The sequence below is a fragment of the Dromaius novaehollandiae genome, chromosome 1 (assembly GCF_036370855.1).
Source record: "Dromaius novaehollandiae isolate bDroNov1 chromosome 1, bDroNov1.hap1, whole genome shotgun sequence".
NCBI classification, from domain to species: Eukaryota; Metazoa; Chordata; class Aves; order Casuariiformes; family Dromaiidae; genus Dromaius; species Dromaius novaehollandiae.
Window position 1 is genome coordinate 103677536 of NC_088098.1, and position 70577 is coordinate 103748112.

The 70577-nt window shown below is 41.1% G+C and overlaps 3 protein-coding genes across 15 annotated transcripts; 2 read left to right on the forward strand and 1 right to left on the reverse strand.

Annotated features, from left to right (window-relative positions):
• The first annotated feature begins 726 nt into the window (after positions 1–726).
• On the forward strand, positions 727–46265 carry GPR89B (G protein-coupled receptor 89B). Of its 13 annotated transcripts, none has more exons than XM_064522980.1 (20): positions 727–851; positions 3899–3958; positions 4831–4934; positions 6449–6555; positions 7350–7451; positions 10652–10772; positions 11087–11167; positions 14496–14687; positions 15867–15978; positions 16360–16452; positions 16808–16903; positions 17486–17575; positions 18174–18239; positions 18398–39537; positions 41059–41140; positions 41663–41738; positions 41838–41928; positions 42626–42970; positions 44108–44239; positions 44890–46265. In XM_064522980.1, exons 1-14 carry the CDS (start codon positions 810–812, stop codon positions 18602–18604), a joined length of 1473 nt encoding a protein of 490 aa, XP_064379050.1. In that variant the 5' UTR covers positions 727–809; the 3' UTR covers positions 18605–39537; positions 41059–41140; positions 41663–41738; positions 41838–41928; positions 42626–42970; positions 44108–44239; positions 44890–46265. The 13 variants fall into 13 exon arrangements, with proteins under 13 accessions (XP_064379050.1, XP_064379063.1, XP_064379031.1 ...); XM_064522993.1 differs by having other exon boundaries at positions 18398–37341; XM_064522961.1 differs by having other exon boundaries at positions 18398–41140.
• PDZK1 (PDZ domain containing 1) lies at positions 19539–27025 on the reverse strand. The gene is made up of 8 exons (XM_026093305.2): positions 26816–27025; positions 26238–26493; positions 25157–25293; positions 23719–23914; positions 23258–23454; positions 22543–22734; positions 21409–21708; positions 19539–20415 (listed from the first exon to the last, which is right to left on the reverse strand). The coding sequence occupies exons 1-8, from the start codon at positions 27023–27025 to the stop codon at positions 20338–20340; spliced, it is 1566 nt and encodes a 521-aa protein (XP_025949090.2). The 3' UTR covers positions 19539–20337.
• A 7579-nt stretch (positions 46266–53844) lies between the features above and the next one.
• LOC112979301 (cell surface glycoprotein CD200 receptor 1-B-like) lies at positions 53845–63411 on the forward strand. The gene is made up of 6 exons (XM_026093364.2): positions 53845–56778; positions 57787–58095; positions 59211–59459; positions 60329–60430; positions 61385–61431; positions 62665–63411. The coding sequence occupies exons 1-6, from the start codon at positions 56712–56714 to the stop codon at positions 62779–62781; spliced, it is 891 nt and encodes a 296-aa protein (XP_025949149.2). The 5' UTR covers positions 53845–56711; the 3' UTR covers positions 62782–63411.
• Positions 63412–70577: the final 7166 nt, after the last annotated feature.

Below are 70577 nucleotides of genomic sequence, written 5' to 3' on the forward strand. Positions count from 1 at the left end.
AGGTCGCTCATGGCAGCTGCATAGACCCTTCTGCCCTACGTGGCAAAGCGTGTCTGCAGCACTTGCGGTGCACCCGACTCCTCTGCCGCGTGACTCTCGCAGAGGTGTCAAAGCACTGGAAAGATGGCTGAACCCTGTTTGCATCTTCAGCTGGTCAGCTCCTCTCCTCCCCGCCCCACCCCAGTGGTGGCTCCCTTTCCCTTGGCCTCTTTCTTGTTTACACACTTTCTATGGTCAGATAGGCGCCATCCATCATGAGTTTTGACAGTGGTTAGGAAAATGATACAGGTTTCCTCCAGCACCCCCACTCAGCATGGTGCCCACAGCAATAAATCCCAGTGATGGGGCCTTCCCCGTATTTTGTCTTTGGTATTTAATCCTTCTCTACAACCCACTCCAAGAGCGTGGGAAGAGACTACAGCAAATCCACGGCAGCCTCCTGAGGGCGACCTCACTCCTCTGCGGAAAAACACGGGCGCAACAGAACAAAATGCCCCTCCACGTTTTCACCACGTTCCCTTTTTAAGGTTAAAAATGGCACGGAGAGGGAAAGGGGAGAGCGCCACGGGGGCGCTGGGCGCCCGTTGCCCTTTGGGGAACCACAACGCCCGCGACCCTCCTCCGCCAACGGCCACAAGGCCGTTACACGCCCCGCCCCCCACTCGGGGCACCGGGCCGCGCGGCTGCCCCGCCCCCACCGCGTGCAGCCGCGCGCGGGGCGGGGCGGGGCGGCCGGCTGACGTTAGCGGCCGTGGGCGCCTGCGCCGCGTGAAGCCGGAAGTGGTGCGTGTTAACAGCCGGCAGCCGCCATGAGCTTCCTCATCGATTCCAGCATCATGGTCACCTCCCAGGTACGCCGGCACCCCCCTGGGCCGAGCCTGCGTGGGTCTGTCGCGGGGGAGGAGAGGCGGGTCTCGCCCCGGCCCCGGCTCCAGCCTCGGCCCGGCGCCGCGCCGCCGGGAGCGGGCGGGTGGGGCCGGCCGCGGCCTGTGGGCGCGCATGCGCACAAGGTGGCGGGGCAGGTCCGGCGCCTGCTCGGGCGCTGTGGGAGCGGGTGCAGCGTCGCTGCAGTTGAGGAGTGTTAATATTGCCCGTCCTTTTCTATCACATAAGCCCATGTTGCAAGAGGAGATAACCTGTGTGTTTCTTTGGGCCTCTCCCTTGGGCGTTACAGTGCCCGTTGTCCGCATGCACTGCTCTTGCTAGCATATAGTGTATAAAAAGGCTTAGATCAGTGACTGTGGTTGTAGGGAGTAGGGTTTTTTTTGTGTGTGTGTGTGCATGATATTGCATCATTTCTATAAACTTAAATTATCTTCGTAGGAAGGGGCAGGAAAGTTCGTCTTGTTATTCTTTTGTTTCTTGAGTTTTTTTTGGTTTGTTTGTTTGCTTGTTTCTGGTGTTTGTTAAGAAGGCTAATCATTTATGGCTTCTACCTCTGGCATGCTACTCAGGAGTTTGCTTCTTTTACAAGTTTGGAAAACTTTCACAAGCTGCTTTAGGGAATCTTAGAAGAAAAACGCTGCTATTTGATCTCAGACGCATCTTCACTGATCCCTCTGTGGTTCAGAAAATCCTTCACCTTCTTCCTTCTGCTGCCATCAAAGTCATCTTTCAACTAGTCTTTGTTTTGGACACACTTAATTCAAAGTTTTGTATCATCCTACCCTTATGGGTGGTCTTACTATACTTGAAACTGTCTTATTCTTTTGTGGGTGGAAACACCCCCTCCTTCTTCATTAACATCTTTTGCTCGTAATTTGTTCTGTCATTATGTTCTCTTTGACCTTCCCCGCCTCCTTGCTCCCCCACCCACTAAACCTCTGAATACCCTTCCTTCCTGTCTGCCTCTCGGGCAACTGAGGTGGTCCAACTGTTTGCTACTGTCAAGAGAGGAAGGTGCCACTCTCTCTTCACTTGTGCTTTACTGCACAGTCACAATCCTTTCTTTGTGCCATCTTCAGTATTTATTTTTTTGCCAGTTAAGTGAGTAGAACTGGATGGATCACAAAGGGATCTGATAAGCTTCAGAGCTGGTGTGAAATCTGTGCTGTGTAATGAGGAGGAATGAGCTGAGGAAATGGGACCTTTCCCCTCCTAACATCATTTTCTTGTCTTGTACAGACTTTGGCTTGCACAAATGTCCTGAAAAGTGCCAGGGGAACTACACATCTTTTGGATGTTTCTTAGAGGTGCAGTTTTCCTTTTACCTGTTAATGATTTGGTTTTTGCTTCTAACATGCTATTTGGCCCTCAGCTGCTTGATTTGAGTGTAGCTTTGATACTGGTAATGATTCTTTTGGAACAAAAGCTTTTCCATCGTTTGCTTTGCCTTACAGGATATAACTTCTCTAATTGCTTTTCTTTTATTCATGATGGCAGCTTGTTTTTTTTTTTTTTCTTCCAGTTATCTTCAGAAGTATCAAGTTGGATCTATAAATTGCTAATTGCTGCATATAGTTGTCAAACACTCAGGGGTTTTTTTTTTGACTAAACATGTCACATTCACCTACTGTGTCTCAGGGTATGAACCCTTAAGATAATGTCTTTCCATGCTTTTGTACAATGACTAGTAGAAGGGAGCTCTAATATTCATGTACAATTTCCTCTGTTATTATTGTACCAGTCTTTCTTTACTTTTTTCTTTATTCCTTTTGAAAAGTTTGTCTCTCCTTTTCCTCCTTCCCACTGTTAGATCTGAATTTACTTTGTGTATATATCACTTGCTTATCGTACTTCTTTGACTTATGGCCAGTAGATGAGAGGGTTATGGAATGTCTTACCTTTTTCTCTTCTTTTTTGCTATTGATTACTCAAAAGTCTGAAGTCCTCCTTGAACAAGTTTTGCCAGCTGTAATCTATCACTTGCCTTCATTCAGGCTTCAGTTCTGCTTTCAAGGCAAACATATTTGATCTTACTTCTCCAGCCTTCCAGATATTCCTGGTCTGTAAATCATCTTCTGTTACTTCTGCAACTGCTGAGATCCAGAGTTACTGGTCATGCATTGTGGAATCGCCCGCAATGATTCCCTTACTGGGGCCGGATGCTCTGGCATTTTCCATGTGCTCTAGGAAGAAATACTGTCCCATGCTTTTTGAAATACAATAAATTGTCTTGTGCTTTTTGACATACAGTGATTTTTTTCTTTGTTTTTATCAAAGTGACCTTTAAAGTATTTTTTTAAGATATCTTCTGAGTTTTCTTTTTGCTTGGGTTCTTTTAAATCATTATACCTCTTTTTCAGTCTTCTGAGGAATAATCGTGGCTATCTGTGGAAGGCTTGACAATCAAATGTCCTTTTCCTACCCTGCAGATGGGTAACTACAGTTTTGATCGCATTTCTTCATTTATATTTGTTTTGTTTAAATCATTGATGAAATGGATATGTTACGTCACAGTGTAACCAGGTTCACTGTTAAGATCTCTCTGGAAAAATCAAATGCACCTCTAGTCTTAAATAGCAGATATTTTTTAACATCTGCTCGTCCCTAGAAGATGGGTACATTGGGGACATTCAGGTATTTACTCTGTGTACTTTACTGTGTTTCCTGTAAGATGGTAAGCTTTGGTTCTCTGTATTAGAGGAGGGAACAAGAAATAACAGTGCAAAGGATTCCAGCAGGCCAGAAACCTAAACTCTGAGAACTTGGGAATATAGAAAGAGGGTCTCTTGACTGGATCTTTGATAAGGCCAGAGGCTTCCATGTCCACTACACTTGAATATTTTTAAATACTATTCTCTGCATGGTATTATGGCAAGTTTGAACTTCCATAGAGGTTGGGTACTTTGGCCCAGCTCTGTTCCTTCTGTTTCTTTCATCTGCAGTCAGTAGTAAAGCAGCTTCATATTTTGCAGATTGCTCAGTACAAATGCTAAGTGCTTCATCTCTTCTGCAGGTGCTCTTCTTTGGATTTGGGTGGCTATTCTTCATGCGCCAACTCTTCAAGGATTATGAGGTGAGAAGGGGCTTTCATTACAATTTCTTATCTTAAAAATTAGTCCAATTATTGCAGTATTTTTAAAATTGCTGCTGGACATTTTCCCTTCCTAAAGCGCTCTTATCTTATTTCTAATTGTCTTTGTAGTTACTTACTTTTTCACTTCCTCTTGTGCTTCCATTTAAGACTGCTAGTTATCTGGGAGAATTGAGTCTTCTGGAGCCACAGTGAAAGTTTCTCTGTAGGCTACTGTTAAATAAAAATCAAGGGGAGGAGGAGAGGAGTAGTAGGAAACTGTTATTTCCTTTTGCTTGAATAAACTTGCTGTATATAACCATAAAATTTCTGAGACAAAATAAAGTTTAAAGGTTAAGTTTAAACTTAGAGAGGTGTGTTTATTCTGGCTGAATTGTTCATGGGCATCAGATGGGATAGAAGTGCCATGTTCACTTACCTCAAAAGGCGTGTGAGAGAAGAATAGTCTAGGCCAGAGATGATTTAAGTGCAGATCAAATTCAGACCCAAAGTTGTCTCACAGAGACCTTGTTTTTAATTCTGTGGCTAAGATCACAGAGCTTTGTTAGCAGTGGTCCATCGTTAGTTGGGTTGCTGTACTGCGTTGCATGCTTGACGTAGCTGTGTAAGGCATGTGTTAAATATGATGATAGCTGCAATCAGTGTAATGCTGAGCAACTTCTGAGTTTGCCCTCTGGTTTCTAACAGGCTGTTGGTTTGCTTCCCATTTTGATAAAGGACAAGGTGCCTTGGAACAGGAGACCTGACTGTGTGCCAATGTACCTTGTGATTTGCTGTCTTTACCTGGGGGTTATCTGGGCACTGTTCTATGAATGGAAGTGACTGCTGTCTCTGGCTTGTTTACTCCACTGCAGGTGCGACAGTATGTTGTGCAGGTGATCTTCTCTGTGACTTTTGCCTTCTCTTGTACCATGTTTGAACTCATAATCTTCGAGATTTTGGGAGTGCTGAATAGCAGGTGAGTGTGAGAGCTCAGTAAAGGACTAGCCTGCCTTGTATTCTGCAGCAGCTTCAGCCCAACTTCCAAAGGAACAGGATGATCTTTGGGCATGGAAATCACGTGGGAAAATTGTCAATGGCTCAGTGATGATGTTGAAGCAGCAGGATTCATTTATTTAACAGAGCACGAGACTGGAAGTCGTAAGCTTCTGATTTTCCATGCAGTTGTTAACGTGGTCTAGGTCCTTAGGCCAAGGCTTTAGCCTTTTGATTTCACAAACGGAGAAAGTCAAAGATGGTTTCCCTTATGGGAGTACTGTGAAGCTTTTGATCATGCCGAAGAGCACCTTTCAGATGTTGAGGACTATAAGCACTAGTTCTTCTGTAGTGGTCAAAGCAGAGAATAAGATGTGAAGGTAATTGTGGAGTAAAAACTGTACTTCTGTAATAATACAGTATTTGTGAATCAAAGGCACGTTCTCCCTTGACATGGGGTGAGGGTTTCTACATAAAGAGGATGTTAAGAGCTGTCTACTTCAGAAATCAGTAGGAAAGAGAAGACAGAACAGAAACATGCAGAGGTTAGCTGTATTTCCTATTTATCTTCTCTCATCATACTGGAATAAGAGAGCAATCAAAGGAATTGAAAGGCAAGAAGTTAAAAACTGGTAAAAGGTAATGTTAGTTCTGACAGTATGTTACTAACGTGTAGAGCTTGCAGCCAGAGAGATCACTGAGGAGAATGTCTTTGTACGCTTCACTTTGTACGCTCGCTAAAGGACTGGACATAATATAGATGAAAATGTCTACCTCTGACTTACCTAGGAAGAAGTGATAGGGATCCTCAGAAGTTTTTTTGCCCCAAGGCATAAACAGAATATGAATTGGTATTGTGAATGGAACATGTTTGTTTGTTTGCTTGTTTGTTTTTCCATTAAAGCCAGCTGAAAAGTCAGTTCAACCAAGATGAATCTGTTCTGAATTTGGTCAGTCTCTTTTGGTCTGAGGAGTGTTGACCAGTATTTCAAAAATTTGGAATGTTTTGATATATATATTTTTCTAAACTCTTGCTCTGCAGTGTCTTACACTTGGTATAATTCACTTTGAAGTGAAACATGTTGAGTTAGGAAGGCTTAAATTCTTTTTGTCTTTTCAATTAACCTTTTTTGACTCGGCCACTGAATTACAAAATTAATTATTGTTGATCACTAATTTTGATTTACTGTTCAAGCAGATGAGCAGTACATCAAATGAATCATCTGTTGCAGCCAGCATTAGTTACTAGAAAATACAGTATTTTGTAAAATAGCCTACTCTGACTTTTTTGGGTAGTCATTTGGGTAGTCATATTTGAAAGTCACATTTCTTGAGCTCTGTTTAAAAAAAAAAAGGCAATATTTTGTATGCTGATGTGAGGCTGATATTATCCAATGCTTGATGTAATTAAAAGTGTTGCACTGAGATGTGATCACCTTTAAGAAAAATTTCTTGTATTATGATTGTATGCTGAGCAGTATTTTGACTTTGTTCTAGCTCTCGATATTTTCACTGGAAGCTGAATCTCTGCGTCATTTTGCTCATCCTGGTCTTCATGGTACCTTTCTACATTGGCTACTTTGTTGTGAGCAATATCAGATTATGTGAGTACTTAAGACTATGCATAAAAGTGAAAAGTAACTTTTTTAAGAGATGTTTTTCATCCCCTTGTCTGCCTCCTGTCTCTGGCTTTGTTCTGACGGGACAGCTCCTCTTTGGAACTTAATACTTTGACTGTTTATTGAGCAGTTAGGAGATATTCTACCTGATGCCAACATATGTCACTTTTCTGGGTTTTGACAAATATGGGTGCTTTTGAGCAATGTTACTGGAATTCATTCCTTGCATTCTTAAGCTTGCAGCCAAACCTTGGAACCCTTGGCAAGGCTGTGTTGTTCTGCTAGGGGACAGAAGAAATGAGGCAGAGAAGCTTAATAAACTATCCATGCTCTTTTGCTGACTACTGTCTGAATGAGGCCTCTTGTATGCGCTAATGCACGCTCACCTTTGAGCTACTGATGTTCATCTCTCCTTTTTATTAAGCTTAGATCTTCAAGTTGCGTATATTAAATGTTTAGTTTTGACAAGAAGATGAAATTTCCCATGTCATGTCCAGGGTCACACAGGAAAGATGCAGCTAAGCAACTCCCTCTTCATACTGTCTTGCCATACTTTTGTTTATCAAGGTGATGTAGTGCTGCATGATATCTTATAAAAAGGTGGCATCTATCAGATAGCGAGTTCCATAAGAAATGAGGTGCTACCTGTAGCTCTGTCAGTTGACACCTTTTTTGACCACCTGTACTCAAAGCAGCCTTGGGACCAATGTAGTGATTTTGTACTCTTGAAGAAAACTGAAGGAAGAACTTCTTTAAAATACTTTTCTTCTCTCCACTAGTGCACAGACAGAAACTGCTTTTTGCTTGTGTTCTGTGGCTGACATTCATGTATTTCTTCTGGAAGTTGGGGGATCCATTTCCTATACTCAGCCCAAAACATGGTGAGTTTCATTCCCTCCTGAAAGTAGGCTTTGTTAGCTTGCTGTTTTCTTGGACCTGTTGTCTCAGTCCTACATTTGGGACTGTAGAAAGTAGTTGTTTGCTTGCAGCTGAGAGTCTGCTCTGAAATCTGGAAACTGAAGGTTGTCAGGCAAACAGAAATGGCTGGATATAACCAAATTATTTGTGTTAGCTCTTTTCCTATACCACAGGAAAACTTTAAGGAAGTCAGGGAGTCCTAACTGAATCTAGGGTATGTAAGAGCGCAACATACTTCTTGTGGAGGTGAAGGGAAGTCATCAAAATGTATGATGTTTTGAAGGGAAGTCATCAAAATGTATGATGTTTTGTTATTAAAAGTTGTTCATAGTTTTTATTCATTAAGCATTGTTTCTGTTCTTGTGAAGGCTAAAGCAAACTTACATAAGAATCTGATAGACAAAAGTCAGAGCATTGGTTGTCAATTCTCCTCTTACCTTCTTTTGTGACCGAAATCATATCGGTTAACCGTAGATTGTTGTCCAGTTGACAAAACATGCCGGGGGCCAAACACCAGAGCTATTTAGCCTGTGGACAGCAACATGCCTGGCAGTGCATATTAACTTGGGTGCAATTTCAGACACTGCCAGAGTCCAGAGGCAATACAATTCTGTGGCGTTAGAATGTAGTTGATAAGTACTGTTGGACCCAAGCCATTTGTAAGCAGAACTAGCTTGGGTGTCTCTGCATGGCACTCGTGGACCCAGGAGTATTTATAGTGTAAAGATACTTGTGTGGACCTGGATTAGTTTGGATCCAGCAGAGACTGGTAGCATGTGCATAACTGTACTGAGTCCTTTGGGATTTAAGTATGTCTTATAACACTGTAGAATTAAACTATGTGTCACCTGCATTTCCCATGTAACTTATGTTGCCATTATCTTCTGTGCTGGAGAATTGTTTGTGCATTGTTCTCAGCTGGGGAAATTCAGTTTTTCAGTTTGGCTTTTACTCAAATTGGTGAAAACGCCTGTCTGTGTTGATAACTAACTGAAGCTTTCTGAGAGGTGACTTTGTTCTGTACTCATCTATATGAGAAAAATTGAAGCATACCAACTGCTGTAGGATCTGCTTGCCCTCTCATCTGTGATCCTGAAACTTTTCTGAGAGACCGGAGTATACGTGTGTTTTGTAATTGTGTCACTTGCCAATGAAATACAGTAGCTAGCAAATAGTGAAAATCCCTCTGCTCAGTGTTTCATTGCCAAGAGGCTGCAGAAGGAGCTTGAGTTGGCAGAATACAATACCCCAATCATAATTTAGCCATGGAGCTTAGGTAATCCTCTCCAGATCTCTGAAAAAGTACTGTGGAAACTGAGTAACGACTGCAAATTTCCAGGACTTCTGACAGTGATTTGTTGTGTTTTTTTGGTTTGTAACTTATGTTGTGCAAGATGGTATCTCCATTTGTAGTCATACAGTGCCTTACCATACCAGGTTTAGACACTGTTAGAGCAAAATACTCTTGACTTTTTTTTCCCCTGGTGTACTGGGTTACTGCTGTCCTATATGTACTGACGAGGCTAGTGTGGGGCTTTGCCACATAGCGATGGCCTGATTTGGTAGCGTAGGATCCTGTTGTGGAGGGAGACACTACAGGAAGCCGTGCTTAACGAGCGCCTCATACTGCAGTATGTTACCTGTGGTGTGTCTCCCAGTGTGCCCCATCCTGCTGATCTTGATGGACAGTGCTGTACTGCAGCTGGGGCATGTGCTGACTAGTTGGACTGCTTTAAGTATGTGCCCTGGGTGTCTGTCACCCAGTGTCAGGAAGGTGCTTTGCTTGGGGTTCGTGGTGGCACCGGTGCCACTGTGGTGGCAGCTGGGGAATGCATTTTCTATCAAGGCTCCAAGTCTGGAGCCCTAGGTGACCTGCAGTCTGTTTAGCATGACTTTGTAGACGTGAGTTTGAGAGCCCTTAGTAGAGAGAAGGTAATCCTTTACTGAAATACATGCTAGTTTTATGGTAAAACTCTTTCCCTTCATCTGAGTTTATAAAACATTCATTTCATGTGTCTGATTACAAGAGTAGGGGTGCTGTGAGTGTTATGGGGGAGCATTGCTTTAAACAGTGGAATGACATGTCATTTTGAAGGCACCTCAGTTTTAACTGCTGCTATCTGGCAGTGTATGGGGCAAAAGGCCAGTATATTGTAGCACATTCTGTAGCTAGTGTAAATCTCTATGCAGCTGCACATGACTGGGTGTTTCAGTCTCCCTTTGTGAAGTCCTTTTGCCTTGTTTTCATCATTTGTTCCCCTCCTCTGAAGCATGAAATGTGGCTTGGCGCTTGGCCATCTCAACTTTGCAGACATTTAAGCTACAAATGTGCTGCGTGTGGCAGCTGCTCCATAATTAGCTCCCTAAAGAATGACTGATGTTTAATAGCACGTGGCACTGTATCCTGAGAAGATGGACTGAGGTCTGGATTAAATGGCTGGGAAGGAGAAGTGCGACTTCAGTCCTTAGAACTGGTTACAGCAGAGGCTTGGTGATTGTGCTCTATTACATGAATATGTTTTTAGAGTTCACTTGATGCTCATATACAATACCTGGTTGGTAGGCACCCCAAAAGCCTGCATTTATCTACAAGATGAATTGAACATCTGGGAGTAGCAAAAGCTTCCTATGCTTCGTAACACTGTTGTCCTACGAGCACTAATTGAATCTGGTCTGGAGGGGTCACTCCAAATGTTGATGGGATAGGGCTTCCTCCCTATGGCCCAGATAGCTTGGGGCCAGTTTGCCAGGAGCAACTTGTTTGGTAATTCTAATTCTGATTACTGCAGAAGTGGTTTTATGAAAGATAACCTGATTTATAGTGGCTGGTAGATAGTTCGCATTCCTTCCTCAGCAAAGTCCAGTCACTAATCTTAGAATGAGAAGGCAAATGTTAGCTCCCTCCAAATCTCTCTTGGGCTTCCTCTTTATCTTGAGTTTCCCATCCCTGTTTTTAAGCATGATAACATGCTTTCTCTGGGGGGCATTCCACCTCTTTCTTTTCATAGTCTTTGCCATTACTTACTTATCGCTTGTAGTCACTGGAGTGTGAAGGCAGTTTCATTAAGCAGCTGTGCGAGTATGTTGCTTTGTGAAGGCACCAAAGTGTGGAGCAGAACAAAGAGAGCAAGTGGTTACTGATGCTGTGTTTTTCCTCTCTCAGGAATCCTGTCTATAGAACAGCTCATCAGCCGTGTGGGTGTGATTGGGGTGACACTCATGGCTTTGCTGTCAGGATTTGGGGCTGTCAACTGTCCATATACTTATATGTCCTACTTTCTCAGGTAATTGCAGCCTTGTGAAATATTTTGTCCACCTTTTTGATATCTATTAATCTGCTTTTTCAGTTGCATTGATTCAACTATTTTTCATGAAAGTTGTCATTTTCCCATCCATAAGGGTTTGGTGGTGACATTGTTTTTCCTATGCGCCTAGTATGCAGACCCTTGCTATTAGTCCGTCTACATGCTAGGACTGTTTTCATCCTGGAAGCGTATTCTCCTCATGTAGGCTCCTCTTTTCCTCTTTGATTAATGGGCATTTGCAGGTTTCACCTGAAATGGGATACCAGGCCTAACAGGCTGTTTTCATTTTGCAGGAACGTGACGGATGCAGATATTCTGGCTCTGGAGCGCCGCCTCCTTCAAACTATGGACATGATTGTTAGCAAGAAAAAAAGGTGAGAAGACAGTAGTAGCATGAAATGATTTATTTTGAGGGTTGCAGTCAGTAGGGTTAAAGGTGGTCTGGGAATTGTCAAGATTTTTAGCTGTCAGGCCTACCTATTCCAGTGAAACAGGTGGCTGAATTAGGTTAGAGCTGTGGTGTTTTATTCTGGCAGTTGCTCATGGCTTGGTACACAGTTTTGGTTTCTTTCCAGACCTGTGCCCTAAGTAGCACCCTTTCTTACTGCAGTGACACTTGTTAGACTTCCAAGACATTGTAACACTCTAATGGCAGCTTGACTGACTAGTCAGTAAAATAAACCCCATTTCTCCAGATGAATAGATGTTCCTTACTTAAACCACCACAGTTAGCTCTCTTACTGGCAGTTTCAGTACAGCAGCTGGTTCATACATACTGAACTCTGTTGTGCTCTGTGGATCATTTGTTTCCTGGTCAAAACTGAAGCAGGCCAGTGAGCTGGCATGGAAACACTTATATCCTTGCTAGTGGCAAGTTTTACATTAGTTAAGTTTTGCAAGAATTGCAAACATTCCTAGTGTGAATGTAGTGTAGTTCACATCCATGCCATGGAAGCTCTGCATTTGCTGGTTTAGCTTATTCCATGTACCCTAAGCAAAAAAGCCGCTCTCAGAAACAATGTAATTGCATTTACACTGAAAGGATTTTTGTGTTCTGTTATAAATTACATATTTCATGCTTTACCAGTTGTACAGAATAAATGTAATTACCATGGTTGCTTCAAACATTTGTCTGTCTGACACTGAATTCTCACAGCAAACTCCAAAACTTTATTTTTGTCACACCAGTGTTTTAATAGGAGCTTTTAATATATTTCAAGAGAGCTTTTAGGTAGTCTAACCTTGCTGAATAAGTCACCAGCATGTGTACCTGCTAATCAGTGCTAGCATATGAACATGTCACTAAAGCATATCTTCTTTCTTCTGCTTTGAAATGTGAATGCATTAAGTGGTGAACAAATGTTAATTCAGTATTTGTGGTGAGGTATGAGATGATAGTAGCGAGAGAATTTATTTAAGCAGAGAAGTTTAGCGTGGTATGATCAGCAGCATACAAAAATATTGGCTCTGGAGTTGAAAAGTTATTGTACAGTGCTGTTTCTGGTTCTGTGTGCTCTTACGTTTTGTACAGCAGTTTCGGACACCTTGTGTCTGGGAGGGTCTTACTAGGATAGAAGTAAGGGTGTCTGGGGCCAGCACCTGACTAGCACTTGCCTGCCTTCCCATGGCCAGGAACCTTCTGAACATAACCACTTTATAACCATTAGGAGGAGCCACCCAAAGTGTGTTAATCACCTGGGAATTATACCAAAGTTCATGTATTTCTATTAAGGAAAAAAACAACAACTGTGTAGTCTCAGAAATGTGCAAGAAATGGTAGTGGCTCAAGTTCTGTAGATTTTGTTCTCTTTTTGCTCTGATAAGGATCAATGGCTTGCATAATTGGACTATTTGCTCGTATAGAGCAGAGCTTAAAAAGTTACATTTGTATCAGTCCAGATGCAATCCAAATTATTTGGCAGGACAAGTGGCAGCAGCTATATTCTATTGTGCAGGGCAAACACTAAGGTTCTATAAATTGTCAGCTACTAGTTGGCCACCTTTTCAGTACTGCTGATGATAACTCAGCTCTTTCAATGCACATGAGGATTATAAGGTAATAGAGTGTAAACCCTTTTGTTTCCTTTGCTGATCTTGATGTTTTTCTCATACAAACCTTTGTTCATACTGGGTTTCTTGTCAGTAGGAGATAGCGGTTGAAAATTGTTTTCCCTGATACTTTTTGCACATGAATTATCTGTAATACATCTTCTCCTTCCTGAGTGTATTCACATAAGGCCTTATGAAAATTCACCTTTAAGGTCGACAGGTTCTTTATACTCACCTTTGGAAACATTAGGCAACTAAGCCTCAAGTTTGAAAGCCCTAGAGTCTGTGACACCATTGCTGTATTTTGTTTTTATTTAAGTAGGGTCACCTCAGCCTATCTGAAGGAGATATATCTACATAGGCAAAGTATGTAGTTTTGCTTTTGGATCCTTTCTGTGAGGTCTTCAGAGCTCCTAACTATATGTGAGTGTAGATATCCCTGTCGCTTCTCAAAAGAAAAGATTTGCCTTGGTATCCTAGACTACATATAACCTTACACTTCACCTTGACATAGCTGCATTTTACTGCAATGCTGTGGATCATTTGGGACGGAGTGTATAAATCGGGAAGTGTGGAGAAAGCAAGGGTAAAAATGCAGTTCTTGCTTTTATTTGGCAGCTATCAGGAAGAATTAAATCATTTTAAGAACTCTGCTCTTTCCAGTCTGTGGGCATATGTGCTCTTCTGTGTGCTATGTGGGCTGCCTCAAGGGTGCTTCTCTTGCTAGGTGCAAAGGAGGATTTTTTTTATCAATATTACACTGCTTATCAGCAACCTCGAAGAGGGTGGAGTGCCAAATGTAGCAATACTGGCTGCGGCTACAAAAAAGGCTCTAAACACAGGCGAACTGTGGATTGCAGTGACAACCCTATGACTAGTTTTCAGCTTAGGAGTGGATAATTGGTTCACGGATTTCAATGGGGAGAAATGTAAGGTAATGAGGCCAGAAGCCAGCACTGTTCATAGGGATTATGCTGCAGCGCACATGAGAGTGCAGCTGCTGCTGTTGTATTGGAACGAGTGTTAGGAGTCATGTTCAGATTGCCTGAAGCATCCAGTGGTTCAGTCCAATAACAGATTTATGTGTTTCTGCCTTATGAGAGCTTGTCACGCAGCCCAGTAATGAGTGACAGACAGCGTATCAGAGCGCGCTGCTGCATACCACCCGGTGCTCGCAGTTCTGTGGAGGAGGCAGATGTACAGTGATAAAGAGGTGTTCAAGGGGAAGAGGGGGCATGAGGAGTTTTCTGATTCCTGAATCTGAGATAGCAAAGTCATGTGTGACTAATGGAGGAGAGTGACTAATGATTTACTTGAGGAAGCCATTTGAATATTTATTTTTAATTGAATTTAACTCCCTTTAAAGGTTACTGAATGGAACTTTTAGGGAGTATCTCACTGAAGCTTCTAGTAGCTTGCTTGATTAGATCTGGGCTGTACTCCAGAGCTAGTCAGGACAGCATTGTGAAGCAAGACTGGTGCTTGAAAGAAAAAAAAAAAAAAAAAAAAAAGAGAGAAAAAGAAAAAAAGAAACAGAGGGGAGGTGTCTGTCTGTAATGTAGTTAGTTGAACAGTGCTTTTTAAGGAAGTGGGGTTTTTGTTTGTTAGTAAAAATATTTTATTCTTAAAGACTTGTGTTTTCTGTTCTTTCAGGATAGCAGTGGCTCACAGGACAATGTTCCAAAGAGGAGAAGTGCACAACAAACCCACTGGCTTCTGGGGAATGATAAAAAGTGTTACAACATCTGTTGCAGGCAGTGAAAGTATCCTTCATCTGCATGTTGGCACCTGCCTTGGGAGGTGGCCCCAGCTTTCTTCTGTGTTGAAAGGAAAAGCATTAGGGAGGTCAGTTATAACGCATTTGTGTTTTAACATGTTTCAGAAGTCTGAGCAAAAGGTTGTAATGTCTCCCAGGAAGTTAGCCCTCTAGCGCTGTACTGTCTGAGCTTTTGTCTGGGGGTTGGACACAGATTTTTTTTTGAGACATTAAAGAGTCATGTGCCACTGCCCTTTGCTATAAATGTGCTTTTGCATAACCATAAGAGGAATACAGCAGGCTGCAGGACAGGTGGGCACACTTGCTGTGTTGTAATGCAAAAGACTATCCTGTCACTGAAGTGGAAGACAGCTTTCTATTCTGATGTATCCTCTGGTCATGTGACTGACCTGCATGCATGTTCTGGTACTAACTTGAAATACACTCTTCCAGGAGGAAGAGGCTGTGGGGTACTTAAGCAAGACAGCAGCATTGTCTGAGTTGCTGAAACAATTTACCTAGGCTATAGCTTGCTTTTTGGCCATGTTGGAAAGGCACGAGAAGAAGAAGGGAAGCAACTTGTAGACCAACTAAATTATTTTCATGTTGTAGCTTGGCCACTTGTGCTATAGCACAAAAAGGTGCATACGAACAGTGAACAGACCTTGTTCTGCCCATGCAAATGGGATGGAAGGAATCCGTAGGGTATTAAGGAAGTGTATTTCTGTATCTTACAGTTCCCTATCAACAATTGCTGCCAGACCACCTAAAGTGTGCAGTTTGCATATTTAAGGCTGAGGACTCTTCTTCCCCTCCTTCTTTCTCACTAGCTGTTAAATCCCAAATTTGGTTATTTGACTAGGTTCTTCATAATAATCAGTAATCTCTTGGAGTAGTTACCCAGCAGTTTAAGTTATGAAGATGGTGTGAGAGTGACACATGATACATACCAGTCACAAGGGACACTGATAAAAGCAGAGCAGTTATTCTTTGAGAGCTCTGGTTCCATTCTGCAATGTGTTCCTCAGGCAGAGGAATAAAGAGCGTGCTGAGTGACACTGTGTAAAAACTATGTTGCCTACATTCTTAAAATAGAGTACTGTGAAATATGCATGTCCTCAAGATTTCTTCAGTATAAATGAAGAGCATTAAGACTGGATCAAAAGATTGATCTGGATCAAAAAAGTGGTCAAACCACTAAATGTGGCCCTTGGGGGGGAAGACAGGGGATGATTCATTTATAATTAAGAATATGTGATGCATTGTAGCTTTGACTATGCTGGTTTGCCAGATCTCTCCCTTATTCAGCAAGAAGTGGATGCCTTAGAAGAGCTGAGTCGGCAGCTTTTTCTGGAAACCGCTGACCTGCATGCAACGAAGGTACAAAGCAGAGTAACTGCCCAGCTGGGTTTTAGAGGCCAGAGTAGTTTGGAAGGGGATGTATGTAACAGGACATGGACAAGCTGTTCAGCAGGCAAATATGGAAATGTTATGATGCAGTGGAGTGAGAATTTGTTTTTTAAATTTGGGATCTAGATGGCAGTTATCTTCCAGTTCAGATGTATGCTGGGGCAAGCCCATGTCCCTAAGGCCATTCAAAAACCACTGATTTAAAAGAAATGTGGAAGGATAAAGTTGTGGTTACTACCACTGATGCTCCTTTAAAATGTATGATTTTGTGTTTTGGGTGAGCCTGGAAATAATATATTCTTTTTGTGTGTGTGTGTTCTGTTTCTCCCCCCACCACATTTTTATCTCCAGGAGAGAATTGAGTACTCCAAAACTTTCCAGGGAAAATACTTTAACTTTTTGGGTTATTTTTTCTCCATCTATTGTGTCTGGAAAATCTTCATGGTATGTAAATGTCTGTCTGTGTTGTATGTGGACATAAGTAGATGTCACATCTTGCTTAGATGGTGCTACACATGCAGTGCATCAAGTAATGTTCTAATTTCCTTAAAATTCTGCCTCGGGAAATTCTGAATAAAACACATTTGGGTGGAATAAATCTCCTCATCTGTCTTTCTGTATAGAGCCTTAGGCAAACAGTTCTTGTTTGTGTGCATTTTGCAACCCCTTAGATTATTCAAAACTCCCTTTTCCTTATTGAAACAAAGCAAAAGTCATGTTTGTGTCTTGTTCGTAGCAGTGATGTATACTTTCTGGGTTTTTTGTTTTTGTTTTGTTTGAATGTAAATCTGCCTTGCAGGCAACCATCAATATTGTATTTGACCGTGTTGGGAAGACTGATCCAGTCACGAGAGGGATTGAGATCACTGTGAATTACCTGGGAATCCAGTTTGATGTGAGAATTTATTAATTCCTATCCTCCCTTCAGTAATTTCTATCTTATCTAAATAAGCGCATATCTCAGATTAGGAGGGAATGATAGAGCTCTGAGAATGCATCTTTGCTTTACGACTGATTGAGGAGGAAGAGAAAATGCATCGTGAACTTTGCTTTCACACTGCTTATATGCTGGGAGGGTAGTGTGATTAGCCAAAGAGGCAATGATTTGTTTGTTTTGGGCAGATGGAAACGTTAGTGAACTTGCTTAGATTAGTACAGTTTATCTATGGAGTAATTACATTTGCCTGTACCCACAGATGTTCTGTTATTTACTCTTTTTTACGATATCCCTGTGAGTACAGGGTTCTTTGTGATCTGTATAAGTTAATTTTTTTTCTTCTGTGTTTATGGTAGTTAGTAATGTATTTGTTTTTTGTTTTTTGTTCTTTTTTTTTAAAAAAAGCCTGTTATGTAAACTTGCCTACAATGGGTATCTATAACTAATAAATACAAGGACCCTGAAGAACTGTCAGCTATACAATGTAGCGTAAATGAGGCTAGTCTTAGGGATTTAACTGTATTCTTCTTGTTCATACAGGTCAAATTCTGGTCTCAGCACATTTCCTTTATCCTTGTTGGAATAATCATTGTCACCTCTATCAGAGGCTTGTTAATCACACTTACAAAGGTATGTTTAGCCAGGACTTTTGTGTGGTTGTGGGCTGGGAGAGCTGTTAGTGATTTTTAACTTTAAACAAGGCAAATACCATATAAACTTTCAGTATACATTTATGTTTTAAATATCTGAATATAAATCCTTGCAGAGGGGGGGAAAGGAGGAAAATTCTGTATTATCCCACTTAGTCTGTATTGTTAATGCTCTTGGGAAGAGTAGTAGATGTTAGATGATATGTTAAATGTAAGCAAAGGTGCAAAATGATGCTGTAGTCAGTTTTTTAGTAAGGTTGATGAGATAATGATTAGAAGAATTTAGATTGCCTCATTTCAACCTCTGGTTCTTTTTGTAGAACTGGAAAGGCATTAACTCTCAGCAGATATGTGACTCATTGTGTTGACTTGTCTTGTGGTACCTTAGCTTAAGCAATTTTATATATATATATATATATATATATACACACACACACACACAGATATTGATATAGATACATATGTTTATTTTTAATCTCTAAGTATTGACAGACGTGTTCCTTTTGTGCTCTCCTAGGGCACACTGGACTTCTCTGCTTATTTCCAGTACTTTTTTTTTTTCTTTTTCCTCTTTCTAGTTCTTCTATGCCATTTCCAGCAGCAAGTCCTCCAATGTTATTGTTCTGCTCTTAGCACAGATAATGGTGAGTACCCAAGACCATGGTCACACCTATGTACACTTAGGTATCAACATACTTGTGTGCATGTACACATACAGTTAATAAAGTCTTTGTGCACTGACCCTTCTTATCGCCATAGCCAATTGTGAAACAATTGTTATCTTCTGTTTTTTGATTTACAGGGTATGTACTTTGTCTCATCAGTGCTCCTGATCCGGATGAGTATGCCTCTAGAGTATCGCACTATTATTACAGAAGTCCTGGGAGAGCTCCAGTTCAACTTCTATCATCGTTGGTTTGATGTGATATTCCTAGTTAGCGCACTCTCCAGTATCCTCTTCCTCTACTTGGCACACAAACAAGCCCCAGAAAAGCACATGGCCCTCTAAATAAGGACTGCAGTCACTCACTGCTCTCTTGTCCTTCCTACTGGACTGTTGCAACTCCTGTGGGCTGCAAAACTTGTAAAGAGCCAAGATGGTTCTGTGTGTTCCAGCAGTGTGACTGGCTCTTTGAACTTCCACACATCTTCAGCAAGCTCTGTGGCTTACTTTAAGGTGCCACAACTTGAAGGAAAAGAGATGCAAATGTTGAATGGGAGGTAGTTTGGCACCAAGGAATAAGGGTACTCTGTGGTGCACCGGTATCTTGGGGGATTGGAACGTGCATAGTAGGTTGTCTAAGGTGAAACCTGTACATTTAGAAGAATATCTTTATAGAAGGCACTAAGGAAATGTGATTTCCTTTTGAAAAGCAACTCGTAACTGGGATTCAGAGGGTGGTGATTCTACAGTTGAATGCTGGAGTCTGTGGAATTAAATAAGCTTTTTGTAATATCTCATGAGCATCACAATTATTTTGTGTCAACCTCAAAGGTTTGGCTGGAAGTGAGCTAGAAGATGGCTAGGATTTACTGCCTGGCAGCAGGGAAATGAGAAGTTGAAGGGAGGTATGCATCACTAACTAGTATCTAGTGTCCTTGTGAGCTGGAGCTCAGCCTTCTGTTGCTGAGCTTCAACTTGTTTCCTCTCCCTGTATAACTGGAATTGAGGCTTTGAATTACTGTTTGCTAGAGTTCGGTATGAAGTCAGAGATCACAGCTATTCCCTCTTTACTTCATATGCTGTAAATTCAGTATTCCCCACAACCTGTGTGTTCTTCTACAGTAGCCTGTATCCCCTTCTTGACATAATTTAAGGCATAAAAGTAAATTTTACTCGTGTGACTTGAGCTTGTAGCTTCCTATAGCCACTCTCCACGGCTTTCTTTGTTTTAGAATTGTTCTGGAACATAAGTCATAGGTGGCAAGGGTAAGACCTGGGATAAAGAAATAGCCACTCTCAACGATTTATTTCAGCATTGTTTTTGGTGTACAGCAAGGAGGCAAAGCATACAGTAGCAGTATTATGGAGCCATTTATGTTGCATTCAAGACAATGTGGTTGGCTCGGAGTCAGACAAAGCATGACTGTGAATTACATACGCTGTTCTAACTACTGTGATCCACAACTATAAGCAGAGGAGAGAGAATAGTGCTTAAAGGTTTTGAATTGTGAATTATGAAGTTAATGTAATGTTTGAAAAAAAACTTCTGCAGTGTTAGCAAGGGAAAGGAGTGTAATGCACGTAGTACATTGGCTTATGACATATCACAGCAGTTGTACTGCAGTAAATACAGCACATAAGTCACCGCAGAGATTGAGTTCATGAGCTTTGTTTAGGAGAACTGCGTCTCCTGGGAGATGGGGAGAGATCAGTTGCTCTGTATTTAAGAGCTTGTCTTTAAAAGGCTAAAACACTTACAGATTTATGAAATATGGTTCCTCCCTCTGCGGCAGCACATTTAAGTATATACCTCTAGTCACTTAAGTCTTTACAGAAATAAGTGACTAACTGCTCACTTTACAAGGCAAAAAGCCAATGAAGTACAATTGCAGTGTGTTAAATGACTACAAGTTACATTGAAGTGTTTATTTCAGACAGTTGCATTTCAGCAAGAGATTGCCATACCTATAAGGGAGTACAATCCTAGAAATAGTCTACTTCTGGGATATGCAGTAGGAAAGAATGATTGAAGTAAAGGGATCTGGGAGACTTATTTGTTCTTGGTATAGTTTGTCTTCTCATAACCGTGTGTCATCGCTGTTGTCACGGTCTGCTGTTGGTGAGGCGAGTGATTGCGAAGAGGAGGATGAGCTTGCCTACAGAGGAGTAACATACATTCTGATTATTTTTAGTTTGTAAACTTGCTTGGTAGTCTGCAGTGTTATGAAGGTCTGCTGTTTTAATCAATGCTAATCGTGTACTTATTTGCATGGGAAAAGGAGCCAGCAAATGTGATTTTTGTTGTTGTAGCATTTTTTTGATTAAGTTTACTGTAGAGATAAAACTGTATGATAAGGGCTTCCTGGTTTTGTTTAATTCTGGAATCTGCTGAATTTGCACACAAAGGAGGGGTTAACCTCAGATCTGCAAAACTCAGCGTGTTAACTAAGAAACTTTTGAGAAAACTTGCAGCTGGACATCTGCACACGGTGTAATGAAAAATGAATAGGGACAGTATTAGTCTTATTCTTCCCTAACTGTTTCTTCTGCATGAGCTAAATAAGTAAATAAAGGCTGACCACACAGAGGGGTCAAAATGACTGGTTCAAGAAGAAATACCTTGTTTCTTTTAGGACTTCTGTCATGCTTCAGATTCTTTCTACTGGCATAATATGAACAAAATACTTCAAATCAGCACATGTGTTAGAACATGTTGTCATACCCTATCAATTGCTCTTCCTTCTACAAAATAATCTGTTTTGAAGCATTTCACCTGGTTTCCCCAAAAGCATTTAGTGCTTAAGTACACCAAAGAGCATGATTTCTCTGCACTTTAAGGAGTATCCTGCCTATTTCCCATCTTCATTAAGAATGATCATATTTGGATTACTGTGGTGCACAGAATCTTTTATATGCATCTTTTATGTGATTTAATCTTGCATTAAAGATACCCACCTGTATTATGTGTGGGGAAAGAAAAATTGTTTGTGGTAATTGGACCCCAGCTTCTCTATTAATAACAGACTGATTTTGTGAAGACCATCCTCAAGCTAAAGATCCTAGCTCAGGTATACATACTATCTGAAAACAAGTTCTTTTCCTATCCCGTAGATGATCCCTCAACGTCTGGTCAATGTAGTATTACTCACTCTTTCTCTTGGCTCTGGTGAGGTTCTCTCTGGCTCTGCTGGTGGATTTTGTGTGTAAGCAGGAGGTTCAAAAGCATTGTAGAATGGATCTGCTGTAGAGGCTGTAATGTGACTCTTCTGATGCTGAAAGTATTCGTAAGCATCTTTGCTGCACACCAGTAGTGTTAGTTCATCACCGCTATCCTGCACTCTTGTCACCACTTCTTCATAGGATTCATTCCTCACATTCATCCCATTCACTTCCACCAGAAAGTCATTATCTTTCAGACCAGCAGTGTCAGCTGGCCCACTCTTTTGTATCTGAAAGGCAAGTTTAAACTGTGATATTAGCGCAAAACTTGAGAAGACGTATTAACAACCAATGTTTATCTAGAATGTTGTGTTACTGCTTTTGTTAAAAGACAGCGAAGTAAACATGGGAGAGAGGATCATGGGACAGAAAGAAATGAATTGGGAGAGGCAGCAGGTTTAGATATAATTAATATGGAACCCATAAAATTTAGCTTTAAGATGCATCTTGATTTTGATTAGGCTTTCGTGTTAGAAGTGTGGCATGGTAGAATCATGAAGACAGGTGGAAAACCAATTTTCTTATTATTTGTAGATCCCTGTCTGGTAACTTAACGTTAAGTTTATTGCATTTCACAAATTCACTAGTAATGAGTGTACACCCCCTGCCCCCCCCCCCCCCCCCAAAAAAAAAAAAGAAAACCTAAAGGCACAGGCATAATTTGAGGTAATAGAAGTTTGACTCTTGCCAGCTGTGATATATCTTTTACATTTTTAGGGTATTCTACAGCTCAGAAAAATCTCTTTAAATTACTAATGTTAGCATGCCAACCTTATGAATAAAAGTAAAAATCAGGCAAAAGTTGAATTATCTTCCCATTTTGACATCTAACAGAATGAGGAATAGTTTTTGGTGCTCATTTTTTATCTCCTAAACAATACTTTACCTGGTCCTACAATGTCAATCTGGCTTTAACAATTACAACTCTGTTATCTAAGAGCATTGGAGAACACTTTTTTTTGTGGTTTAACTTGAATACATTTACAGGACAGAAGGAAGAGGAGGAGGTTGCCTGCCTGCCTGCCTGCCCAAGCTTTCACTTGTTTCTTGTTCTGTGTTAGTACCTCACTGATGAACAGTCCAGGTTTGTTCTTGATCATATTCAAACTGAAACCGAATCCACTAGGCCCTTTCACCATCTTGCAGATTCTTGGCTTGTTCACTTTCTGCTCAGTGTGCAGCTCCACTCTTTCCTCCACTTTAGCTGGAGATGGATCTTGTACTTTGTGGTAGTATGAATAGGGGGAAATTTGAGCCTGAAAAAACAGTAACAAAGAAAAGCTTGTTAATATAAAAAAAAATCTGTTACGAAATATGTATTAGGCTTTCATGTTAAATATGTTTTGTTTGAAATCTCCTTATGACGTGCAATTAAGATGCAATGGAGAATCCTTCACTTTGGCCAGAAATTAAAAGGCAAAAACTATGATGTTGATCTATATGAGAAGGGAGTTTTGTTACCCATTTTGTTCATGAGTGGTTATGCAACCTCGTAGCTCTTGTTTTGCTGTCTTAAACTTCTTTTCTTTGCTCTAATGTGTTCAAATTTAGAATTTCTTCTGTAGTGCCTATGAAAATCAAGAACAGGCCAAAAACTTGGGATGTTTAGTGACATGCTTTACAAATGCAAGGAGAGTTGCTGAAATATGGACATACTTTAGACATTTTCTGCAAGTTGAAGAAGTGTCTCTGTTAGAGCAGATTGGCCATTTCATTGATGCCTATATCTCTTTTCAACGATGAATTATCAGTTCCTAGTGGTAGCCTGCATTTTCTTACCAGTTTATACATGGTGTCAGTCTCCTTATCCACTACCAGCAGTGCAACTTTTTCTTCTGACTGCTTAATCTTTTCCACTACTTGTTCATGGTCCAGAGCCTCCACTCGTTCACCATTGATGGCCACTAAGATATCATTGTCTTTGAGACCTGCCTTGGCTGCTGGGCTCCCAGAATCAACATCCTTGATCACATGACCTAAGATCAGAAGGAGGGAGAATAGTTTGAGAATGAATATGTTTGGGAAGTTTAAAGACATTTCTGATGGTAAAGGCTAAATCTGCAAGCTGCACTTCAGGTTGAGACCATTTCCCTGATGTAGCCCCGCTTGCAATAGGACTATCAATAATTTCCCCAAGATTAGCAGCAAGAAGCCAGACAGGGAGAATAAGGTCTGCAAAGCCTATACAGGGAGAAACTGTACAGCAGATGTGGTGGCCTTGTTGTTGTCTTTGTTCTTACCACCAGTATTTCGTTCCATTCGTAGATAAAAGCCATAACCACTTGTTCCTTTCTGGAGCTCAACAAGTTGTGGTTTGAGGGGAAGCAATTTGAGGTTGGCATTTTCTTTGCTCAGTACCATCTTCTGGCTTTTGTAATACTGGTCCGTTTCTTCATCGGAAAGTAGAAACATAACATGATTTCCAGACTTCTTTACCTGCATTAGTACATTTACAGTCTGAGATGTGGCCCCTTCAACATTAAGTGGAATCATAAATGACTTTAGGAACTGGTGCACTGATATACAATTGTGTAGATGCTGTTGATAAATGAGCCACAAAGTCTAGGCCAGTCTACTAGAGAATTGATTTCAGTTAGGAACTTGGAGCATGCCAAGACCGTACCAAGATCTTGGGCATGTGAGATCCTCCATATAGCTGAGGGAATTTCCTGTACCTAACTGTTTTCCTGGTCTCTAGAGAATTAGCTGTAGTGTGGTGCCACAGTTAGCAGTCATGAAGGTGGCATGCACTGCCAGTAAAATTGAATGAGTAATCAGTAAGTAGTGCTTGGCTCTGATCTAGAGCTCTACAATATAAACATATGACATCTGTATCACCATTCTGGATTACATTAACAACAATCAAATGGATAACTTGTCATTGCCATACCATTAACTTCCTGTCACTCTTGGTCCTCTTCCATCTCCCTCTATTACTGACTTCTGGGTTTTTTTGGTCTGTTCAGCCTCTGCTTCTAGGCTTCTAGTCTAATGCTCATCTTACCCACTATGACTCTGCAGCTGATGTTACAGCAGTTCAACAACACAGACGTTGCACGGTTCTGTAAATATTAGCATACATTGAATTGTGTTGCTGTAGTGCTGGAGTATGTACTGCTGGTCTCAGGGCACTTTGAAATCTTTTCAGCTCCAGCTGCATTTTAGCAGTGCTGATAGTGGGAGAGCTGAAGCCTCACTAGCAATGTTCTTTGAAGCTGAGGCCAGGTAGTGAAGTTACTTGCATAGTTATTTTTATTAGTCTTAGATTTCTTAATAGGAAGAAGGAACTACTGTTTGGAAACATTAATCCTCTGTGTTCTAAGCTAACTGCATCATTGAAAAGTTCCCCCTCTTCCTGCACTGAAAGCCGCATTTGAGAACTTGTCCTCTTTCCATTAAGAATATTTCTAGGACTTCTAGGAACAGGACTTGATTTACTTAATAGGATTCCTGACAACAGTATAGTTGTAGTATTTAAACTTCTTTGGCCTATCTTGATGGCCATGCAGCTGAAGAGGCTGCATGACAATAGAGCCATAGTAGCATGGTTCTCTGTAGTATTGATGAATACACTGTGACTTCCAGGACTTTCAAACCAGCCAAACTTGCCCTCTCAGTAACCCTAACAGGTTTTTGTGAAAGTGGGCCAGAACAGAAGGTGACTCGGTGTACAAATACCTTTTCTACCACCTCCTCGTGTGTGTCATTTTCCACATTTTTTCCATTGATTTCAATCAGGCGATCATTATTTTGGGCACCAGCCTTTGCAGCTGCTCCTTGTGATGATACCTCTACTATGAACAAGCCCTTCTGACCTAAAATAGATGGGGAAAACTCATTACACAGGGTAAGTCAACGAAACATGCCTGGATTTTGATGGCTGAGGAAATTCAGTCCTGATGTCTTTAGAGACTCTGGATCTCTGTTTATGCACAGGTTACAGTGGCACCACAAACCTTTCACGTAGACACACACCTGTGTGCTTTATCCTGCCCTGGAAAAATCACTTCTGTGGGGAAAGAGGCACTTTTTCCATTATCGGCAGCTCAAACAATCATTTGCTTCTCTACTGAGGGTGCCTAAGGGACTGAAAGACAGCTGAAAGGGATTTGTGGGGGATGTGCAGCTTGAAGTGGGGAGCTGCTTTTGTTGCTGTTATGTGCATTTCAGAATTTCCTGTTTTTGGAAGGCTTCCATGTTTGGCCCTTGAGTTATATTGCATTCTGAAATACCCTCTTTAGAGTTGATGCTTTCCATATTCTTTAGAATGGCACTGGAGGAAAGGTGTATGTGGAAGATGTTGGAGATTTCTTGCTTTCTAAATGAAATCATTTGCAAATCAAAAAAAGCACTTGGTTTTCCTTTTTCAGCTGTCTTTAGAACTTTGTGTACTGGTTCCCAAGGTAATTTGGAGGAATGGAGCAGGCCTCGATGTGGTGGTTGGAGAGTATATGTCTGGTATACAAGAAGTGGGGTAGTATATGTCTGGTATACAAGTGCAGAAGTGGTCTTAAACAGCAAGCAGAAAATAGCTTATTCTCTTTATCCAGTTTTCTGCACTTTTTTTATCCACCACATAAGAAATGTGGTCCTCAAAACTGGAAGCTGCAAATGCTGTACAGAAATGGATGGTAGAGGGTTGAACCCATCTTGCCTCCTTTCACTTGCCTTTTGTTAGCAAGGGCACTTAAAGTTAACTGTGTTGTCTCTGTACCTGCTGTCATATCTTTACCATCTTCCCTCCTGCCCAAGCTCTCACCTTCTGTGGTTTTCAAGGAGAAGCCATAGCCATTCCTTTCCTTCACCAGGTAGCAGAGCCGGGGTTGTGGAGCTGCAGTGATTGCTGCTCCATTGGCCCTGAGCGGCGGGGACTGCTGCTCCTCCTGCTGTTCTGTTGACACCTTTTGACCCAACTCTTCCAAGTTCACTCCCTCCTTTCTTGCCTTTTGATAGGAAGCTTCATCCAGAACAAAGAATACAACAGAATTCCCACTCTTCTTGATTATCTCCACCACCTGTAGTGGACAAGGTCAAATGGCAAGTAGGTGCTAGGGTGACTGACCTAAAAGCCCTCCCCAGGAAGGGTTGCAGTATCAGCTTGGGCACTGCATATTCTGGTTGGTATCTCATCCCTCTACCTTCACACTTTGAAGGCACATCAAAGGCATTTGATACCTGTGGCAGATAATGAACAATGCAGGGAGATAACCAGAGCAGTTGACTCACCTCTTAGATTTCCTAGGTATAGCTGCCATAAAAAAATGGAAAAGAAAGCTTCTCATGGTGATAGTGGGTTATGGGGGACTGGTATGGATCCCAGACTAAACTGAGATGTACCTGTGTGTGTTCCTCCTCGTCTACAAATACACCATTAACCCTGAGGACTCTGTCTCCGTCCTTCAAGCCAGCCTTTTCAGCTGGACTGTCCTTTTCCACGTTCCGGACAAGATGCCCTGCTGTGTCTTTCTCAATACGCAGGTAGAATCCGTAGTTCTTTTGGGGTTTTTTGGTCGCTTTACATTCTCGGGGCTGGAGAGCAGAAGTCATCTCTACCAAGCAGGATGGAAAAAAATACATGTGAACAAAAATAGTGAACTGCCCTAAATATGTCCTCTCTAAATATATATTGAGATGGTTTGCTTCAAAATTCTTGAGGTTTTGTTGCCCAGGAAATTTAGCTTTGCAAAGTTGAAGCTAGTTAACTAGGTTAAGGTGAAGAATGCAGTCCTCCTTTTTTCCCTCCTCCTCCTCACTTTCCTTGGCCCTCTGTCTCGAAGGAAGTTAGTGTCTTAGCAAGATGCAGAACTGGCGGAGGAAGTTGTCTGCCTATGATAAGATGGTGAAAACTGAGGTGAGGATCTAAAACCAGAATGAAACATTACAGGAAAAAAACAATGGCAGCACAAAAATGTTGGAGCACTGTAAGAAGGTTACGTGACAAAACTGGATTTACGAAGAGGAGGTGAGATCAAAGAAGGACCTCACTGTCCTAACCAGGCCTTCCTGTTCTTAGTTATTTTAGCTAAACAAAATTAAGTCTCAGGAAAAGACATTGTAGCTGAAGTGTTATCATTAATGAGTGTGAGATTTGCATTGGAGGGGGACTTTAAAGCAACTCAGAAATTCCATGTCTCCACTTACAAAGCTCTCCCCCTCCCCCCCACCTAGGTTTGATATCTTCACATCTCATTCCTCATACAAAGTGAGGCACTTGCTTTATTTCCCTGTCCTTTAGAAGTTACTCACTGGTAATTCCAAGTTCTTGGAGCTGTCCATGTTTTCCTCTGCCTCAAATCCTAATTAAAACACCTTTTGATTCTGTTCTAGAGAGGAACTAACAGAGGTAGCATGTGTTACACTCAGATATGCGGTATATGCGACTTGAGTAAGATACGAATGCAGGTATTATGAGGTATAACGAGTCTGGAACATTCAGGCATACACCTACTGACAGTGTAAATGTGCCATCAGGTAACCACTTGAAGGAGAGGTAACTTAACCAACCCTGTTTGGTCTATGTGTTATGAAAACAGAAGTTGGCACAGCATGCTTATGTAGCAATTCTCATGTGAATACTCAAATGACCATAAAACCTCAATTTGCTGTCTATCTGGCCGCAAAACTTTGCTTCCAACCCTGATGACCTCAACAATGTGATGAGATGTAATCAATAAGAAAAATGCGATGTAGTGTCTATGGGAAAGGAGGGAAACAAAATCCATTTTAGAAAAGACAGGCTGCTGAAGTGACTGCAGTAGTTTGATTCAAATGACTTGTCAATGAGTTAATGACAACTGTAGTAGAATTTCCAGTCAGTACCTCCAGGGTTCTGTGTTACTTCCCCAGAGAATCTGAGACCAGCTGGTTGGAGAATGTACTTGAAGTTGGGAATTGCTACTAGGCAATGACCTTGGTCCCCTGGAGGTTACAGAGCAAATCATTGTGGAAGCCATGTCAAGGCACATGATGGACAAGAAAATGATTGGGATCAGCTGGTGTGGATTTACATTTTTATGATGCTTGATGGACCTGATGATGAGATGACTGGCTCTGTGGTCAGGAGGAGAGCAGTGGATACTGTTCACCTTAACTTTTGCAATGCCTTTAAGACTGTCTCTCATACAGTCCTTGTAGCCAATTTGGTTAGATATGGACTGGATGAACCTTTTATTAGGTGAGTGGAAAATGCTGGACCACCAAGCTCAGAGGGTTTTGATCAGTGGTGAACCAGCCGGTGGCTGGTTACTAGTGACATTCTTTAAGGTTAGTACTGGAGATGATACTGTTTAACATCTTTATTGATGATGTGGACAGTGAGACAGAATACATCCTCAACAAGTTTGTGGATGATACCAATTGCAGGGAGCGGTCAATAGGCTGGAGGGTAAGGTTGCTATTTAGAGGGACCTCAGTAGGCTGGAGATACGGGCTGAGAGGAACCTCATGAAGTTCAACAAAGAAAAGTGGAAAAAACCCTGCATCTGGACCCTGTGCAACAATACAGCCTGGCTGCTGGCTGGCTAGAAAGCAGCTTTGTGGGAAAGGACACGAGTGCACAAGTTGAACCAGAGTCAGTGGCGTGCATTTGCAGTGCAGGTCAACTGTATACTGGGCAGTATTGGTAAGAATGTAGCCAGCAGAAAGTGATTGTTCTCCTCTATTTGGTGTTTGTGAGACCACATGTAAGTAATGTGTCCAGTTTGGGGCTCCCCGGTTCAAGACATTGACATGTTGGAGCAAGTCCAGTGGAATGGTGGGGGGCTGGAAACATGATGTTTGAGGAGAGGCTGAGAGCTGGGTTTATTCGGTCTTGAGAAGAGAAGGTAAATGGAAGGTCTTGTAGTTTTCAAATATCTAACCAGAATAAATGGAGAAGACAGAGCCAGACTCCTCTCATAAATTTACAGCGATAGGGTGAGAGGCAATGGACACAGGCTGCAGCAAGGCACATTCCAATTACACATAAGGACAGCTTTTCATCGTGATGGCTGTCAGATATTGGAACAGGTACCTAGAGAGGCTGTGGGACCTCTATCCCTGAGATACTTACCTGAATGAGGCCCTGAGTAACCTCATCTGGGCTGGCCCCGTTCTGCATGAGGCATTGGACCAGATGGCTTCCAGAAGTCCCTTCCAACCTAAGCTATTCTATGCTTTTGTGATCTAATGGAACTGTTTTGGGTGGTGCACGTCAATAAGGGGAATATCACATATCATGTGCTGAAAGTAAGCAATAGTCATGATCAGGGAACAACTCCAAAGTTAGCTGTCTCAGCAACTCCTGCCAAAGACCCATACTGATAAACAAGGTGAAGGAGGACAACATTCTCTGGTTGAAAAGTCCAGGTAATTAGTAAACTCAATGATTTGTGTTTTATTGGATAGATTTTCTTCGGTCTATCTCTACCAACTGGAGTCTGTCAAAAGGCCTAAGTTGTGTTGCAGAAAATCAGCCTCTAATCACAGTCTAATAAATACTCATAACATTCATCTGCCTGCATGTAAAACTTTCCTCACAACTCTGTGGTTTTGCTTCTCTTTCTATCACCTGTGTGACTGATGTATGTGGAAACAGGCCTTTTTTCTTTTTTTTTGGGGGGGGGGTGTTTTTTTAGAAGTAGCAGGCACTCAAATCCCTCAATGATCTTGATAAGAGCCTATTGCAGAACCACGTCTTTGGCTACCCATGGTACAGACTGTTTGCTGTCAAAGCCAGAAGTGCATTGTTGAGGTTATTCAGGCAGCATACAGAAAAGTATGCATGTGTGGTGGCGGTTTGGCACAGATGCCACTGAAGTGGGAAGAGAATACAGGGAATTTCAGCATGCAGAAATAGGAAGCCTACAGGTCATGATTTGCTTGCTCCCCTTGGTCAGGTTCTTCTGTGTGCTTTTTTTGAGTCTCTGTGTGTTTGCATTAGGACAAACACCATATAGAGATGGGCTGCCCTATTATTTGGACCTTGTGTGAAACGCATCAGACTACACTGATTACAGTTGCAGCTCAAAGCAGTTTTTCCTGACAAACATTGGGAATTAGCACAAATTCCCAAGGTTAACCTGCACAAATAGTGTACAGAAGGGCCAAGAAAGAGTAGGCTCTTAAGGGAAAGATTACTTCTTCATATTTAGAAAGTGGGAGAAGCTTATAGAGGGCTGCTTGCTATTTCTCCTTTCACTCCATAAAAGCTTTACATGCAAAATTATCAGGATCATAAAAAGGAGGAGAGTTTTCTAGGGGAAGAGGGATTAGGGGAAAATCAAAGGAATTTCCTACCTGTGTGTTTGTGTGGAGCAGCCTTCACAGGAATTCTCTTTTGCTGTCCCTCTTGTGGCAGTACCTGTAGGTAGGGCTGGACTTTGATTGGGCAAAGGTTGATTTAAAAGATGATTTATTTAACCAAGTTTCACTGAATATGTTCATCTTCTTGATAAGCTGCCTTGTCCTTACCTGCAGAGGTACAAATCACATGCCCTTCTCAGTAACTTTGAATTCTGCTCTGCTGATGATTATACGCAAAAGCAGTCGAGCTGATCCGAGCCAAGCCTGATCTTTGCTCTGGGCAAGAATCTTCTCCAGCTATAAGAAACATCTTAAAGGGATCAGGTCTGGGGCATATCTTATCCACTTGACATAAGCATCTGCAAGATATGCTGGCAGACATGGACTGAACTGATGGTGTTTCTGATGTGGGGGGAAGTCTCCAAACTGGGGATCTTAGTGTACCAATATGTACAGTGATTTGACAGTATGAAGTTCCCTGTTCCAAGGTCTCATTCAACTTCAGAAAACTTTAAAGGGTCTGATTGCCCTCATTAACTTGCTATGGAATTGGATTATTAGAAATAATGCCCATGTTTGCCATGGCTGCTCTGCCCTTTTAATTCAAAGGAAAGGTAATAGAAATACATATAACCTAAATGTTGTTGTGCATCAGAACAGCCATTAGTGTTATAAATGCCTTACTGTAGTCTACTTAGCCCTAAATAGATTTGCAAGCCTGTTGTGACTAGAAATTGTACCTCTTTGTGTAACATTCAATCTAGGAGTCCAGGAAACTGAGCCCAGTGTTGTAAGCACTAGACAAGTGTAGTCAGACTCTGCCTAAGGTGGCTTGCAGTCCTTCAGACAAGTGAGACAAAGCTTGGATGACAAGGGCCATAGAGAAGGGAAATGATCATGGCTCACAGTTTTGCAGCTCAGCACAGCAAGGACTGGAAAATGTACGCATATGTATGTGAGTGTGTATATGTATAATACATATATGTATATGCATGTATAATACATAAATTGTGTGTGTATGTGTGGGTGTGTGTATATATATACATATATATGTATCTCAGGTCAGTATATAAGGAAACAGCACAGCATTTGAAGCAAAGCATCAGGATATATTTTTTTGATTGTAGTGTCACTGTGATAGTCACCTGAGTCCAGTTTGGGTCCAGACAAGATTTTTCAAGATTAAGGTGCTACACAAATGTAAAACGTTTGTGAAATGCAGAAACATTCTGTGTTTATAGAAGAGAAGACATGGGTTGTGTTCCAGTTGGAAAAGAGATGGAGGCTGTACAACAGTTCCAAAAGGTTTGGAAAAGAAAGTTGAGGGGGGAAGGTCTAGGAGTCAACAAACTATTTGGAAACTTCTGGCATGGTAAATCATGGGAGCTTGCTAAATGAGAATAGGGAGGGGAAGGTTCTTTTAGGCTGATGGTTAACACAAGAGCCATGAAAGCGGGTTAGATGGGATGCTGATGATGAGGTCCATGGAGGAAGTATCACCCTATCTGCTTGAGAACAAGACTGTGGCTGTCTTAGGGCTGTCTTCATGTCTGTGGTGCTGAAATATAAATTGTATGGAAGGTGTGCTAATGTATTCAGTGCTGGTGAGCCCTTCAGAGACCTCTCCTGTCCTCCTCTTAGTAAAAATGAAATTAAGAATGGAACAGAATAAAGGCAACTTAAAGTATCTCCTCTTCTGGTTCTTGAGCCTTTTGGACTGTTCTCTCAAACATGTTTGTATGACTACAAAAATGAGGAACCTAAGTGGGGGTAGGAGGGGGACAAAAAACCCTGACCTCTTAACATTTTATGGCCTACAGATCTCTAGGAAAACCTCCAAATTCACAGGACTTTGATATTGCAAGACATTGCCACAGTGACTTAGATGGTGCAGTTCTATTAGCACAGGGACTAAATTTATGGGGACCATTCTCCCCAAAGTACATCCCTCTTTTTTAGCTTGGTTGTGGTAATGTAAGGACCCTTGCATTTTCCTGTGTGCTAACATTTACAAAATTTTTTCAATGGTTCTTTTTGCCAAAGCTTTCTGATGTTTATTCAGAAAAAATTCTGTCATTCTTATTATCCGTGTTACCAAAGGAGCCATCTGTTTCAGATAATTGTTTTAGATTTATAGCAGAGAGAAACATTTTCTAGTAGTTGTAAGTGGTCACACAGTTTCCTCAGCATGTTGGGAACTAGAGAGAGGAGACTGTGTTCTTAGTTTTGGAGCTTGCCAGGGTCCCTGGCTTTAATGAATTCACAAGTTTTGATAAGTCTTAACCGCAAAATAAATGTAACTTGTCAAGGTCCCACTCTTTGCCAGGAAGTCTTTGGTCCAGGTGTCAAGCTTGCTTTTTGGCCCTGTTTTGGACACAGACATAAGTGGACCATGTGGATCTCTAATGCCCATTGGCGCCAAGATGATGGCTCATATCTGTTACTGACATCTGAAGAGTTTATACAGGTTCATGTGTGAGTTTAAAAAAAAAAACAAAAAACAAAAACAAAACACGTGGCTAGTCTCTTGGATCACTTCTGCTTTCTTTGGTAAGCTGTCTGTGTATGTTTTCTATCTTCTATTGATGATGGTGACGAAACACGTTTTGTGGCCATTTCACTGGATGAGGGGAGCAGAAAACATGGCTATTAATGAAAGATTTGTGAAGTAGATCTTTGAAGTTTATAATACAAGCTTAAAGCTATAAAGCTTTCTTCAATAAAGGATGTCTTTGTTTTTAACAAAGCGTTACAAGGGTCTAAACTTAAATTTTCATGAATACAGTTTACCTGTTCAGTTCTGAAAATAAGCTGGCTTCTCAAATGATATGCATCCTTGCCAGCATTGTTCTGTTGACAAAAGGTTTATGTGTATGCTTTACTGTAGAAATATTCCCTCTTTAATCCCCATAATTGTGACTATACTAATCACAGCTGAACTCTCTTGCCTGGGAGCATGAGTCTGAATGCTGCTTAAAATCCATGTAAGGAGGCATTTCTAAATAACGTTTGCTTGCCTGCCTTGATTACTGCATACTTGCCGACCATCAGCTCTCTTGTCTCTTTGCAGTGCTGTCCTTTTTTTGGATTCATAAGACACAAACTAATTAATGACAATTAATTTTCAAATGCAGCCTACTGGGAGAGTGAGGACTCTTAATAATGTCCTCTGCTGACTCCTACTGGGACAATTTGAAAAGTTGTCCTCAACTCCCTGCAGAAAATTATGCCCTTGTAGCTGAGAGTGACAGAATGGTGGTACGCCTGGTCTAAGCCACCGCAACCCAATGTATTAACAGGAGGCACTGTCACTTTCAATTTATGTTAGTATGCATGACTGTGAACTGTGATGTCTGAAGGCTCTGGTTCATAACCTCTGTCAGGTAAAGGTATGGTGACTAAAGAAGTTACGGTCCTCATCTGAGGCGGCAGCAGCCTCTTCAGCTGCCCTAGCTAAATCCGACAGGAATGGTGAATCAGAGCCTTGGACTGTTTTAAGGACTCTCTCAGTACAGTACTATGAAGATGTCTTGTATTTGTTTGTGTATCTAGGCTGTTAAAAATCACTATAGCCTTTTCACTTTACCATTCATTCTGCCAGTGATGTTTTCCCACTTTGGCAACTATTGGGTAAAACAGCACGTGCTTTGATGGTAGGAATACTTGGCTCACTGAGATCCTGCTTAATCAAAAGGTCACAGGCAAAGTTCACTTGATCTACCAAAAGAATATTCATCAGTCATCCCATACATAGCTAAGTGGTAATTAAATCTTTCTTTTTCTGATGACCAGATGCTTCTGATACGGTAAAAAGTCAGGGACATAAAGGAGAAGCAAACAGAACTGGTATTGTTGGTCTAGGGAGGAGAAGGAGCGAATATCCCTTCTTTTAGCTTTTTGGACTTCTGTCCTCCTAAATCATGTTCTGTTCCTAATCAGCCAGTGTTTATGGCAAAGAAAGGTATTCTGCTATCCAGTGAAACTTTCATGGCTAAGGGAAACCACCCCTTTCCTCTTGGTAGATCTGTCAGCAGGGAATTACAGTGGCAGTCCTCTTTCCTCAGGCTTTGCTTTTTGTGTTTTAAATAGTGAATTGTCTTCCCTAATGTCCTTTTCACTTGAGAACATAAACTGTAAACAAATGCTTTCTTCTTTAGTTTTTCAATAGGGATTCTGTATTGATTATGAACTGGCCTTTTGAATGCTGAATATTTAATAGACTTAATTGTGATGTGTCTGTGCAGCTTCTTTTGCTGCCATGTCAGGCTGAAATCAATGTTTAAAACTGGAATTTTGTACTGAAGCAAAAATTTGAAGACTTTAAAAAAGGAGGAATTATGTGAGTTGAGTAGGCTCTTCAGTGGAGGAATGTGCTTGTCCTAATAAATGGATGTATACCTGTATATATATTTATGAGCATGTACAGAAATTGGCCTGCCTGCAAAACAATTTGGATAACAACAGAGGTTGACTGGATTAAAGCAGCTCAAGTGGCAATGCGTTTGGAGTTCTGTTCTTCCCTTGGGCGCTGGTAATATGCGGGAAGATGTTTCTTTGCAGTTCCTTACATTGGGCATTTTCAGGACATAAATTTCTTCAGTTCTGCATTAGAATTGCTGTATCAGTCAAAAGTCTTTGTACATGCAAGATGCTGAGGTATTTGTAACATTATGTGTGTGTGTGTGTGTGTGTGTGTGTGTGTATATATATATGTATATATATGTGTGTATATATATATATATATATATGTATGTGTGTATATATATATATATATATTTATATATTTAAATCTACCAGTCTAGCTTTTCCAAATCCATTCAGCACATGGAACTTTCTGTTTCCTAGGATATGTAAGTTTATAAAACTGCTTTTTCTGATCTATGAATGAACAGATAGGTTACTTAGATCTCAGTTGCATGTGCATTTCTTGCCCTCTGGAGATAGATTTCTGAATTTGACAGTGGAGTGTGTTAGTTCTTCTAAAGCTTTTCAAATTTTTGTGTTTAAAAAAAAAAAAAACCTACTCCACTATTTTCTTCAAGGAGCTTGAGGAACAGATGCCTATACAATCACTTCAGAAAGCACATACTCCTCCTCCAAAAGTACAGCTCTATGGGAGAGGAAGTATACAGACCTAAGACTTTGACAACAAGAAGTCTGAATCTCTTTCCCTTCCCATCTCCAGTTCCCCTTCTCATTCCCCTTCCCTCTCTCCCCCCAAATCTGTTAGCAATGCAGGAAATATCCATGGTTTCTGTATCACCTCTTTATTGTTGACTATTTTATTTCACTGTGTCAATGGAGATGCTATAGTGACTTTCCTTTGCCCTAAGCGGAGCGTCAATGGATGTCGGGGCAGGAGGTGAGTAGTGTGCATTAACCTCAGCAAATATAAATGCTTCACTGAAGCCAGGAGATCCATTTGACTTTTTTTTCATATGCCAAGGATCTGACTTTGCTTCAGATTTCCTACTGGGTGCATGTAATCTTGCTACCAGAAGGACTTGAACTGGAGTAGCGTACATTTACCTCTCTCTCTGAGATCAGTGGTCACAATGTTAAGTCTGAGTGTAGCCTTGAAGCCTAAATGCAGGCTGCCTGTAGAAGTTTCCATCTCCTTGGTCAGTTTATATTTGCCTTTGTTTTGAGTGAGATATTGTGTGCTGCTCTGATGTGGCTTATATGAAGCCTATAGAAATGTATGGGGGTGGATAATGGCTGCTCTTTAGTTATTTTAGTTTAGTTTAGTTTTAGTTTAGTTATCTTTAGTTTAGTTATTGTCATCTCTGTGGCTTTCAAAGGTTTGTGTCTGCCACAAAAAGGAAAAACTTACTACTATGCTAGGCTCTGCATAAATGCAGAATGCCATCCTTTTTCTGGGTAAAACTTGAGAATAGTTACTATAAGCATTGTGAGGAATGTAAATCTAGCTGTTAGTTGAACCCAAGATTATTTTAATATGAGAAAAAAATTATTTACTACAAAAATAAACTAATGCAGTATAAAAGCCAGCAGAGTTACTTATAAGCTTTTATAGTTCTTCAATTTCTTTGGTTAAAATTTCCTGCAAACAAGCAAGTGATCCTACCAGAAATCCATGCCTAAGTACTAAGAACAGAATAAATCTCCTCAAAACGCATACATGGAAATAACACTGACTTGGTTGCAAGAGCAAGTTTTGGTGATGGCAGAGCCTAAGGTCCCTGATCTCAGCTGGCAGGTGGCACTCACACTTTCTAAAACACCCACCTAACTTTTTGTCTTTCTGTGGAAGGTATGGCAACATCTGGGCCTACTTAACTTATCCTGAAATGTTGAACTGGGTTCTGAAGTGGAGCCAGCAGGACATGCTTCTCAGGAAATAAAGGCTGTGGAAAAGGAAACAAAAAATTCTGTTAGCCACAGGCATAGCTGAAGTTGCATGAATTTGTTTCCTCAGGCATGCCATCCACAGTAGAAAGAATTTTAAGATTTAGGTGATTGGGGAAGCCAGCCTATGGCCAGATGAAACCTGTGTGTGTGTGCACCAGTAAGCTCCACGTTATCTGAGTCCATGTGATAAATAGCAAGATCCCAAGAAGGTAAGCCGTAACTCAAGCTCCACTCTCTTGTCGTCTTGTTTTGCTTTTTTTTTTGGAAGCTATACCATTGTCTCTTGCTTTTCATTTATATGTGCACATAAGAGAGTCCCAACAGAGCCCTTTGATGATTTCCTAAAGTTAAACCACAGCTTGTCACTGATCAAGTCAGATTCTCTGATGTTAATGATGGTGTTTAAATCTGCCCTTACATGATTTAACTGTCACACTTTCTTTTAATCCCATGGAAATGCTGTGTCCCTTTGAACAGGATGATGGAATAAGAACCCTCCTAATTGTGTGTTTAGTGACAGCAGGGTGTAAAGAAAAGGTAGCTTAATGGACACTTAAATCTGGTAGGCATTTATATTCCTAAGTAAGTGCTGCTATTCATTATCTGTGTGCTTTTGTAGCTGGATCACTGGGTAGGGAATTGAAGCTGAAGGATGTTGTCATTGTCTTAAATTCTCCTCGGGCAATACTTACAGTAATTCCTCCTAGTGTTAACTTTGTGAGTGGTGATAGTGTGCTATATTAGTTTGGGAGTTTGATCATTTGACTATGTTAGTCTATTGATTCATTGTAATACTGCAAAATTCCATATTTAATTAGCTTAGATAAATGTGGAATGTTTTGCAAGGTTTGCTTGCTTTTATGTCTATTTGATTGGCATTATACTTTTATTATTTTGATTAAAAAAGAAAGAAAAATTAAGTTGCAGCTTTTGACAGATTGGTACATGGACCTATTCTCTTTATAGTTGCAGAATGCATATATCTTGAGGCATGAAATTTGTAAGCCCTCTGAGTTCCCTTCAAAATTAGTTCTAAAATGCTTCACAACATGATTAATAATAATGTTCACTATGGCAAAAAGCTTTCTGTTTCAATTCAGTGTAGAACTCTTGGGTTTTGTTTTTTTTTTATTATAGATATAAGAAAGTAAAAATGATAACCCATTTGTCAGTTGTGCGCACCAACATATTATGAAAGCGATACTCTACTGAAAGAAACCCAGCAAAATAGGTCTTAAACTGAGGTACATGAGGAGGCTGAGAAAGATGTTGGCATAAACTTGGAAACTGGAGCAGAATGGCTTGCAAATTTGCAATTCAGCTTTTCTTTGGCTTTCTAGGATTGTGAGAATTGTTCCCTATTTGCAAGAGAAAATAAAAGATCTTTTTAACTTGTACTAGGAAGCAAAACTGACTCTCAGATGAACGCAGGCAGTGTTCCCATTGTGAGGCTGCAAGGCGTATGATTGAATTTTATTAAATGGAAGGAGCACAGCCTGCTTCTCAGGCCTCAGAGGAAGTAGCTTGGCTTTTGAATGACTCTCAGGCTTACTTGGCCTAAAAGTTTTGTGTTGATATAGAATGGATTAAAACTTTTAATTCCCCCCCTTTGGCAGATTAGTTTTATGCACATACTTTTTCTTTTTCTTTTTCTTTTTTTTTTTTTTTTTTTTTTTTTTAACATGGGCAGATTTAAGATAGTATGTTAGTTATATGAATATAGTGCTGCAATTGCTTCCGTATCTGTGTAAATGCACATTCCTTTAGTATTACAGGGAAATCTGTGATAAGTAGGCAGGCACTGAAGTGTTAATAAAACTCTAGAGGGGATAAGACAAAAAAAAAAAAGAACCCAGACAATTCTTTTTTTTTTTTTTTTTTTTTTTTTATATATATATATATATATTAGCCCCAGATTTGGGACTACAGTTAGGAGAGGGAAGTTTTTGTGTTAGCTTGGGCTTCATTTTGGGGGCCTCTTGATCTTAACCGGTTTGTAGACTAACATGTCCAGAAGGCCGACCTGCCGCATGCTTGGGGTGAAGGCAAGTGCCTAGGATAGGTTACAGCCAGGGCTATTGGAAGTCCAGAGGGTCGGGCACAGTTTTATCTGGTTTTATCTGTTGATTTAATATAAACACATGCAGGGGTTGAAACCATCCTACTTTTTTCTTTCCTGAGGAGGTTTGCAGAGCAGGAAAATAATAGAATATGTGAGGACACTGAAAAATACACTGTCTGATCTTGTGATGAAAGTTTTTCCCAGACCTGTTATATCCCTGAATTGCATACTTGTCATGAAAATGTTAACTCCTTTATTGAACCTGATGGATTTACTAATCCTAAGACATCTAAGGAGATTTTCCTTGCCTTAAAACAAACAGGCCTGCATTCATATTTACTCAGTAAGTAGAACTTTGCTGTTTGCTTTTATTTATTTTTTTAAGGTTAAAATAGTGGGTTTTTTTCTTTTTTTAAGCCTTGTCTAAAATAATGTGGTGGGAATAAAGAGGGTGTTCCATTGCACACTCAATATTTTCCTATTTTACTCAGTTCATCTGACTGTGGAGAAAGTAGATGTAACCCAAGATGCTGACTGCAAGGCAGTCTAGGCCTTTCTCACATAAAAGGGCTGTTCCCAATCCTATTTCTGAGGGGAACACTCAAAGCCCATTCAGTCTTGGTTGCTCATGAATATGTACCCTCAGGTTTGCTTGTGAAGGCAGGGCAACTGTGAGTGCTCTCCACTGACGGCATTGGTACTAAACGGACTTCAGAGAACATGTTGCTTCTCCCACAAGGGAGGTGATGGCTTTGGGATTCTCTGCGAGGGGATTTGCTGGGATTTGCTCTGAGACGTGAGAGAAAGTGGAAGGAGAAGAGAAAAATCTCGCTCTGCTCTCCAAATTGTGCAATTGGTAATGTTTGCTCAAGCCAGCATCTTTCACCAACGTGACACTTTCTTAAATTAAGGAAGTTTGGAAGGAAATCCAAAAGCTAATGGCTGTGCAGCACAGAGAATTTGCACTTCCAGTAAACATGTCTGGACACTGAACTACCTTTTGCTAAAACCAGGAGTTTTTATTGCTCTAATCAGTTACAGAGGCTGTGAAGTGAAATAGCAGCTCTGATTATTCCCCCTACATTAGCCACTGTACACATTTTTAAAAGCTGTTAAAAGAGCAACTCATACTTCCTGCCTGGGCTCTGGAACTCAAACCTGTTCTGAATGCTTGAATTATGTCTTATTTTTTACTTAAGGTTATGATAGTGGAATTTTCTGAAAATTACTCGATCATCTGACAGAGTAAACTGGACTGAGCCAAAAAAATCCCGTGGTCCTGGGTAACTGACCCATAACAGAAAGCTTGATGCAAAAAAAAGTGTGTGTGTGAGGACCTGTTCTAAAAGCAGTAAAAGGCTGAAAGATAAGAATCAGTGAAAACATCAACGAGACATTCAGCTTTTTGCAAATACAGACTATGTGGGCATTTCTCTGTGGTGTAGAAAAATGTAGATAAATACTTGCTTGTCATCTTCACACCTACTATTTTTCTGCTCTTTATGACAGACAGGAATATCGTGCTATACCAAAATGAACTGATTCAGCTAGGTACTAGGCAGCATGAAAGCCAGGAGTCCTGTCTTGGCTTTCTTCTGTGTTTTGGTCTAAGGTGATACAAGAAGGAGGGGAAAAAAAAGAAAGCAAAACCAAATTAAAAAAACAAAGCTTTTGATTTTGAATACTTTTCTAACCTCAGAATCTTTCAAAGGATAACTTTTTAGAGAAAAAGCACTTACCCATTTAGTAAATGGAGGTCAAGAAAACTACCCTAGTTTTTTTTTCTTTCCCCAGCAGTGGGGAAGCTCTGCTTAGTTGTCTGGCACTTAAAGAAGTTTCTGAAAGGATAGCTATGTTTTTCTAGGGAAAAGGAAAGCCTATGTTCTGAGGTAAAGAAAGAAATTCTCCTGTCTCCCAACACCAGTCTGAAAGAGGAGGATGTCACGGTAAGCATTATTTTTTTTTCTTCAGAATTTCTCTGTTTTTCTTATCTGATGCCCACATCAAAATTTTCCTACTCGGAGTACAAATACAATAACGTATAAGTAATAAAAATTCAAATGTTTTTTCACCAATGGAAAGAGATGTCAGTAGGCTGTAGTTCTGTACATTCTAATGTCCTGAGACTGTTTGCTGGGAGCCTGGCTCTTCCTGTCTATGCTAGCAAAATAATTTGATGCGGATGCTCTGTTGAGGAGAAGAAGCAGTTATGAAGGACTTTGGGCAACTTTTAGGAACTGGGTGATGTTAAAATCACTGTAGACTGGAGCAATGATTATGTGATTCTGGTCTAAATTCTAACTTTCATCTGTTTTCATTAGTGTCCTCAGAGCCCGAATAGACCTGTTGCATGTAGAGAGAGTACGTGTGTGGGGGAGTTCTGGTTTGTGGTATCTGTCATCTTGAATGTTGTTTTTTTTCCAGCTGTTTTTAGAGCAGATATGCACTTTACTGTCTCTTTGTCCTAGTTAAATGCAGAGGGGTTGCTTTATGTTATTTCCAAGGTCATCGCTTCAGAGGGAGGTCTGTGCACTTTTGATTGCAGTAAGTGCTAAGACAGGCTTGTAGTACCATGCTGTGTGATACTAGCTCTCTTCTGCACCGTAAGAACGCACCAATAAGACTTGCTTTTTTTTAATGCAGATGCCTATGATCCCAGGGTTCCTGACTAGAGCTAGAGGAAGCAACCCCATTCTGGTTTTCCAAATGGCAGTGCTGGCAATGCTGGTATCAGGTAAGGAGGAGCCCTGAAAAGGAAAAGCTTGCTGCTGACATTTTTTAAATCCTACATAGGAGTTATTTGGTTTGGCTGAGAGATGTGGTCTGTGTTGTGGGAAAGAAAGAATACTTATTGCAATCTGCTTCCAGTGGGGCATGCTGTGCAGGATGTTTTTTTCATCTTTTTGTTTCATCCACTGCTGAGTTTTGCCCAGGGAGCCGTAAGGTGAAATCTGCTCCCAAAAGAAGCAGTATTTAGAGCCAATCGGTATTTTTGTGTTATCTTCCCCTGGAACAGTTCAACTTTTGACAAAAGCAAAAAAATTCAGGTTGAAGAGAAACAAACAAGCAAAAAAAACCAAATGTCCCTCTCCCCTGATATCCTCACTTTTTTTTTTTCTTGAAGAAAGGATGTTCTTTTCATCTTCTATTTTTGTGAAAACACCAGTTTCTGTAGAGAATACTCTTATTAGCTCAGTGCCTTTGCTGCAAGACTGGGATAGGATATAACGATTTTCCTCCTCAAACGTTAGGGGGAAAAAAACGTTATTTTCACTGTGGGACCTGTTATCCTGGGCTCTGTGTATGTATCTGGAGTGTAAGACAGTCCCTGCTTTCAGTGTTCATAAACAAATAGAAAAGTATGGTGAGGGAGGGGGACATGGCCTGGCATAAAGGTCAGTTCAGTTAATGTCTACTCTTTTAAATCACAGAGTACAATATGCTGGAAATAATTTATACATCTGGCATGAAATACATGGAAGAAGGGGGGACCCTGACTTTGAATTGCACCATCAGGCATCGACAGGATCAGTCTTCACAACTGGAGGCCCACTGGTATAAAAAAGCAGGGAACCAAAATGAGATGGAGTTTGGAAAAGAGCTGGAATGCCTGCAACTATCGCACAGTTCAGACCCCAGCACCAGCGTTGTGTCATTTCTGCTCCTCAAAATCCAGAGCGTCAATCAATCTGACAGTGGCCGATACCAGTGCAGGGCCAAAATAATGAATGCTGCCCTAACAGCTGTGGGCCACTTTATTAGAGTGAATGTAACAGGTAAGCTTTGTGTGTCTAAGGGCTTTCTTGCAGAGAGAGTTGGGAAAGTGCATGGTTGTCCCTGAAGTGAAATTTCTGCGTGATAAAACTGTTCATGAAGGTGTATCCTCTTCTCCTAGGGTGTGAAACTAAAAATGATTGTTGCCACACTGTGACAGAGGAATGTTTCATACTCCTCTGTCTCTTCATCTATGCATGCTGAGATGTGACATGCTAAAAATGGTGGGGGTGGTTTTAGATTGGCTGTGGATCTCTCCAAGCTAATGGGGAATAGTTCCTCCTGTGATTTCTACTCTTAGTACTGTTGCCAGTGCTGAAAGGAATTGGGCGGAAAAAGCAGTATGTGGAAATGTGCACTAGTCTCTATCTCAGGCTAGACACAGGTCTACCCTGGTTCATTTAGCAGCTATTCTTGATTTTTAGCCACAGCTAACTTCACAGGTGGCAAAGTTATATTCTCTGAAATGGAGATCTGTGTGTTTTCTTAAACAGACACCTCTGTGTGTGCAAATATTCTATCACCCCTCAAACACCTTGCAATATGCATAGACCTCAGAGAGGATTGGTGCTTAGAGGGAGTAGGACTCATGATGTGGCAGTCGCATGGTGAATTATTTTGTTCTCATGGAGATGAATTTGTTTTCTTGTTTCATTATATAAGTTAGAAAGATAATGTGCAGAAGGACTTGGAGGGCTGAAACACGTAGTGCCCATGTGCAATCATTTCTGGAGAGTTCATAAATGATCATATGGTATGGTGTCCTCTGGTCTTATCGAATGGCTCCAGTTCCAAATCTCCAGCAGAAGGGAATGTCTCTTCGTCCTAACTAGCCAAGGTTCTCTCCCAGTGATGGCAACGGTAAACTAATGCAGCTTTGTAGGTTTATTCTGGGCTGTTTTGATCAAGGGCAGCTGGTAGCAACCAACTCATATTCCTTCCAAGCTATTCTCCCAACTTTGTTAAGATGTAGGAATTATATTCAACTTCTGCCTCCTTCAATTTTTGTCCAGTATATTTTGACTAAGAAAATTAACTAAATGTGTTCTCTTTAGTCACCTTTCTGACATTAAGGTTTAGGGTAATGAAAGGCACCATTCTGCAGACTTTTATTTGTATGTTGGTCACTGTCATATCAGGTACGAGCATTGTCAATACCACAGAGAGGACAGAGGGCGACTTTCAATCGAACAAAGCTCTGAGTGTGGATTCTCAGCTGGAGAAGATGTGGGCAGTGCCCATGGTATTCTGGATAATTGTATATGTCAAAGGTAAGAAGACATGCATAGATCTTTTCCTAAGATAAAGCCTATGATTTGTTTCCTACAAAATCACATGTCATACAGGTAGATTTCTGGCATAACCCTGATATTTAACAATCTCTCCTTCCACACTGTAATCATTCCATTGAGGTGGGTGGGCTAGAGCTCCCCAGGCAGGAAGGTAAAATGATCCCAACTAACTAGCAGGGGGATGGCTTTTGAGAGATTTTGCAGAAGGTGCAGCTGAGCTGGATTCAGGCCAACATCCACAGAAGCCACCTGTCATAGTGTCCAGTTCTTGGTCATGCCAAAGCAGAGTGCACTGAATGAGCATGTAACTGTTGTTTTATGGGTTTCAGATGATGCCTATGTGGCCTTTTGGGACTATATGTGTTTGGGCACTAATGTGACATAAGGTATCCTGCTAATTAGATACTGAGCCACAGCTCAGGCAGTTGATTTAGACAGATGATAATCTTTCTTATTGGCCAGATGACCCTTCAGTACATCTGAGAAACAGTTTTGCATTAGTCATTTTTTGGATAAGCCTGTGTTTTATTAATTTAAATTAGTACGTTTTGCTCCCTAACAGCCTTAGGGCTTTTCCATTGTTTTGTTTTGTGTGCGTATGTGTGTGTTTCCCTGCTCCCCCCTTGAAGGACTTGTGCCACGAAGACTCAGTTTGTGACGAAGACTGTTTGTGATGTCCGAGCTGCTTCCCTTAACAACAAGATAACGTTCCTGAGATGCTGTAAGAACAACTCCATCTTATCGCACATGATGAAGGCCTGGGATTCACATTGTGTTTCATGGCACGCTTCAAGGCAAATGCTCAGGGGCTTTTTTCTCGACTTCCTGTATATCAGTTCATTAGAGTTTTTCCCTTTGCCTGTTAGTCCCAGCTACATCCTACAACAGGATTCTTTCTTCATGCCTTTTTTAGTCCTAGAATTGAAATCGTCTTGCATCTAATGTCAGTTCTTACATGTGTCGCCTGCATTCAGGCAACAGATTTCTCAGTGTTGTGCTCTTTGAAATGAAGAGATGGTTTCTTTGCAACTGTGTTTTCTGAGCCCTGCCTCCCATGCAGGGAGGTTTTTCCTTTCTGCTATAATTCTCTGTGCAAAGAAGGATTTTCTCTAGAGCTGCTCTCCTGTGTTCTTCTCTCGTCTGAATTTTTTTCTGACATCTTTCCGTTCTATTCTCTGTGCTCTTTAAGTTGCACAGAGAGAGCTTGAGGCCTTTATTCAATCCTAAGCAATATGAGGAAGACTTCTGCCGTATGAGGTAGACTTGTGTAAAATGGGTTTGGCAGCTTTTCTCGTTTTCAGATGGATTCCAATTGTCCTTGTATTTACAGATCATTTGGAAAATTCAGAAAGTAAGCTCCTCTAACAAGCTTCAAGGCACAATAAATTCTTAGGTTAGGCCCAGAGCTATGTTCCTGTGTGTGTAAAGAGATGGATGGAGGATCATGCGTTTCTTTTTTAAAGCTTCACTTAAAGTCACTCTCTGAGGTGGATTTAAATGTTGTCCATGTGTAGATTGCAAGCTCTTCAGAGCAGGGAGCACCCCTCTCTTTCTCTTTGGAAGACCTATTTCATACCATGCAGGTTAGAACGGAGAGTGCACAGGAAGCAGAAATGCAGTCATTTTCAAACTAAATCGTCTACAAACAGAAACCAAAAATACGCATATTATTTTACTCTAGTTGTGGGATGTTTTTAAAGGCTATTTTATTTTGCCTACAGTCTTTTGAATGATATTGTGTTCCTTTTCCCTTCTGTAAATATTTAGGTAAATTTGCTGTTTGTGTAAGGGATAGATTCTTAGGGCTTAAACTTTGCTACCAAATGACAATGGAAAGGTGGTTACATCTGTATCTGTCAGTATGTTTGGGAATTCTTTCCACTGTTACTAAAGCTTCTGATAACGTGACATAGATCAGAAGTGCTTTTCATACTTGGACATTTGTGTGTGATGATTTTGAATGTAAAAATTGACAAGCATCTTCTCAATAAATAAGTCAAATGATTATTTATCTCCTTATCACTTTGCCAGGTATCTGAGTGTTTATTAGCTCTGAATGGCTACACTTAGTTTTGTGAGCCTTTTCATCAAAGGTAGCCTGATACTGGGTTCTTGTTAAAATAAATTAGTGTGTTACATCTGACAGAACCAGGTGCTTAAAGGACACCCTTGATGTTGAGAACCAGCAACAAGCAGTACAGATGTATCACTAGCTGTGGGGAGGCAGGAAGAACGTTGTATGATCCTGTGTTTTGGGCTCCACTAAGCCAATCCAGACTGCAGATATTTTTAACACTCTCCTTCAGCAGACGGCATGCTATACAATTCCATAGCGACATGATGCTTCTCCTGCAGGTTGGTGTAGCTATGTTTCCACCTCCTGGCAAATATAAGGAACAACTGGAAAGAGACTAATGAGCATTATGTTTTGATTTTTGCAGGGCACTAGAAGTAGGAATTTTAAAGACGTGCTTCTCTTAAGCTTAGGGAGATTTTTAACTCTTCAGATTCCCATTTTCTATGCTATTTATAAGGCATATACTTTTACAAACAGTTTGCTTTGTAACTACTGTGAAAGTGAGTGCTCAAAGTGAGAAGAGTCTTAAATACAAGGTGCTTGCAGCAAGACTGCAAGTCTTATATACAAGTACTATATATTGAGGGAGGGACCATAAGTCCATTTCCAAGGTAATTGGAAAGAGATGTGAATACATGTCAGTGAAGCTCCGGTCGGTATGAATTCTCAGCCTCTAAAATATCTATACGTTCTGGCTGTTATGGAGGTACATGCTGTTATGGAGAACACATAGTCAAGACTGTAGGCATTCTGTCAGGTAAGTGCCCTTCAGCACTAAAAGTTTTAATTTTCCCAAATCAAAACTCTTGTCAAATCAGGGCAATATCTCCCTTTCTCTGACCACAGCACAGCAGTACAGGATGGGATTTTCTTTGAGTACTTGATCAGAAACCTGCAGCACCCTTTTCCCTTTTTCCCTTGTTAGGTCAATGCCATCTGCCCATTTCATGGGAAAGACACCAAAAGTCCTTTCACTAGACGTCTCAGAAATGCCCTGCGTGGAGAGAAAGAGTCAAGTCAAGTTTGAGTAGATAGTGAAATATATATTTCTAGGACCTATGAAGAAATATAGATTGCTAATCTAAATTTTTCAATTGAAAATGTTTTTTCAGAGGAAAACTGATTTTCAGGACAACTGTCCAAGTGTGCATGCAGCCAGGGTCCCTTATGGGCATAATCAGATTGCTGTTTCTTTTGCTGCATTAGATGGATTAAAGCTAGCTTTTGTAAGTCCACCTATGCTGCTGCCATATCTCCAGTTTAGTAGTGCATGTAAGTAGGCTTAGTTGAGTAAAAGTGCTGAACTCCAAATTGAATCTGGACTTTGAATGATATTTTCTTTTTTCCATCGTTCAGTTGCAGTGACTCCCATGTAAACTGCAGTCAGATCCACAACTTGTTTTCTTTTACATGAGACATTCCCTCCTTCAGGAAAGGATTTTTGGAAGCCTGCATAGTTCAAAGTGCCCCCAGTATGTCCCTTTGAATGCGTTTTTGAATCCCTTTATCTTGAGGCTGTTTATCAATGCAGCAATGGAAAAACTAGCCCTGGTGATAAAATGTGCAGAAACTGTGATGCCCAGAGTTTGAATGATAGTGACTTTGCAAATGGCCCAGGAACTTTTTCTGTTGCATAGGAGATCTTTGAGGTACACGGCTGTTGGTTCTCCAAGCAAGGAACCAAGGAGGAAAGGAGGTGAGGAAAACTGGTGAGGCAGCACTGTTGGCACCATTTGGATCTCCCATCTTCATTTTGATGCTAACCCCTGGCCTTCCAGCAGCTCTGCAAGACTTGGTTCTTCCTATTACTGACCGTGCACCCGCTCAGCATGTCCCAGCAAAGTGGATATGCCTTTTACTGTTTTTGTAGCTACTTTTGTGACTGTGTTTTAGCTCCACTTCACCACAGTGGTTTAAAAATGTAGGGCTATTTATCTTTGCAGTGTGACTAAAGAGGTGGTCAGATGGATGTTGCTGCAGTGGCAGGAAAAGGTACAGTGAAGAGAACAGGAAGCATGGGGGACCATATGGCTGCAGGTACTTGACTTGGGGCCCCAGAGCTGGAGGGACTCCCCACCCAAGGAGGAAGGGGGTACTGAGCTGGGGCCACCCTTTGGGGCTGGGACCCCACAGTGAGTTGGCCTAATGGCTGCCTGCCAGTGTAGGGAAGATCAGCAGTAAGGGGCTGATGTGCCCAGCTGCACAAGCTGGAGTCCTTGGAAGATGCACCCTTGGCAGCAGTTCTACTGAAAAGGATTTACTTTAATAACAAATTCAGGTGGGAAATGATATTTTATCAGTCACACAACTTCAGAAGTTGAGCGTTCTTAGGTACTTTGTCATTCAAATGCAACAGGTATAAAAGTGTGTATATATGTTTGTGAGTCTACAAATATATGTATATTATATATGTGTACACATATACACACACATGTTGATTTTTTTTTTTTTTTAAATAAAAATACATATATATGGCAATATATTCTCCCAGCCTGGAGTGTGCATTGCTCTGCAGCCCTGTCTCTGGGAGCCACTCCTGTGGACTGTATTATAAGCCACTCTGGGAAGATGAAAAAGTAGAGAACTTTTACCACCAGTATGCAGAATCCCTTGACACCATCAACATTAGTGGGAGGCTGACTTGACTTCATGTCGTATTTCCACCTGCAGACCATGGGACTAAAGAAAGGGCAACTAGTTTAGGCAACACAAACTTAAATAAGGACATCCTGTAGGACTGGGCTTCCCCTGGCAATTCTCCCCTTCTGCATGATGCTCCTTTGCTTTGAGCATAAAACTGCCAGAAGTGCTGCTAACTAGCTGCAGCACAGAAAAGAAGTGGGGCAAGCAGTCTGACTGGAAGCCACTGTGAAGAATTTTTCTAAAGCCTGTAAGTGACACAGAACTAGAGGTGTTAAGCTGGCTCATAAAACAGCTTAGGACAGCAAGGAAACCTGTGTAGTGGAGGAAGAAGCAGATAAAGCAGAAGCATCCCCTTTGGTTTAGTACACTGCATCAAAAGATTGAAAGCATTGATAAAGGCCATGCCTACACTAGTGTGATGACTTTAGTTTGCATTTGAGAGATAAGGTGTTTAACTTTTTCCAATATAGATATGTGTTTCTATTTCAGGCATGTTTTGTTTTATCACTTATTTTTTTCCACTCTGTGTAAAAACCACAGAAATAAAAACCACAAAAAAACCCTACTGAACCTTTTCTTTTATCACGTGACAACAGTATGGATTTGGTATTTGGTAGTACTGATCTAGCTGCTTCATAAACCCAGAAGAGGAGACAAGATTTCCCCTTGAAAATTAAGGTGTGCAGAAATCCACGCCTTCTGTATGTGAGGAGTCCAAAGAGGACTGTGCATGTGGCTTCTTGTGGCTGGAGTAGCAGACTCCTGGCTGAGTTTCTGCAGGGGGTTCCTAGGACTTCTTGCAGGATGCTCACAGCTCTTCATGGCAGGAGAAATATTCTCTGAAGGTGACAGCTTAGCTTCTCTGGGATGAAGCAGAAGAAGGAGGAGCAGTGAAGAGCTGAAGGAGAGAAGCCTGGTAGGCCTGTGACTGGCACTGCCTAAGCCATGGTGAGTGATGCTACATGTAAAATTGGCTGAAGATGGGTAGTGAAGGAGCACCTGGAGTTTCATTTCTGCCAGACATCAATTCTGCTCTTACTCTTGTTCTTTTTAAAGTGGAGATTATTTGAGGTTTGTGGGTACTTTACAAGCAGCTCAATCCAGGATATATGGTACAGCTGGGTCATGTTTGGCTGTGGAGTGGGAGGCCAATACCCAGAAGAACCTCGGGCTGAAAGAAGGGAAAGAAACTTTCATCCAGGAAGTCTGAGATAAATGCCAGCTCTTATGGAAGCCTCTTGGGAGTTAAGCATCCCCCTAGAAACTCTTTTTCTTTCTGTGTTCATTGCTGAATATCTGCACAGGAGACTTTTTTTGGGTTGGATTATCTGCAGTTCTGAAAGCAGTAATTGTACTTGTGTATTGTTACACAGGTTCTTCCTGGGAAAATCAGCAACAGGGTGTAGTAAGCTCACAAGAGGCAGGAATTACAGTAGCTGATATCACGGTCATCTCTGTTATAGGTAAATTTGGTTACTATAGTACTGAAGTCAAGAGTGAGAGATCCATGAGGAATGGGTTAATGACCTGCAAACTGTAAGGGGATTCTGTAGGGCCAGGAGTAGAAGTTGCTGAGCACTGTCATGCTGGTCCAGTGACTGTGTAATTAATGGGGAGATTAGCTGGAATTAAAAAAAAAAAAAAAAAATCCTTTTTCTTGGTCTCTGGAAATGGCAATATAATTGCTTCTGGACATTTTGAACCGGAGGTGTCAGGACTTAAAGGCTTCATTATCGGCAGTGCTTTGCGCCAGTGTGTTTGCTGACATCAGTGGGAACCACACATCGTTTGTATCTGGGAAAATCAGGGTGTTAGATACATGGACCTTTTTTTCCCCCCCCCCATTATAAAGCAAAATGTGAAGCAAACACATTCTCTCCCTTTCTAAAAGGAAGAGAACAGGCCTAACAGAGGGTGTTGTCAGAGCAATTTTCTTAATCTGATTCATCCTTTTCTCCTACTTTCCATTCCCAACACAGCTCTTTGAAGAGGCTGGCTGCAGGACAGCTACTGATGCGAGGTGCACAGCATAGCTCACATAATAGCTTCATGGGACTGAGTTATTTTCTGGGTTGGCTGGTGTTAAGAAGGGAAACTTTTCTGACAGGAGAGGAGATGCCTACCTGCTTTCTTGCATTACAGCTACTAAAGAGAAAAAAGCCAGACAAATCAGTGATCCACTGTATGTGCTGTCTTTTTCTCCTGGAAGAAAAGATGCTTTGTAATAATGTTAATATTAGTTTTATTCTAAACATTACTATGAATGAATTCATCATGAGTGTGTTTTCAGGGCTGGGTATCTTTCAGTGGATAAAAATACCAGAAGGCTAGGTCCATCTAGCCCAGTATCTTTTTTGCAGTGGCATGCAGCATATGGTCAAGGAAGACTTTTAAGAATAGAGCAAGCATACCTTGAAATCTCCCTCTCCCACGATGCAACTTTTCAGTTGCTGAGAATTAGCAGCTTGGGGAATATTCATCTGCTGGCCCTTTTGATAAGGTTCATCTTCCTTCTAGGGCATTCAAAGTCTTCTCATATTTTGCAACTTCATTTCCAGCTGAGGGACTTCAAGAACGCTCAGAAGTGGATCATTGCTTAGGAGTGACTGGGGACAATGTTCAAGCAGTGTCTGTTCCCTGAATAGGGACTGCAGGCTGCTCTGAGACCTGGCACAATACTCTCGGAAAGTAGTGAATAGGCTGCTCAAAACCGAGGCCAGGGCCTGGCCCCTGAGATGCCCAGGAAATGCAGATATACAGGCAGAACTGCTGGTACATTTCCTCAGGTAACTGGTACAACTCAGATGTCTGGTAGCACATGTTCCAATTTTGAGGAAAAATGGGAGAACTTCTGAGACTGCCACTAAAATTGCTCCAGTTATTTATTGCAAACAAGTTATCACTAGCTAACCCTAACTTCCTGAGTTGCTCAGGCTTGAAAGGACAGCTAAAAGTAGAAGCTGAGCTGGGGGTGTTGTAAATGTGGCCTTCCCAGCATCTCTCCCTTCAGAAAAGGTGTTGGCTGACTGCAGGCTTCATAGTTGGTTGTTGTGTGATTGCCAAGTAATCAGTGTATTCAGAGGTCCATTAGCCCTGGAGCTGACAGCCAGCCTTGTGTAGGGTACAAGGACTCACGCCTGGAGAAATCATGCTAAGTTACAGAGGAGTGGGGTTTGAGAAGAGAGGTCTAGGTGGTGAGGAGGAAACATTTAATACATCGTAGTGGGTGATGCACCTTCTCACTAGGTAGGCAGATGCTGCTGTGTAAAAGTTCTGGCTGCACTAAAAGTGTGGTTTGGGATATTAAATAATGTAGCCTTGCTTTGGGTACTCCTTACTGTTGTCTTATACTTGTGTGAGAGGTGGGAGAGTTGACACAGCTGTGTGCAACTGCCTCCCCTTGCCACCCTCCCCTGGCCAAAGATACCAAATGTTTCAGAGAACAGACCTTCTTAAGCATGGTCTTTCCTACTCTTTAAAGCCTATTTTCATTGAAAAGCAGAGATATATTTTCCTGAGTTAATCATGGGAATGGCCATGTAATGTGGGATATTTTTTAAAATGTCGCTGTAATGAGTGATGCTCTGGTTGATAGTTGCTTCTTTACAAAATGCACCCTTTCCTCCTTCGGATTATTTTAAAAACGCTTTCATTATGTTGTACTTTGCTTTTATTTAACCAATTTTAAATTGCTGCTCTGGGTAGCACTGGGCTCGTAGCTTGTATTTGATGTGTAACAGTAGGCAACCTGAAGTTGTGGTTTGTTCTTCATGTCGGAAAGCAGTTTGTTTCCCTAGTTTTAACTGTGTCACATCCTCCTGAGGGGAGTGTACAAGCAGATGTTTTATTTTTGCTGAGCTGATTCAGAGGGGCACAGCTTCTCTCATTCAGGGGGCAAGAGGCTATGTCTGTCTCTGAGACCAATCAACAACATGTTAAAATCTCAGGGGCTTCAATGAAAAGAGCATCGTGAACTGTACAGCTGAAGACAGAGAATATCTGGGACTGATCGTCCTGAACTGAGATTGTTCTCACTTTTGTGGAACTGTCTGGGCCTGTCGTGGGAGGCGAGCTCTGGGTTTATCAGACCAGTTCTCTAGTGCGCAGCTGCCACCAGAACCACCGTCGCTGCTGGAGCCAATGTGTGCACGGACATCCCCTTGTCCGCAGAAGTGGGATACCACAAGCCTGGAGCCCGCTGGCAGTGCTGCTGTTCATCTTGAGTGACCAGAGGACTCTTCTCCAGGCTGACAACTGGGTAACTTTTCTCCAACCTTAGTATTCACTGGGATGATACCAAACTTGAGTGGTGGCATCCTCCAGCTGGAATGCTGAGGCTAATGGAAGAGAGGCACACACATTGTGTGGCCTTCTGCCAGCCTCTGCTGTCAAGGCTGACTTAAAATTTTAATTTATTTTAATGTAGTTACTGAGGCATTTTAATTCTACCAAAGGAAATAGCACAAGACAATCTACAAATATTCATTTGCTACTTTTAAATGAATTTGATTCAGCTGCGTTTGGTTTCTCCTTTACGGGTTTTACTTTGAGATTTACTTCTTGCTTACAGGCATAAGTATTCAAGGACAGTGAACCTTAAAAATCGCAGTCTAAACTCTGTTTTTCGTACATGAATATTTAAACAGTATATCCTCTGTTCTTTCTGTAATGTCCCACTTTTAATCATTAATGCCTGTACTTTTGAGCAAATAACCACATATAGATATATGAATTGTATGCATTTTAAAAAAGGTTAGTTCTTTGGGACAAAGTACAATACCACAATATTCTGTATATGAATACATACAGCTCCAGCAAAACTGGTGAATGTTGAATTTGTTGTTAAACATTGTGGAAGGTTCTTTTTCTTTTCTTTTTAGAGGGACTGAAAAACTATTTGCAAACTGGGTCAAATTCAGTACATGATTTTGAGTAAAAAGCACCTTTTTTGATAAAGTAAAATCAAATTCTCAAAATTTTTTGACTGAAAGCAGCTTTTGTCATGCATAATTTATCCAAATTGGAAAAAAAAAAAAAAACCCCAACCTTTAAATGGTATTGAATAACATGAAGCAACACAAAATATTTTGCTTGTGGCAAATATTTTAGGTGAATGAAAACTGAAATTTGGGAGGTTTGTAATACAGGAGTTACATTACATGTTGCAGGTTAGTAGTAGAATACTGATAAGTATAGTTGCACTGGCATTATTTTTAGGTTGAAATGAAAGCTTTTCATCCAGATATGTCAGAGTTCTGTTAGAATTTTGCAGAAAACCTGTCAGGCTGTTGTCTGAATGTGCATACATACTGCAGTGTGTTTAAGAAAAAAATATTTCCTCTTGCATTCGGATCACAAATGTGGCAGTGTTTGATTTTTCTGTGACACAAATATGGCAGTGATCTGTTTGTTTTTTCTGTGCACCAGGCACCCTCACTCGATGTATTTTAAAATGGAATTTTAATGCAACATTATTGAAGCCTGTAACTTTTACATCAATTGATATCATCTGAGGATCTGGGTTTCTGGTTGCACAGAGAGGCTTAAACTCTGGCCAGCTTTCTTCCCTTCCTCCCAGCACATTTTGAGAAGTGTACTTGTACTTAAAAATGAGTGTGAACAGCACCTGATCAGAATAGCCCAGAAGGAAAGTCCTGTTGCAACACATATGACATTTCTGAATCAACCATTGCATGAAGATATTTGCTAGTCTGGTGCATATTGGATTTTGACTTGAGAATGAAAACAACTATTGAAATATCAGTATTTTCCATAGGGTGGAAACACCATTTTTCAGTCATCTCTAATTGCAGTTAACTGATTCAGAAAATAGAATATTGAAGAGACATAAATGAATGCATAAAGGAGAGAATGTCAAAAAGGCCAACAAGAAGAGAATTACTGGGAGTGCAGAGGTCAGTGAGGGAAAAGGAGATGGCTTTATGGGCAGGTTAGAGAGAGTCTCAAGACAAAAGTGCAGGTAAATGGGGTGAAGATGGATGGAGAAAGGATCCCAGCGAGTCTTCCAAGCCCAGCTTGTAGTATAAGACGGTAGTTTCCAGAGAACAACAGCAGCAAAGAAAACCACCTCTGACCTTGTCTGGCAGGACTCAACCTCTCTGAGTAGGAAGCTAGAGCTCTGGATTTTCTGTCAAACAGGCAGGATGCCATAGGGAGAGGGTCAAAAGAGATGATATAATCAGGAATAGGAGGCAATACTGCTTGAACCTCTATAACCAGGTTGACAAAAAGAGAGCAAATATTTGGTGATAAAAGCTATAGAAGGCTAGTGACATCAAAACACTGTGGGAGCTCTCAGTCTTTTGTGGCACATCAACCTGCTCTTCATTTTAAACTCTTAGCAGGATTCTTCCCCGCTTTGACAACAGCGTCACTCGTGTGCTTGAGCAGCATGTCTGTGTCACTCTGGAGTGAAATGGAAAGTTCCTTGTACTCTTCAACATGTGTTGATTTGCTTCAAAACAAGGAACCTGCAGTTCACCCAAACACAGGTTCCCTTTTTGTTGTTAATGACCGATTCATGACAGCAACATCAGAAAGTAAGATATATTCACTCTCACGTCCTCTGAGGCCTCTTGGTCGGGGGTGCAGCAGTGTATCAGTAGTGAATCTTTTGGTTGTGACAGAATCAACATGAGTTGCAGCAGGTGCTTGTCCAAAATCAGCTGCAGCCTTGAGACCTGAGCAAAGTCATTGGGATTTTGGCTGTGTGAGCACACGTGTGCGTCGTTTACACAGTATAATGCAAAACTGCCTTGCCAGACTGAGGTCACTTATGTATGATATCTGACTGCAGAAAAGTTTCAGTGATGTTCTTACCCTAACCCATTTTCAAGCAACAGCTGAAAGAGCTTTTGTCATAATTCTCTGCTATGAACCATATATATTTTGACTGGAAAGCTTTTGGACAACATGCAGCTGTGTTTTTTTTGTGTGGACCTGAAAACAATGGGTTTGAATGAAAGCAACCGTCTCAGTCTTACCAATGAATAGCTGCCCATTTACTAAGAAGTAGCTAACAATTGATACAAAATAGTTTGTTAAAAAAAATCATATAGTTATGGAATAGCCTAAGTTGCTAAATGCCTCTTCAGAACACTGTGTCCAAAAAACAGGAAATAAACTTGCATGGTTTTGATCACTTACAGTAAGATGATTGTCCTTTTTGTTCCACTACAGAAGTGGAGTTACCCTTTGGGAAATTAAAAGTGTGGCAAGCGTTAGGAATCACTTCTTCAGGTTGCTTCCTTAGAACAGCTGATGAAGACTAGATCATGAACTTTCTTATACATGCTGTTGCCTTTATTTTTCAGAAAGTGTTGTAGAGCACGCATGTGCTCCCTAGCAAAGCCGCCTTCTCATTCTCTGTGGATAAGCCTATAAAGGTGTAGCAGGTCTCTAGCTAATCTTTGTGCTAGGTAGCTGGGCATGAAGGGTGAGCAGCTAGAGATGACTGGGAAATGGTGCTAGAGATCCTGGATTTCTAAAACTTGTTTGTAAACAGTAGCCTTTATTCTCACGACCCTTTCTGTTTTACTTTCTTCAGCATGAGAATGCTGCTTGACCTGGAGTCTTTTTTAGAATTTCTGTTTTCAAAGGAAATAAAGATTTTGCTTTGGGTTCTCTTTGAAGGGACTTGCACAATAATTTGTGATTCCATGTCATTTTCTTTGCTTTCACTTTCTGCAGTGCCAATGCCTTCTGCCAGAGATGGCTCAGACCCGAGCAGTTCTGGCTGCACTCCTTTTCTTGTTAATCAGCCTGGTTCAAAGGTCAGGTAAGTAAGAAAGATAGCAAACTGCTTGATACTCTGTATTCCCAACTCACTAGTACACTGGAACTTCACAGTTCACCAGTGAAATTTTGTTTATTGTTTAATGTGTACACAAAGAGTGATGTCACCTCAGCAGACAAAATAATTCTTCAGCCTCCCAGAGTGGCACAGGATGAGATACCTGATAGGAATCTATCACAGATCACCTGAAGATCCAGTTCCTCTTCAACTGAGAAAACATCATAAGAACTATTATTTCTGGCAGAAGAAGGATCTATGTATGTCCCATACATAAACTACTGCACCAAGTGATCTTGGGTTTTAAACTCCTTACAGGCTCCATCACTACTGCTGCTACTACCTACGCTTTAAGCAAGGCACCTAATTCAATAACATGCTATTTCTTTTATGTAGTTTTCTTTCCCTCGAGGGTGAGTCTTGCCCTCCTCATCACTTTTTCAAAGCCCATACAAAAGTGAAAAAAATCTGTTGACTAAAAAAAGTTGGAGGACTTTAGTTCACCAGCATGCATCACTTACATTCATGGAGTCTGCAGCAGAAAGGTGCCATCTCCACTGCACTCCCAGTCCTCAAAGAGAGTGACAGCAGGAAGCTGCACCTGGAAATTGGATGCTAGTTATATGTGTCTGCACTGAGCTCTGTGTCCCCAAGGCTACCAGCCCAAAGGAAAAGTTTTTAAATGGCAAAAATGTCAGGCTCCAGATTCACAATGCCAATTGAAACAATAGTTAAAGTGTGGTACAATTACAAGCCTTGGACCTGCAGTATCACTAGTCTTCCAGGGAACACAGGGCCCACGGTATCTATCTGAAATGTGCTGCAGTCTCAGCCAGCTTTTAAACCATATAGTATAAATACACAAAGGAAGGTACAGAATCTGCTCAGGGTTTCAGTACAATAATGAAGTAGAGATTTTTAATGAACAAAGTCAAGAGCCTCCTATGCTTTGATGATGATGATAGCATTATTTGTTTCTCTTTTCTTTTGTAGCTTATAATACAGTGAACGTGGAGGCTGGTCATGAGGCTGTGTTGCGTTGCCCTTACTTCTCCAAAATGCCTTTGCTAATGGTGACATGGAAGATGAAATCCAGCACTTACTGCTCGTTGGCCTATAGATACGATAACAATGAGACAAGAAAGTTAAACTGCAATGAGAGGATGACATGGAAATATTCACCTGACAATGACCCTGCTCTTCGTATTTACCCTGTGAACCTTGGCGATGAAGGAAATTACACATGTGAAATTGTCAGCAGTGAGGGGAATTTTATTTTTTTCTCTTCTCTGACTGTGATAGGTAAGACGTACCTTGTGCCTTTTTTTGTGCGGAGATAAAAATGATTTGATTTGGTGTTAAAAGTCCAAATCCATTTCTGAGACATGCTGAAATTGCACGTAAAGAGGTAGAAGACTCCTCAGTGAAGAGACAATACCTTAAGCTGATTTAGTCTGGCTGGCTATTTGGGAACAGGGATGAGGAGATACGCAATAGGACTGGGCTGTTATTATGGGGAAATACTCTGTTTTTTGCAATTTTATTTAAGTTTCTTCCAAGTCATGAACCAGGGAGGTTTTAAGATGCACCAAATACAACAGTCTAGGGTAGTTTCTGAGGTAGTTCTTTGGGCATAACAGAGGTTTTGAATGTTGCATGAATGTACACATGACTAGGAGTATGTGCTCTTATGGGTTAATGCAAATGGAAGATGGCAAATAAATATTGCTACTGTAAGCTGAGCAAGAGGACGCTCAACCAAAATTCTCAGCAAGGTCGATGTGTGTTTTGTCTGAGTAAGGGTTGAATAAGAAGGAAGCAAGAGTTTCAGGACATTATCTGGAAACATTTCACTTTTCGAGAAATACTGAAAGCTGTCTATAAGATTGCATAACTAAAATAAAAATGAAAAAAGTCCGTTTTCAAGCTAGGCAGGAACAAAAGAGTATTAGGAAGCATAATCAATACATCAAATCATCTTTTTCAGAATCAGGTAAACTATCTCTGGGTTTCCATAAATTTGAAGAAACATTTTACCTAGGGATGGATTTTATGTTCTGGTCATACTAGTTAAATTTTAGTGATACTTTCTTCAGTATGTGCACTGCTGTATTTAGAACTCGTAATTTAAAATAGCCCTATTCTTCATTCCATCTTCTGATTCTGCTGTAATCTTCTTTCATAAAACATGAGAGAACAAGACTTTTAAGTACAGCTAGCAATTTTTGGAGATACTAATCTTGGACTCTGATGTATTTTTTCTCCCTGAAGATGGCTAGTGCTAATATTCCAGATTACTTTAAAATATCTTGAATTGGAGATGTAAACTAAAAAATACTACCCATTTTTCTTGATTGGAGAGATTATACTGAACTAGAAATAATGATCGTGGGTCTTTTCTTCTTCTTCTTTCATAGTCCCTCCTACAGTGACTTTGACCTCTGACAGGAGTGGGGTGGCTGTTTGTCAAGCCTCTGCAGGAAAGCCAGCTGCAGAAATCTCCTGGATACCTGCAAATAACCACAGTACTGAGAAAGAAGTTCATCATCCCGATGGAACAGTAACCAGAGTGAGCTGCATAGACTGGGACAGCAGCATGCATCCCACTGTGACCTGCCTCGTTACCCATCTAGCTACAAACAAGTCTCTGTCCTTAGATCCATCATGTATATATCATCTTTCTGTAACTGCTCTTCATCATGATCTTGTGATTCTTTGTACTTCTCTATGCAGATGTTCCTACTGACTGCCAGAGCTTCATAGATTGTTTAGGGGGATGACATACCAAAATCGTAGTGCACGTAGAAAAATTAATAATTTTGAGCTAGTCCTTTGAAACCCAAAGTTCCTGGCATTGTATAGGGAAGCTGCCAGAGCTTGCTTCCTTCTACTCTAGTTTTGTTTTTATAAGAGTCCCTCATTCTGTTTCAATGTCCTTTTCAGTCACTGGTGACAGAAAAGTTGCTTTCAGCAGCCACTCTGATGCAGTTCACTAATTTTAGGTGTGAGCATTGAAGCACAGGAGCTGAATTTTGACCCAGTTCCCCACAAGATTAAGGCCTGGAGAAAACTTCCTTGGAGAATGACTGTCTGTGACTCTCAAGGGATCTTTTTCAGGGCAGTAAAGGGTAAAATTCAACTTCTCAGCTGGCTGTGCTGGACCTGATATAAGTTCTACTAGTGGGATTTAGGAAGCAGAGGCATGAAGGACAGAAGTCAACATAGCCCAGTCATTTAGGACAGCATTTTGAAAGGACAAATGATCAGATCTGTTGATTCATTCAAACAAAGAGAGACTGTTCAGGCACTTGGGGTCAAGCACAAAAGCTTGTTTGGGCACGTGAATGACTGGGTGTGTGGGGCAGCCTCCTATTGCTGATTGTGATCTGGACATCTCACCTGTGTCTCACAGCTTGTGTGAGCTATGGGGGTGGAGGTTTAGTTTTCTTCTCTTGCTGAGGTAGGCAGTAACATCATATAGTCAGTGGATGTTGACATCTAGCTCTGTAACTAGCTTTCTTTTCTCATCTCTCAGATGTTTCCCTCAAGCTTCACTATTTCCTGATAGGAGGATCTGCAAGTGTTGCTGCTGTCATTGGTGTTGGTGTGATTTTATGCTTGATTTTCAGGTGCAAGGGTAAGTCATTTGGAGAACAGTCAGCATCTCAGAAGGGACTGTAAAACATTTCAGGCTCATCGCTGACTATGTGCAGGAACAAGGACATAAACTTTATTGCTGACAGAATTGGTTGGGAGGCAAGTGGGGACTTAAAATGGAGACAGGAAGAAGAGTAGCTTGAAAGGGAGAGTGTTTTAAGGAGAGAAGGAGATGAAAACTTGGAAGAAGGCAACTTTGGGGGGGTGAACTGTAAATGGAGAGAACTTGCAGAGAATCAAAGTGCCTAATTTACTCCCCTCCGTTGCCTTAGTTCTATTCTGAAGTTATTGACTGTCTGGGTTTCCTCCTCTGTGTATGTCTTTCAGATTATTCCCCCCACTAGGCATATTACATTGCAGATATTTCATGAATCAGATACAAATGAATGGGGGCAAAAGAGGGTTGGCAAGAAGGGACTGTGAGGGGAGGTGTGCACTAGAAGAGCAGAGAAGGCAGGGTGAGGAAAGCGGAAAGGCAGGAGAGGAAAAAGGAAGGACAGTTACTATCAGTGGTGGCAGCACCGACCAGTGCTTGCAGCTCTTTGGTGGGAGCCTGTCACTGCCACAGAGCAAAGTGTGGTTTGGGGCAGGCAAAGAGATGAGAAAATGAATTGTCCAGCTCAGATGGGTTGCTTGGCTTATCATGTCCCCTCAGAATTGAGAAAAAGTACACTTAGAAAAAGAAGACTGTGTTGATTCAATCCTGTCTTGTAGGGTGATTAAAAGTTTTACTGAAGGGGAAAATAAAACAATAGCACTGGCAAGAGCATGTTCTAAACCATGACATAAAAAGTAAGAACTAAACCAATACTTGGAACTATATTTAGAAGAAAGTATTTCAACAGCAGAGGGCAGCTAGGTGAGAACTGTGGGCAGAACAGCTGTGCATGGTACCCCATCAAACCATTTTGAATTTCCAACATCCTACTTTCAGCTTCCCGGTTACATAAATCGGCACTTGGGCCAGCAGCGCCATTTGCAGTAAGTGGGCTTTTTTGTGTTTACTTCACTAATACCTGTAATTCCATTGCAATGTGTGTCTGCTCTCACAAAACTCCCATTTATCTCTGGCTGTGCTTGGATGGGTGAATAAGGAACAGTATATCTAGGAAGGTGTCTACTACTTGCACGGCCCTATCTGCGTGTGCATTCACAGTATCTCACTAATTGCTTAAGCACTAGAGGGAGAATGGAAGAGAGCTTTTCCTGCCTAAGAATACTATAAATTGCATTTATAATGCCAGTGTTTAAGCTGAATTTTAGCTCTCCCAAAAGTTAATGCATTCAGAATTGTGCATTACAGAGTAACCTTAACTCTGACCTTTGGTTTAAGAATGTGTATTGTCCTTCATGACAGGAATCTGCACAATTAAAGATTTGATGAAAATGGGCAGACATTTATAATAAGGGAAAAGGGTGCACTTCCTTATGCTGTATTAGACACAGAAACAGCTGTAAAAATTTTTTTTAAGTTGCAGTTTGAACACTCAGGAAACAGCAGTGCTAAACTTGCCACTGCAAGTTTTACTTCTTCTCTAATTCCAGTATCCTGATACATATTTAATAGCATGATAATATGCTGCTCCTTCCTCTGGGCTTCTGCCTGATTTAATGCACACTGAAAGAGCAATTATTTCATGTTTTGTTTTCTGCTCACAGTTAAATTCATGGCCGTGTGCCTTGTTTATTGCAAGCTAGTCAAACAGTGCTCTGAAGTTAGAATGATTAATTTCCTGATATGCTGTTCTATGGCACTCAGCACCATTTGACTGACAGGAGTAGGAGTTGCAGAGATAAAAGTCAAAAGCTTCTGGTAATTTTAGGTGTCTAAATTGGAATGTGTATGGCCTGCATGGTTTTTTCGGCTAAGTTAGCATTGTTCATTGAGATTTATTTTGAAGAAAATACTGACATTTCACAATTTGTTTTCAATCATACTAAGAAAAAGATTCCAGAGACTGTCCTGTTCAAGCATTGTAAAGGCCGTTTCTGTATCTTTCTGCCAGCTCAGGTTTCACCCTCTGTGCCCTACCTCTTTGCTAATGGGGCTTAGAGAAATAAATTCACAATTCCTTTGCAGTCCAGTTCCTTTGCAAATCTGGTTGCCTACTGGATTTCTTTCAATCTTGTTTTTCATTTGGACTCTATATGTACGATGTTTCAACATAATTCTACAAGGTAATATAATGGTATATATTTTTCTTTATATTGCAGACTAAGAACTTGAGGTCAACACCACAGCATGAGGAACCACGTGCAGTCGAGCTTTCTGTTTTATCAGAGAGTGTCTATGAGAATTACAATCCAAGGATTATGTGTATGAACTCTTAACAGTAGAGGCACAAGCAATCTAATATCAGCTCACCTACTAATGATCTTTCCTCAAATCAATAATTGACATACTTTTGTGCCAAAATAACAGACTGATGGTGAAAATATAGCACTTTTTTCCATTTTAGTAACTGGGTTCCCTTTGCAATTTTGTGGTGGAAGCCAGCAAGTGACACAGGGGACCCCAAAACAAAGAAGGCCAAGGAGCCCCATCCAACAGAAATGTAGAAATAGAAGAGGTTTTCTGTGTGCATAGTTACATGTGGCAGATGACAATCTGGTATTTGTCATCACTGTTTACTTTTTTTTTCTTTTATAGATTTCTTTTTGAATTATGTTCTCTGTTTACATTGATAATAGCAGAAACAAAGCCACTTTGAATTTGTACTTGCTATGGAAATGAGAAATAGCAATAGGCTATTTTCTAAGATTGATTTTGAAGTCAGCATCTAAATATGCAAATATTTATCTAAAATTATTTCTGGGACTATTTGGAGCTATTTGGGTATGTGTTTATTAACCAGTTTCTTAGAAGGCGAGATCACAGCATGGTTTTATGGAGAACAGTGGTGCTGAGTTGTGAAAAATACTTGTAGTGTGCTTATTTATATAAAAAAAAACAAATCCCAAGCTATTTATTTCTTCTCATTTCCTCTCCCCTGCCCACCTCCTGAGCTGAAAAAGCTACAGACTGGATGTTAATTTCTGTTTTGTATGTCAAGTTGGTCAAACCATCCGGAAAACTAATGCAGCACTAAGTATACTCAAATGTTTGCTTTGAATGGTCTTTGCCTATGTGTAGCTGGAGGAAATTCTCTCTCCTCTTTCAGTCTTCTTAGGTATGAAGATCCCTAAGTGCTTTTTAATTGTGCTTTTCTTTATCACCTCCAAATACATATGGATGGGCACACCTACTGACACGATCCAGGCATTATTTTTGGCCAAATGCCGGAGAGGCACAATGGGTCACTCTCTGCCTCAATGAGAAGTGCCTACAGAATGCTGCTGTCCTGTCACTCCTGCTGGGTAACCCCGTGATGCCTGTCTTGGGGTGTTAAATGTCAATGCTCAGTTCCTACCTCTGAGCTGTGGATGGCTGCTTTGTGTTGTCTGCAGGGAAGGAGATGCCCCTTTTCAGGTATGCAACCCCTGGGAGAAATAAGTGTCAGCTAGCTTGGAATTAGTGAAAATAAGATTTCACAGATGCTAGTTAGGAAAAGCATTTTATAGCTCTAATGAAACTCACAGCAGTTCCTTAGGGAACTGCTAGGGAAGTGGTGTCCCAGTTCTGCTGGCCACAGTGGGACAATGTGGGCACAATCCAGCATCCGATTTGCTCTCCCCTGTCAGCCTGGACCATCCACACTCAGGGTGCTGCTAAGGAGTCTGTTGAGACTGGAAGCCACTGAAACAGAGGAAAGATCTCTTGATCCTTAGAGAACTGCACAGTTGAGTCTAAAGTGAGTTCCTAGGTTGGTGTTGCTCAGTTTGACGAGTGAGGAACATTCGTGTGGACAATGACAGTAATCCAGGTCTGTCTTATTCAGAAGTTTGACCACTGCAGTCAGCTCTAAGGATGACATGACTTTCATAACGAAGAGAGTTTGGTGGCGCAGCAGCCTGCTTTTGATAATCATGTTGCATATGTGTGTTGTGATTTTTAGGGTGCAAAGCAAGAGCTTTTCATTGCACAAAATGAAATGCTGAACACTAAGATCTTATTTTCACTCCAGTAGATCTTTAAAGAAAGAGAATTAGGACCTCAGTTATCTCATTTGGCTCTGGGCCAATAAATATGTGATAATGTAATGAGATTATGGGCTATTTAGATCTGAGAGCTTCAGAATAAGAGCTGAAAGAATTTCAGTGTGTGTGTGTGTGTTTGTGTGTGTGTGTTTGTGTGTGTGTGTTTGTGTGTGTGTGTTTGTGTGTGTGTGTTTGTGTGTGTGTGTTTGTGTGTGTGTGTTTGTGTGTGTGTTTTGAGATGGAGTTCAGAGCAGCAAGGAGATGAAGGTCATCAGCTAACCAAGCTGTCTTTGCTGAAGTGGGATTTGGGCTTGCCCTATTCCTGAAGTACTGCTGGAGAAAGCAAGTTTCAGAAGGAGTTAGGATAGTGTGACAGCTATCATTCAAGTGAAATCATCATTCAAAGGGGATATTTGATATGCCAATCCACAGCATACTCGTAAATACTACAGAATATGGATGATGTTCAGATAATCTGTTAGATGCTCCAGACAATCCAATTACAATGTAACTGTGTGGTACCTTCCAACATTAATGATTATTGCTAAAATTAAGAGGAAGTACACGCTGGAAGCAAGTTAAAACTTCAATCTGAATGCAAAGCAGCATAGTTTCTCCTTGGCAGTTTGCTTGGGTTCACATCAAGCAAACTGTATAGGCATACACATTTTACCTCTTCTCAAAGTGTTGAAGCTTGGCAGTTGCAGAGGCTGTTGTCTGGCACTTGGGAAAAGCCAAGCAGGTACCATGATAATGCATGTGGACTAAGGTTTAAGTGATTTCACATTTCTGGGATCTGGGTTAGCCCAAGAGCCACTCCTCCTGCAATGTCTCAGAAAATTAGCTTACAGCATTGTGGCTCAGTCAGGCTTTGATCATCACCTGTTTACTGCCAATACAAAGCTTGAGTTATCAACCCACAGCCCAGGTAAAGTAGCATTCAGCCACATGTTGCAGGCATTAAAAGGCTTAGCTGCCTAATTGCATCTTCCTTCTGCAATAAAATTGGTCCTCATGATGCTTTTCAAGCTCTTTGTTTTGCCACCCTATGATTAATAAAATTTATTAGGCCAAGAAGAATAATGTGACTAGTGGGGGTGACAGTAAGAAAGGCTGAGACATTAGTAATGCTTCTAGGCAAACCATAATAATTGAATATTCTCATTTAATTTTCTGCTCATCTTTTGTATGTAACGATGGCACAAGCAGTAGTTTCAGATACAGAGCTTGCTTCTTTTTAGCTGTTTGCAATTCTTTGGCACTTTTGACCAAAGTAGCGTGTCTTACATCCAAGCTGCCTACATGTGATAATTATTCTAGTGGCCTGTCAGCTCTCCTAATTGCATCCTCTTTGAAAGGAGGAAGATGGGGTGCAGTGAGCCTGCAAGGATGCTCAGGAAGGAAGCCCTGGGTGCTCTGGATAGGACTAACAGGTCTGGGAGTTGAAGAGTTTTGCATATGCAGTGAGAGGAAAATAGGAGAGACTGGAGAAGGGAGTTGACAGAGGGGAACAATAATGCATGTAGGGACTAAGAGAAAGCAAGCATGACTTTGGGCTGTTGTAGCTTAATACTTAATAGTGTAGTTAACGTTTTTTTTTTTTTTCTCCCTTCACGCTGCCTGCCACTGGATGCCTTAACCCCTGGTTATGATTTGTGAAGGACAGGCTTTATCACACAGGAAGTCTTTTGTACTCTTCTCTCAGGATGGAAAACTACCTGTGGGTTTTATTGTCACTCTCCATGCCGGTAGTCACCCAAGAGGCGTCATGTTTCCTGGTCCGATCAGCTCGGTCTGATCAGCTGCATACTGAAGGGCTAAAAGCCCTGAGACACATACCATGTACCTCAAGCAGCTAAGGGGGAGGAGGAAAAAGCCTGGCTGTGCTTCATTGCCTAACCAGGCATCCAGCTCCCTCATGGCTGGAAAGAGTTGAGCTGGGCTTGCAGCTGGGTCCCAGCATCCCTGCAGGGGACTCAAATTAGCTGTCTCAGCCAGCTTGCTCCCATCCAGCAGCAGGGATCCCGTTTGCAGCGGACCCTGGCTGTGGGCTGGTGCGACTGGGCTGGTGTGGGAGCCCTCCTGTGCTGCTGGGGGGCTGCCCGTGGGTGCTAGTGGCTATTGCCTCCTGCCTAAATTCTCTCCTCCTGGGCTGACTGCTGAGAAAGTGCCCATTTCCTGCATGGATTTCGTTTCACAATCAATTTGTTGGGTATGCTGAGGAGGAGAGGAAAATTATTTAAATGGTTTTTGTCATGCTGATCTTGTAACAGGGAAGGCATGTTGGTGTTTAAGCCAAATTGTGTATTTTGCCTTTTGTAGAAATCTGGTCTGGAAAATAAGGAACTTGAGGACATTTTTATGAGTATGTTTACTGTGCTCTTTTCCTTAACTGCAAGAACACTTTTGGTGATCTTAAACTGATTGTATCTGCACCCAAAGCAAATTTAAGCAAGGCAAATGTTCTGGACTACAAATTCTACACATTCTTCTGTGACATTGTACAAACGCCTAGGAAAATGCTGACTGTCTATTGAAAACTTATTGTGAGTGAGCTACTAAAAGGAGATGGATGTTGGAGTGAGCTATTTGCACAATCTGACAAAAAAAATAATAGCTGCAAATGTGAGCATATGATTTTACAGTAGCAAAACTAGTCCCGTCTGGGGTGTATCCTGTAGATGTGTGAGTGGCAGTAACACTTAAGAAATTATCTTTCTAAAGAAACTGTTGACAAAATTGAGCACAGGGTTCAATTTTTATGTTTCATTTTACATGATGTATGCGAGTCTTGCTAACAAGAGAGGAAGGAGAGCCCAAGTTGTACGCATTCGATCTGTCCTTTCTGTGTAACTCTCTTTAGTTGTTTGCTCCTCAAGGATAGTCCTTGTTTCTGTGTCCTGTTCAGTTACCGACCAGCTTGGACATGCTGACTAACTATGACTGTAATGGGTATCGGATGACTCTCTTCTCTTCATCCAGCTCCAAAACTACTGAGCCTGCAGATTCCCTTCTCCAGAGTTGTTACAAAAGCCCTGCCTTGCCACTGCTGTCTTAGACTGAATTTTTAGTCAAATGCACTGCTATTTGAGTGTCACTTGTGCTTTTTAGCACTAGGTGACTGTAGATGAAAACTCTCCTGTTTATTGTATGGCCTCTCACTCAAAATGTTTATAGAGCACTCTTGGTAATACTGCTGATGTGTGCTTTCTGATTAATCTGCTAGCCATTTATCTTCTGATAAGAGCAGATGTTGCAATGCTTGGGTACAGTTCTTTATGCTCATTCTGTACACTGAGTGTGAAAAAACAATATCAGATAAAAAATTGTGTTTAGGACACGATAAATTGGAATATAACCTCAGCTTATTAATAAGATTTGTTTTAAATCCCAACATTTAGCATCAGGATTGAAATGAAGATGATAAATCATATTTTCCTGAAGACTTTGGGAATGGGGCATATGTCCTACAGGCATTGGCCAGTTCTGTGGAAAGCTCAGTTTCGTAAGTTGATATTTCTTGCAATTTTATTTTTTTGGTTTAGCTTTCTTGTCATCATTTGTCATAGCTTCTCTCCTCTGATGAGAAAATAATACATTGCTTGGTCTTCCTCTAATTGCCATAACATCTATGGAATACTGTCTTGCTGATTTTGATGTCTTTTGCTTGTTCTCTCTTTTTGTGACTTCAAGTGCTGGAGGCCAATGAAGAGGTCATGATTTAACCAAGCTGGATTTAACTACATTTCCTATCGCTTCTCTGCCATGGAATAGTTTACCTTCGTGCCCTGAATGTTGTTTCTTTAAACGATTTCCAGCTCTTCTTTTCTTTCTGTTTCCTTAGATTTGTCTCCCCAGTGCTCTCATGCATTGGTTTTCTGAGTTTATTGATGTTATTTTCTTTAAGTATTTTATCATCTAGTTCTCTGTCCTTCCCTTTTGGCATCAAATGCAATTGCATTCCCCATTCAGTTGTTTTGGTAGCTCCCTTTCAATGAAATTTTTTCTTTAGAAAAATTTTTGGGGAAAATGATAAGTTTCAAATGGTTATTTGCTCTGGAATTTGCTAGTGCATTTCGCTGAGCTTCATTTTAGCCATATACTCACTCTAGGTCTCCTTGGTCCAACACATAATAGAAAATTAATCACTCTCTTGACTGTAAACTGCTCTTATGCTTTGGGTCCTGAAAATCTAAATTCACCTACCAACTCAAAATGCATAATATACATCCTTTTGCATATCCTTTGGTTACAACTTTCTTGCATTATTCTGCAAAAACCTTATAACCTGTTAATTTTTTTCCTCCATACTTTCAGTGCTGCTGTGTACCACTCACAGCAACAGGGATCTATAAGAGCCCGAAGAAACTAAGCAAGCATTTATCAGTGAGACTTTTGAAACAAACTTGATTAGTGGTTTACCTTAGTCCAGATCCATAATGACAAAATATCTCTGATAGAACACCGTGCTTTCTCTGAATGGGACTATGCATGTGTCAGATACATATGTTGTTAATAACACTGTATATGATCAAGAACAGAAGCTATTTTCCCTGATTCATAAGCAATAATATTTTCTGAGTAAGAAGAAAACAGTATGAGCACAGTAGAATCAAAAAGCATAAGCAGGCTTTTTGCTCCACTTCCTCCAGATTCTCTCTCTTGTCATTATCAAGCTGCCACTACTTCTGCCCCCAGTGTTTCCTGTATATTTTCTAGCGGTTTTGACTATATCGCCAAATCTACTCTCACCCCACCCTCCCCTTGAGGTTAACACACAATACCCAGAGAAGCCTCTCAGACTTGCTGGTTCAGATTGGGGCTGGTCAGACCTGGCCTCTGTTTTGCCCTCCTACTCCTATTCTTTTCTCTGTGAGGACTTATGCTGTTTTCTAGCACTTATCCTGGCTCCCATGCTTTAACAAGATTTAGTCTGATGCCTGGCATAAACAAGAGGGCTGAGCAAAAGAATTCTGGAACAGCAAGAGATGATAATCTCAATTTGTTTCAAAAGTCTCATTGGTAAGAGTGGCAGAATTAGACAGATGAGAGCAACTCCTGCTCACTCTGCCACAGGTTAGCTCTCCTGTAGTAAAGGTAGTAGAGAATGGCATGTGTATCCAGGCGTTTTCCTCTCAGTTTTATTCTGCGTTATTTCTGAAGGGCTGAGAGATGGGCTGGGATGCCTCTTAGCAAGTATTCACCTCAGCTGTTCCCCTCCAAAGTGTCAGCCCCTGGACAAACAGGTGGATGAACAGCAGGGGAAGGTACTACCAAAGCCCTTTGTTAGGGACAGTCCTATGCAGGATGCATGCTAAAGGGTTAAAATGGTTAAGGCTATTGCAAGAGGGTATCACTTAAGCATGTCATTTGGGATGGGGGTTTGAAGACAGGTGTAGCATGTTCTTGCAGAATGGCTACTTACCAGCATATGCACCAGTGAAATAATGAAGTCAGACTCAACAAAAAGGCTTGATGGATAATCCCCTTTTATCAAAGAAAATGCCTTTCTCTGTTCTATAAATAAAAGATTGAATGTGATGATGTAGGATATAGCATGGTCTCATTTTTGTGCCGTTGGGGTGGAGACAGGAAGCAGCAAGAGATGGTGGGTTTTAAAAAGACTTCCTTCATAAAGTTTGTCTAAGACTTATTTTTCTGAAAAGCTGTTTCAGGAATAGGGTATCTTTTTCAGGCCAGCATAGACAGACATGAGACCTGCCCCCTTGCCCCAACACACACACACACACACACACACACACACACACACAGGCATCTATTGGTTAGTCAGGAGCTGGGTTTGCTGACTCTCTGTGCTCCAGAGTAGTGCTGTATTTTTGACTTGTGTGGATTATGTTCATACTGTGTAGCAATAGCTGCACCTCTATTAGCAGTGATTGCCTTGTTGAGGTAAATCTTTAGTGGCAGCTCTCAAATGATGCACTTTGTGGTAAGTCTTTACTGGTAAGATTTGCTTTCAGGAAGCTCTGGACCCTGAAACCAGAGGGAAAGTCTGAAGCAACAAAGACTTACCCTTGCTAGAAGAGGAT

Bases quoted from the DNA above. Each gene is read 5' to 3' on its own strand.
- PDZK1 (XM_026093305.2), bottom strand. From the start codon at position 27,025: ATGACTTCTGCTCTCCAGCCCCGAGAATGTAAAGCGACCAAAAAACCC. The intron at 23,915-25,156 runs GTATTTGTACAC...GTACTAATGCAG, and splicing joins ACGAGGAGGTGGTAGAAAAG to GTAAAGAAGTCTGGAAATCA. The intron at 22,735-23,257 runs GTAAGAAAATGC...CTGTTTTTTCAG, and splicing joins CTGACACCATGTATAAACTG to GCTCAAATTTCCCCCTATTC.
- LOC112979301 (XM_026093364.2), top strand. From the start codon at position 56,712: ATGGCTCAGACCCGAGCAGTTCTGGCTGCACTCCTTTTCTTGTTAATC. The intron at 56,779-57,786 runs GTAAGTAAGAAA...TTTCTTTTGTAG, and splicing joins CAGCCTGGTTCAAAGGTCAG to CTTATAATACAGTGAACGTG. The intron at 60,431-61,384 runs GTAAGTCATTTG...TCCTACTTTCAG, and splicing joins CTTGATTTTCAGGTGCAAGG to CTTCCCGGTTACATAAATCG.
- GPR89B (XM_064522965.1), top strand. From the start codon at position 810: ATGAGCTTCCTCATCGATTCCAGCATCATGGTCACCTCCCAG. The intron at 7,452-10,651 runs GTGAGTTTCATT...TTCCTCTCTCAG, and splicing joins TATACTCAGCCCAAAACATG to GAATCCTGTCTATAGAACAG. The intron at 14,688-15,866 runs GTCAGTTATAAC...GATGCATTGTAG, and splicing joins AAAGGAAAAGCATTAGGGAG to CTTTGACTATGCTGGTTTGC.